Source organism: Bos mutus, chromosome 1, assembly GCF_027580195.1.
Source record: "Bos mutus isolate GX-2022 chromosome 1, NWIPB_WYAK_1.1, whole genome shotgun sequence".
Classification (NCBI taxonomy): Eukaryota; Metazoa; Chordata; class Mammalia; order Artiodactyla; family Bovidae; genus Bos; species Bos mutus.
Genome location: NC_091617.1, coordinates 88582950 through 88655038, shown reverse-complemented (window position 1 = coordinate 88655038; position 72089 = coordinate 88582950). Strand labels below are relative to the sequence as shown.

Sequence of the window (72089 nt, the reverse complement as noted above, 5' to 3'; positions counted from 1 at the left end):
TTCAGTGTGTCACAATATTGCTTCTGTTTTGTGTTTTGGTTTCCTGGCCAAGAGGCATGTAGGATCTTAGCTCCCGGACTGGGGATCAAACTCGCACCCCCAGCACTGGAAGGTGAAGTCCTAAGCACTGGGCTGCCATGGAAGTCCTGACTCAGTTTCTTAAATGCAAACCGTTGTATGTCTGGGGTTCAAACCATGTCTCTAGAGGAGAAATGACACATGGGCAGAAAGCTTTGAAGCCAGCGTGCTGGAGTTATCTCCTTTATATGCTGGGGTCTTATTGCGCAGATTGTTAAAGAGGAATAAGTAGACTAATTTTGTAATGTTTCATGCATCTCTTAAAAGCAGCATGTTTATCTTTTACTATAAAGAGGGGGATGCAGGAACTTCTGTTATTAATGCCTTTTGTCCTATTGCCATGCTGGCCACCAACAACCACCTCCCTTGCCCCTTCCTGCCACTACATTTACTGAGAGTTAAAAATGCCCATTTCCTAAAAATCATGGCAAGGAAGAAGCCTTGTCCCTGCCTTATTCACACGTGGGTAGGTAGACAGGACTTGCTTGCCAAGTCCAAATCTTTGTGTGGGGTAAATTACTCCTTACGCTGATCATAAAATAAGCATCTGACATTTCCTGCAAATGCTCTATTTCTTCATACAGAATTAACCTGCCAAAAACATTGTGTTTACAATCTAAATATTTGGATCATAAGCCAAAAGGCTGGGGGAGTCTGTCTTCCTCCATATTTTTGCACAGTAATGTGTCCAATAAATGTTAATTACAATAATAATAAATAATCGAAAAAGAACATGTTGAGGGGGAAAGTGTGAGGAGTCAGGAATGGTAAATTGCATTAGTTATGAGAATTATTTAAAGGAAAAAATGAAAAAATGCCTCCTGACTGCCCGTCCCACCGCAGACATTTTCCTAGTTTTAGAGCCCAGAGAACAAGAGAGGTGGGGATTGAAAAGACAACCAGAGGGCTTAGGCAGGCACTATTACAGTCAAGGGGTGTGCAGCCTCCTAAAGGTCTAATGGGTGTTACATTTGGTCCAGAGACAGATCCCAGAGCACTGTCTCTGGAATTGGGAAGGCTTGGGTTCTGATCCCAGGTTCTAATAAATCTAAGTGCCCTCTCTCCAAACCTACTTCCTTATCTATAAAACAGGGTTGAATGGCTTCTGTCAGGGCTTTTATGAGTGTTCACTGAGGTTGTGCACAGAAAGTACTTGGCATGATCCCTGATCATAGTGAGCACTCAAGGAATGTAGCTGTGATGGTGATGGTCATTGGAATTCCCCCTCCTTTAACTGACAGCTACGCTGGGCCTGCTCTGCTGCCCTAGGCAAGCCTTCTGTCACGCCTTCGCCCCTGCGGAGGGATGCCTGCTTCATTTCTGGACCATACGTCTCCTTTTCTGAGACAGTCTCAGTTTCAAATACTCTGACCCATCAACTCCACAAATCAATAAAAATAACTGAGAAATCCTAGTATTTGATAAATAGTAACTGAATGACTCAGGGCAAGTAATATAATAACAATATATGTGTCACAAAAATTGAGTCATAGTCTGAAGGAACTCAGGAACTAATGAGGATACATGTGCATGCTAGCCCACATCTCATACAGTTATGTGTATACATGTGCTGGTATTTTCAAGTTGGGGAATACTGTACTTATAAAATCCTGCTGACCTGGGGGCCATGGAAGGGTGAAGGGAGGGCAGTGGGGGTGGGCGACAGTGCCTCTTCCCAGATGCTATTAAATGTGGTTAGGAAACTTAAGTCAGTTCAAAATGGTTTCAGAGGGCTAGAACTATTTTCTTTTAAATTTACATTTTATTTTAACATCAAAACAAATGTGTAGTAAACCAACAAGGATTCACTTACTGTATAATGCAGTGAACTCTGTTCAACCTTATGTGGCAGCTGGATGGGAGGGGAGTTTAGGAGAGACTGGGTACATATATATGTTTGGCCAAGTTCCTTCACTGTTTACCTGAGACTATAACAACATTATTAATCAGCTATATTCCAATATAAAATGAAAAGTCAAAACAAATGTGAAGTGATGGCCACAACTTGATTGGATAAGACATTTTATAAGAAATTATAAAATCAGAATTTTATAAAAAATTTCATCTCAGGAACTATGTCTAGAGTTTTGATTTGAAAATTATGGTTCACATATTGATAATCACATATTGATAATTCACCTGGCTCAGACGGTAAAGCATCTGCTTACACTGTGGGAGACCCGGGTTTGATCCCTGGGTGGGGAAGATCCTCTGGAGAAGGAAATGGCAACCCACTCCAGTACTCTTGCCTGGAAAATCCCATGGACTGAGGAGCCTGGTAGGCTACAGTCCATGGGGTCGCAAAGAGTCGGACATGACTGAGTGTTCACTTCACTTCATTGATAATCAAAATTCCTGAAACAGAGGAGTCTGTCAATACCAAAGACATATAAAGGAAGATGCAACGTGTTTATTTCTGCACTGATGGCCACAAAGTATGGGTGACTCATGTTCAACAGAATGATAATGGAGTTGCCTTCTTAAGCCAGTGACTAATTGCAACAAGCCTTAGAAAGCCACTTAAAAAGCTGTGCTTTGTTTATAGTGTTTATTTCTTTGATTTAAAAATGGTTCTAATTGCAAAACTCTCCCAGGGCACATGTTCAAATTGTTAATACATCATGTATATGGAAAGTAAGCTAGGATAGCAACTAAATAATATTAAGAGCAAATAATTACCTTAGTACCAACCCACTGTGCCAGACCAACTAGAATAAAAAGATGTTGAACGTGAGGACTTCCTTCTTGGCTTTGTGTTTACACATGGTGATAAGGGTAAGGGACCCACAGAACTTTGTGCTATGGCACCTTTCTGGGGGTTGAGGTAGAAATTTCACTAATAATGAATGAGACTAACCATCTTTAGTAGTTGTTATTGTTGTTCATTTGCTAAGTTGCGTCTGACTTTTTGCAACTCCATGGAGTGTAGCATGCCAGGCTTCTCCATCTTCCACTATTTCCTGGAGTTTTCTCAAATTCATGTCCATTGAGTTGGTGATACTATATTACCATCTTGTCCTCGGTCGCCCCCTTCTCCTCCTGCCCTCAATCTTTCCCAGCATCAAGGTCTTTTCAAATGAGTCAACTCTTCACATCACGTGGCCAAAGTATTGGAGCTTCAGCTTCAGCATCAGTCCTTCCAATGGGTATTCAGGGTTGATTTCCTTTAGGATTGACTAGTTTGATCTCCTTGCTGTCCAAGGGACTCTCAAGAGTCTTCTCCAACACCACAATTTGAAATCATCAATTCTTTGGCACTCATCCTTCTTTATGGTCCAACTCTCACATTTGTACATGACTACTAGAAAAACCATGGCTTTGACTATATGCTATCTAGCTTTTTCGTAGCTTTCCTTCCAAGGAGCTAGTGTTTCTTAATTTCATGGCTGCAATTACCCTCCACAGTGATTTGAGAATCCAAAAAGTACAGTCTATCTTATTGGAAAATAAGTAGACTAACCCAATAAAACCAAGGCCTCCAAACTATTGCTGTTTTATTTTTTAAATTTATTTTTATAAAAGACTTCAAAGAGAGGCTCTAATAAAAAATATTTAGAGACTATATCTTTTCCAATAGTTTTAGAATCACTAGCTAAGAACATTTTTCTGTGCTTACTTTACCTATTTACTAAAGTAAATAGATTTCTATCGCTTAATCGAAACTAAAAACTACTGGCATTTTAAGTCCCAGTTCTACAGGTTTTGGAGATTTATTGAACTATAAGCTTTCTAGTTAAAAGGGACCTTAAACATCTTCTCTTTCAAATGAGAACAAAAAGAAGTATATTTTATACTGTAACCCAGTTCACACACATGTATATACAAACACAGACATGCACTCATACACATAACTGAAATAAAGCTGAACAAAATAATATTTTACTTTCTGCATGATGTATGTGCTGATATTTCCTATTCTATTTTATGAAAAATATTACTGGTCACTAACACACTAAATTGATTTTCTAGTTGATAATGGAGGGGTGTATGTGCCACGCGCTGAGTTCAGCCCTTATCCTCTGCTTGACGCATCTCCAATCCCTTGCTTCCCCCAATTGTAGGAGCAGTGATCCAATGGGATGTATCCAATTATCTGTCACTGAAGCTGGGGTGTTATGACGATTCAAGCAGGAGGGCACAAAGTAAGTTAGGAAGGCTGGTATGGAACCAGAAGTGGAGTGAGTGCCTGAGGGCAGAAGGAAGCCTGGTAGACAGTGATGGAGCCTCAGGCTGGGTTGGGAAGAATGTTCTGAGCATCCTTAGAGGTCTTCAGTGCTGGCAGTTTTCTGGGTGTCTTTGAGCTCCAATTCCCTCACCCTGAGCAAGACTCTCCAAGGGAAACCAATGCTGCTGCCTAAATGTCACGGCTGAAACCATGGTGTTCCCTCACCCCCAGGATCATATTCTTCCTGATGTAGTAATTAATAGCAGGGATAATAGTAGCAATGATGATAAAAGCAGCAACAATAATAAAAACAACAATAACCTCCATGATTTCTTGGTTGATTTTGTTGTACAGTATGTTATATATATTATCTAACTTAATTTTTGCACAAATTCTTTGAATTAGGTCAGGGGTCCCTGACCCCCTGTTAGGAACCTGACTTCACAACAGGAGGTGACCAGCGGGCAGAAACCAAAACCTTCCCCACTCCCCTGGTCTGTGGACAAATTGCCTTTCATGGAAACAGATCCCTGGTGCCAGAAAAGTTGGGGACCACTGAATTAGGCGGTACTTCCTCCATTTTACAAATGAAGACATGGAGGTGGGTAAAGATGAAACCAGCAAGGGGCAGAACAAGGATGTGAGCTTCAGTTTGTGTGATCCGAGGTATCTATTCCACCTCAGCACATTTGTCTTAAGGAACTGGCCGGGTGACCTTTTGATCTGAGGGAGTGTGTTCCCGAGGAAGCGTGTCTCCTTCTCATTTCAGAATTTCCTGTGTTTTCTGGAGCACTGCATCTAAAACCAATTTATATATCCTGTTTTTCCAGAGACATGTAGAGAAAGCAGACTAAAGATAGTAACCCTTCTTTCAAAGAATGTTTTTTGAATAGAGAAAGTATAGCATTTTCTAAATTGAAAGCACCCGTCTATTTGCATATCACCAGCAAAGATACAAGCTAATGTTTATGGGGGTCAAAAAATCCATGCATTGTGTTTGCATGTCTATTTTCACAAGATATGATTTAAGAAAAATCTTCAGTAAATCAGAGTGTGAACAGAACAGAGCTTTTATTTTGAAAATGAAAAATGGGAAATTAAACATAAATTATGAAAGGCAGACATACTTTTATTTACTTAGTGCAGTATTATAATCACTGTGATTTAGGTCATAGGCTTTACTTAAATGAAAAACCTTGGGAATATAAGTGTAAGTTCAACTCTTTAATTTGCTAATTATACTTTCCCTTGATAGAATGAGGCTTATCATTTGTGTGGGTGGTGTTTTAATATGCTACTTTATTAATATGAGAAGAAGAGGCTATAAAATGGTGCAGTATTCCTGCTTCATATACAGATATTTTAAGCCTGAAGTTAGTAATTATGAATAAAATTAAAACCCATTGCAGATTAGTTATAGAAAATAATATATAGACTTAATTATATCTTCCAGGTAGCAGTTGTTTATTCTGTTCCATACTATTCATCATTAGAAAATGAAATACTTGACAAAGCAGTAAATTTGAAAAAGAAAGATAGTAGTAGAATTACAGGCCTTTAGAGCTGGGACAGGGTATCTTAAAGGTAACCTACTTTTTGTTGTTGTTGTTTTATAAACTGGGAAACAGAGGCTGAGAGAACTCAGGTAATTCACACAGCTCACACAGCAGGGAAGTGGAAAGTCCCTGCTCGGAGGGCCAGCATGTCCTTATGTCCAGGCCTCAGGCAGTTGTTATTCAGCCAATTAGCTTGGGCAGACTCTGGATCATAAAGCAAAAAAGGGCTTTGATAATAGCAACCAAGAGACAAAAAAGCAAAATCACATGTCCTTCCTGATGGAATCACACAAAGGTGTTTTCTCCAGTGTTTCAGTTTACATATATCCTCTGGCACTATGTAAATCCAATATATTTCCTATGCCACTTGTTTCCTATGCCACACATCACAAGAAATCTGCTTTCCCATGAATTAATCGTGAAAGGACTACTGACCTCAGGGGTGGCTTGACAAAAGAACCATTAAGCACCCCAACTCTTCGTAGTTATGCATATGAGCCTGGAGTTAAAATAAGGACCTTTTCTCTCTAAGCTGATGACCTGCTTGTGAATAAACAGAATCTCTAACAGTGAGCTTCAACACATGGTTTTCTAGACATGTGAGCCACTTGTTTTTGAAATAGAGTGACATACTGAAAGCCTCAGGGGAAAATAGCACTTAAAACATAAGAACACAGCAATTCCTGTTGAGCAATCCATTCCTATCCGTGAAGCAGAGCCGGAACCATATGTGTTAATGGCCTACGTCGTGCACACGGGGCTATGATGGATGAGATACTGAATGCAAGTGCCGCTGAAAGAAATTACAGATGAAAACACCAAGCCAACCCTATCCTCCTGAGAAACTCAGACCTTAAATGCCCACTGACTTTTTTCTCTTTCATAAATGCCCAGAATAATAGCTACCTTTTTTGAACAGTCTTCACTGTGTACCAGCTACCTTTAGCTTGTTAAGTGAGCCTCTGAGAGAGTCTTTATTACCCCAATTTTACAGGTGAGACTTGAATAATTTGCTACAATGCTATAGAGCTGACTTAAACCCAGGTGTATTGAGAAACAGAATTATCCATTTGAAACAAATGAAAAGTAGCATTTTCACTATTATTATTATTACCTTTTAGATATAGTTAACTTTATGACCGTAGTTAGTCTTTCCCCTGACATTAGCTTACCAGCCTAGTCAGCAGCAGAGGAATTGATGGGATCTGGAAATGTGGCATTAATTCTAGACCTCTTTCTGAGTTGAAAAATGTTGAAGCTCAGGCAGCAACCTCTATTTAGCCATTTGGATGAATGTACTGTTATTTTATAATAAAATGTTTATGTGCTTTTTTATGTCAGAAATGTGCTTAGTTATTTGGTGGCTTTCTGACTAGTGGATGACATAGTAGCTCTTCAGCTGGTTAAGGCTGATTATCTCCAGTTTATAGCTCTAGAGCCTAATTAATTTGCACATTCCATACAGAATTTGGAGGAGAAAATTCTTAAAAGTTAATGGGCTGGTTTTATATTTAGTCAATATATCTTTAGTACAATGCTGGTCAACAATGTTTCATGTTACATAGCTTAGTGCAATAATAATAGTAAAAGAGAAGTTGTTGATGGCTATAACTAAGGTTTACATTCTAGCTCAAAGCTTTTTCTGTTTCTTTATAATGAGCTTGATCTTCCTGAATAGAGGTGGGGGTGGCGGGTAAATAAGCTAGAAAAGTAGGTGATTAGAGTCTGATTGAGAAATTTGGTGTTGGAGTTAGTTCTGTGTTCAAATTCTTACATCGCCACTTTTTAGAGTTATTTAACCCTGAAGTTTGAACTGTCTGTGCCCAGGTTTACACATCTCTAAAATGGGGATGACAATGACTATCAGGGTTTTGCAAAGCCTGAATGTGCTCGGTTTGGCCTAAACCAATGTCTCAGGAGCTTATATAAAAAAATTGGAAACTGCTTCTTAAAAGGGAGGTTCTGCCTTTGCCTGCTCCAGCATCTGAAAGCAAACAGCTTGGCCAAGAGTCCATGGTTGTTCTTAGGCTGTTTCCCTGGCCCCCTGGTCATAGAGCTCATTGTTTGGGCTGTACTTATCAGGGATACAAGGAAATATGATGTAGATTTTAAATTCTGTGATTTGGGCACAGATTTTTTCATTTTCATATCAGCTTGTGTTATATTGCACACACCATGGTTGCATGGTAAATATGTATTGATTTTATTTAGCTATGGTACAAGGCAGAGTTTTTGTTTCCTGGCTATGTGTTAGGGATGGTAATAGGTAGGTGAGTCTGCATGGTGGAGAACATGGGGCATATGGGAAGGGAAAAAGAAATGAATATTCCCAAGAACATGCTTGTGAAATAAGATTTCCCTATAAACCTAATGCTGTTATAAAAAGTAAACCTAATAAACATTAATTCAACTAATATAAATTTGAAGCTTGTGGAAATTTGATGTAAGTTGAACTATATTGTACTTTGGTAACTTTTAGCTTGTCCAACAGAACGAAGCATTTTTGAAGCAATTATTTTCATATTAAAGCTGGGCTAATTGCACATCACTTTTATTCATTTCTCTCTACTTGGCAACACTCAAACTAAGCTAATTTGAGTTAGTGGATGCAGGATATTAAAAACTTCTAAAGCTAAGTTTCTTTAAAATCCTAAAAATTATAGAGACACATAACTTACAGTTTTTCTGTCAAAAATGAAGAGAGCCTAAAATCTTTTTTTAAAAACACGCTGATGGTTCAAGACAAAGCTATGAACACCTTTAGGGAAAAGCCAACTGATTGGGTGGAAGCCAGTGGATTTTACAAGTTTTTGTAAAGATTTCTTCAGGTGACACTTTATTGGAAATGTGTTTTTTTCTTTTTTCTAACAGCAGTGATAATTTTGTAGATAAACTGTAGCTCAGATGCTTATTCATACTTTAAACAACTTCTTGAGATACTATGATTGCCTTGAGAATAGATTTCTCCACTATGACATACTGAACACTTTCTGTTTTAGATTATAATTACCTTGAAGTGATCTATTAGAAAAATTTGGATTCTTCTAGTGCCAGAGGAAAGGATGAATAAATTAAACATATACACAAATGTGGAAAGAAATAGGGAGAAAAAGGAAATAAGAGTAGACAAAGAAGAACCTGACAACCCCATTTTGAAATATAAGAAAATGACGTTTTAGATTTGAGTGTGGTTTTGACTGAGCTCAAAGAGTTCTCTTATTCTTCTTAACAAGTAATCACTAGTTTTGGTTCTGCTGATGTTACTGGCACACGCATGGGTAAGAGTTTGCAGAAAGAAATCATAGGGATTTCCAGGAAAGGTGACCTCACCACAGAAGCCAAGAGGCTGAGAAAGACTTCAGGGCTGGGCGGCTAAGTTCACTGTATGAATTCTTGTGGATATCCTTAATACTTTGTAAACAAAGCCAGACTTGCAACAGAACGGAAGCAATGAACAAAGGCAAGTAGGAGACTGTGGTTGAGTCCTGTTAATTGTAACTTTGGATGCATCATTTTACTTCTCAAGGCCTCAATTCCTTTTGACACAATGTGGCAATTGGACTTAACAGATGTCTAAGTGCCACGCACCTCCCACCTGCTGTGCTCTGGGGTGGCTAGGCCCCTAGTAACCCCATCACCATTATGCAAGATCAAAGCTTAGAGTCTTGCACCACCACTTGCTGGGGCAGCCCCTTTGTTAACCCTGAAAAAAGAGAATATGGAGGGAGAATTGCATAGCAATAGAGAAAATTTCGAATTAGACCTCACCCCTCTTCAATAAATTAGAGGATTTTTCTTTTATCTCCTTGTATACTTGCATCAGCTAAAAAAATAAAGTTCTTTATTATTAATAATAAAAGCAGTCAACATCTCTTGTGTGGTTACTGTGAGCTAGGAGAGATGCTATGGAATTTATGTCCTCGGTCTCATTTGTTTCTCTCAATAATCTTTTAAAGGAGACGCTAGCTTGTCCCCATTTTTATAGACAGATAAATTGGGAACTTAGAGACAGCATGGTCAACCCAAATTCCCTTGACCATTAATGGCAGATCTCATGTTCAAACTCAGTTTATTTGCAGAGCCTGTGCTAGTAACCACTTGTTTACCCTGCCTTTTAAAGTCTCCTGGTCCGTTTTATTTACATTTCTATTATATTCATTTTGATGTTGTGATACTACTAATTCTTAATAAGCCTACCGCTTTCAAGTCAGCTTTCTTTTTCTTGAATTTAAAAGTAGGACATATGTTTATTGAAGAAGATGTGGACATTATGGGCACATTAAAAGAAATAAAGATTGCTTGTAATCCAAAAGCAAAAATAGTCTTGTGGTCCGACCAAATGCAAGTTACATAAATGGAGGTATGAATCACCTGACGCAGTTCCATAGCTTCCCACAAATGGGAAGATCATGTGTCCTATAAAGAAAATGCCTTTGTTAAGTGGAAAAAAACAAAAAAAGAAAGGCGATGAGAAATTGTATCTCAGCCCCAACAGGTCCTATGGAAAAATAATGCATGGGCACAAGCAAATGGAAATTCTTTAATTCGTTAGATGGCAGGATTATGGTCAATGACCCTTTTCTCTTCCACTGGGTATCCCATTAATGTTGTTTATGTACTGAGAAAAAAATAGATAATAATTAAAAAAAAAAAACAAAGAAATGGAGTTCTTCATTACTGTATTCCTTGTAAGAACTGGGTTTCCTCCTGCTGAGGAAGAGCAGAGAAGTTGGAGTTACCTGTAACACGCAAGACGGTGCTCATGTCAGAGAGGAGCTAATTCGTGTTTCTCAAAGATCCCCGTGCGCCACGCTTTGTATGAATAAGAAAAGGAAGTGCAGTATTTGGATTACGTTGCCTCGATTACTCCTTGTGTAAGCAGTATGGATATTTCTGACTGTCCTTTTGATTCTAGTTGAAGCTGCTTGCCACAGGCATCTCTTAGGAGATTGCTTTGTGATTTATGCAGGTCTAAAGGAGACCAAGGATCATTTATCTTCAAACCAGGAAAGAGATGAAAGCAGCTCGGTAGTAAAATTTCCTGTGGAGTTAGATGAGAGCATCAAAGGGAAAAATGTCATTGTTTCATGAAAAACTAGGAAACGTGAGTCAGTTTTTAATGTCACAGATATTTTCCCGTGAAGAGTTCACATTTTAAAAAATTCTCCACTGAAGGATAGAAACAACTGAAGCAGTGAATTAGCATGATTCAAAAGCTGCACAACAAAACATGGCCCTTTTCAGAAAGTTAAAATGAAAATAGAGGATAAAGTGGTGAAAGCCATAAGCTGCCTTAACTCATTTATAATTATTTTTCCCATAGTTAAATCTATTTTCTGCCTTTGCTTAAATATTTGAGTAATGTTCTTACTTTAAAAGGAAGAAAATATTCCTCAAAAATGGATGCTTCCTGTAGCTTGCACATTCTTTGTTCCTTCACATTCCTCTTCATGGCGTTGTGCTCATTGACAGCCTCTTTAAAAATGGTGCTTCTCCGACTGGTCCATGCTGTCTGCTAATTTGTACCATGGTCTCTGTGTTTGGTATGTTGAGGCCTAGGCTCTTTAAATGCATTCCGCAGATTCAGAGATATTTAAAACACTATGATGTCTGGAGAAAAAAAAAATGTTGTGATCAGGCCGTTTGTCACCGTGCATAGGAATATTAGATTCCCACCAGACAGAAAAGATATTATGGGTTTTTCTCTGGCTACTGTACATGCCATAAGTAAAACAATGATGCATGAAGTTGAACAGACTGCCAAAAATAGATCAGGAGGAAAAATTTCTCCTATGACAATTGGCTGTGATCCTAGGGATTTTCCCTTTTACTCTGAAACCTTGCATAAGAATATTTCTTTTTCTCTCTCTCTCTTTTCTCTTTTCTCTTGATTCCTTTCTTCTTTTCTTATTTCCTCCCCTCCTCCCTTCTCTGCCTTCATTCTTTCATTTTTTCTTTCTTTCCTCCTCCTTCCCTCTCTGTCTCTTTATCTTTCCTTCCTTCTTTCTTTCCTTGAACACACTGTGACTTTTGCTTTGAAATCTTCAGCAAACTAATAGCAAAACTGGAGTGTGGGTTCATCCATTTAGAATAAAGAGTCACTGCATTGGCTTTCCAGGGAAACATGTTCTTCTCACTCCTAAATCTCAAATCTCCATTCCTGACTCAGAAGAGCCTGGCAGTCTTGGGGTGATGCCATTTCTAAAAGAAATAGAAATAATTGAGAAGAGAAAGGAGTTCTTCCAAATGTATATGCTCTGGCCAGAAACATCATTACTACACAGCTAGAGATTTACAGCTAAACTCAGACATCAAGAGCATCGAGAAAATACCACCACTACACCACTGTCATAACCAAAACCTCAAAACCAAAAACTCTGAAACTCCTCGGAGCATCAGTATAGGTCAGCTAGACAGTGCTGTCTACACAGTTATCATTCATAAACATGTGGAGTGTCTAGAAGTTGACGCCACCTGGAATCGTCCCAGCTGTAGTAGAAATGTAGGAATTTGGGTGCAGTACGATATGTGGGCTCTGGCAACCAAGAGAATTCTGACACAGCATGTTAACTTTTAAGCAAGTTACTTTTTTTTTTTTTTTTAAAGCCTCAAGCTCCTCATCTGTGAAGTTCTTCGCCCCTGCTCTGAAACCCTAGAGAAGTTGTGGTTTATACTATCCCACTGGCTCTCTTTTCCTGCTGGTTAGCTTTCTTTGCATTTATACCTTGTGTTTCAACTCATATTGTGGGAGCCTGTGTTTTTTGTACTCTTTAAAGGGCCTGGCATGGTCCTTTTTATTCAGAATGACAGTATCAGATGAGATCTAGGAGAGCATGGCTTTCAGTAATTTTAAATTGGGTTTGAAACTTCCAAACTGATGAAAAGGTGGGGATAGAATGTGAGCCAGTGTATTTGTGTTTCTCCCTAACAGTGGCAGCCCCGGGGGTGCCTGGAGTGGTAGAAATGATGGAAAGGAGGTCAGAGACCTCTATGAAGTGTAGACAGAGAACTGACAAGTTGCGTAAAGGGCATGAAGGAAGAAGTGGGGAAAGATGTGTGCTAGTTTAGATCTGGACAGGGAAGATGCTAGTACCTTGAGCAGAAATAAGAACGACAGGTGGACACACAGGTTCTAGATTTGCAGTTCTCAACGTAGGGGTCAGGGATATGTGTGCGTGTTGCTGGTTGACAGAGAGTTAAGAATGCAATTAGGAGCTAGGGAAGAGACCATGGTTAGAGAGACTTAGGACTGACATATATCAGGTGGGTGTTGAAGCTGTGGAATTAGATGAGATCACCTAGGGAGAGAGTAGGAAGAGAAGAGAGGTCAGAGAAAAGACTTTTGGGTGAGGCTTTTGTTTCACCAGCAGGAAGGAAAATAGAAGCCAGTAGAAGTGGTTTTGTAGAACAAAAATCTTGGAGAGATTTTTCTTTGTCTCTCTGGAGGGAAACTTAATAAATCCTTGGAGAAATGGTTTCTCTAAATTACTATATGTCTCACTTACATACATGCATGTATGCATTTGCCTAAAAGACTATTTTGCAGGATGCAAATGTCAAAAGTGGAAAGATTGGGAGAGGCCTTGTGGTTAACTTGTAGAAACAAAGATAGGGCTGAACAATTTTTCAAAAGGCAAGAAAAACCAAAGGCGGAGCAAATGACCATAGAGGCACAGACACTTCCTACAAGATCTGGGTGTCATTGGCAGGCAGAGTTAGCCATGGACCATCATCAGGCACTTAAGTTCAGTTGAAGGACACTTTTTTTTTTTTTTTTTTGCCATTCCAAAACTATTCCCCACTTTTTTAGGGAGGGGGTTTAACTTTGGAACATTCTCAATTGTTCAAATGTTCCTTTTTTGGGGTACTGGGTATTGGAATTTTTTTTTAACCTACACTATTCTCTTTACTTGGGTTTAATGTTACATCATCCATGTGAGAGGCGTGTCACCACTCCTTTAAACAGGTGAAGAAACTGAAGTCTGGACAGCTACCCAAAGTCTTATGGAGTTCACAGGTGGCTGGACTAGGATTATTCCTGATAACAAACTGTAGGTCCTTCTTTCCACCACACTTTACTGAGACTCATTAGTGATAGCCCTTGGACTTGAGCATCCATTCAGGGTATTGCTAAGGTACAGACTTTAGTGCAAGTGAGAGCTGGTTGGAAGCCCAACTTTCTCACTTATCAGCTGTGTGCATCACTTGACCTCTTCAGGTTTCATTTTTCCATGTGTGTAAAACAGAATGATATTTATTTTGTAAGGCTATTGAGAGAATTAGAGGTCATGTTTATGAAGCTCCGACAGTATAGCCCACCAGGCTCCTCTGTCCATGGGATTCTCCAGATAAGAATACTGGAGTGGATTGCCATTTCCTTTTCCAAGGGATCTTCTCGACCCAGGGATCAAACCCAAGTCTCCTGCATTGCAGGCAGATTCTTTACGCACTGAGCCACCAGGGAAGCCCATTAACAGGATAGGCACTTGTTTAAGGAAAAAGAACGAATTGGAAGGCACAGTGATGGTTTTCAGGGCAGGGAGCACTTCTCCCAATGTTTTACTCCCCCCGTGCTGTTTTCCCATTTTTCTCATGTGCCAACCATCCACACGCCACTGAGGGCATAGTAGATGCTCTGTAAATAATTAAATTCCATTAAGCTTCAATTCTATGCCATGGACGCAAGCAGGTTCTGCCAGCCATGGCCTTGAGTGTGGAAATTTCAGTGCGGCACAGGGTGGGACAAGGGGAGGGGGGAGGAGGAGCTGGCCGTGTTTACATTTGCAGCAGAGGCGACTGTGAAGAGGGAAGCACTTCTATTTCCCCTGTGAACTGGCCGTGCATTTTGCTGGAGCAGCTGCTAATGGAAAATAATAAAACCCATTTTCGTCAGGCAGTATCTGGAACACTTACAGGTCAATTCAATGCTCAAAACAGATTGTTACAGAGCACATTAGTTCATCATCAACATCCACTTTGGTCGAGGGATTTTTGCCATTGGAAATTGAATTTATAGGTCATGGTCTGTTATGATTCCTGAAAATCATTGAATCTTTGTAAGTTAGGGGAAGCATATAACCAATTATTATAAATGAGCACACACAATCTTTCCATTTGTTAAAGTCACAAAGGTAGCAAATTATGCTGTGGAAGAATTGAGAACTAGGGCAGCTGCAAAAATATGACTTCACTAATATTAAACCTATGTTCTTCCTATTAATTAAAAAATTTGGTCTCAGTTCCATAGTAAATCCCATCCCAGTCAGGAGGGAATGTCAGCCCTGTTTTTGTTTTTTTTTTAAACACTAAAGCCAGTGTATGAGATGAAATTCAAGGTGCGTTTATTTGCTGCTGCTCCCATACTTAAGTGCACTTGTATTGGGACAATTGTTTCCAACCAGAGTTAAATGAAGTCAGCTGGAATTTCTAAACACAATACCTATAATGTGGTTGCCTGGTCTGGTGGAAAGAACTCTGCCTGGTCATGAGGTGCTAACTTGTCTAACTGTTGGATTGTGGGCAAGTCGCTTAACTTCTCTGGACCTTAGTTCTCTCCCTTCAACGTAAGCATTTTGGACTGGATGTTCTCTAAGAACATTTTTCTGTCTATTTCAAACATTGTTCTTGTTTTCTTCTAATTACATGAAAACATATATGTATTCATGGTGAACCAAAATAAAGAACAAAAGAGAAAATCAAACATATAATGCTATAATGCAGAGATACATACAGTTAACATTTCAGTGTATATTCTTCCAGCCTTTCTATGTTCACACACATACATGTACATATAGTTGTGTACGTTTAAATATACACCAAAAATGAAATCATTCTCTGTACACACCATTTTGATACCTCCCCTTTTTCATTTAACAATGTGAACATCTTTGTGTCATGGTTTTTCAAAATGAAATTCCAGTGTCTGAATAGGCCATTAAGTTCTTTACCAATCCCCTATGAATAGATAGCTCAGTATTTTTCAATCCCTTGCAGTTTTGCACAGTGTTATGATGAAAATCTTCATGGCTAAATCTCTGTAAATACTTCTTGTCTTAGGATAAGTTGCCCCAAACAGAAGTGGTGGCTTGAGAGGGACATGTTTCTTAGGTGTTGAATACATTTCTGAACTCATGTCAAGTTTTAATTCTGTGGTGCGCTTTGTCTTTGGAGACAATGAATTCCAGCTAGACTCAGGCATCCTCTGAGCATAAACGCTCCCTTATGATTAGGCACGTCTGGGTGCACTCACACAGTTACATATTTACAGGTGGGCACTGTTGATATGCCATTTGGTGATTCCTGGGAAGAACTGCAGTGTACATTTATATGGCCATCTTTCTTGCTTTCTCCCTGGGGTTATTAAAGAAAAAAATGTCACTATACAGTTCTCAGTTTCCAGAGACTTTCCAATGGACTATCTAAGACCCTTAGCTCCAATAGTTTGAGAGTATTCAGTTTCTCTTAACACATTTACTGAGCACCTACTATGTGATTAGTGATGAAGTCTTTGACATTAAGAAGCACAGTGTTTGGGAAAAAGAACTGCATAACTGACCCAGCAGACCTACAGGGTCAGCGTGAGTGGTATGGCCTTAGCAGCAGCGCTGTAGGCATTGAGAAAAGTCTGGATATCCTGCAGAGAAGGGAGAAAGGGAAATGAATGAGGCCTCTGAAGATGCTGTCTTTGATAGCCCTTGACAGAGAAGAACCACCTCAAGTTAGCATAGCAAATAGGGTTATATTTACTGACTACTATTACCTGGAGAGGGCTTTCTTCTGCCTGTAATGCAGGAGATGGGGGTTTGATCACTGGGTCAGCAAGTTCCCTGGAGTTGGCACGACAACCCACACCAGAATTCTTGCCTGGAGAATCTCATGGACAGAGGAGCCTGGTAGGCTACAGTCCATGGTGTTTCCAAAGAGTTGGACATGACTGAGTGATTATCACTTTCACTTTTTACTGAATCAGCCCCTAGGAAGACCAGGGATTCTTTTGTTTTCTTCTCTCTGTGGGTTGGCTTTATTCTCAAAATTCTCTTAAGTTAGTGGCTGGAATTAGGGCTGCTAGATGCTTGTGCTTACATCTTTAAAGTCTTAAGTTCAGAGGGAAAAAAGGGCTCTTTCCCAGTTCTAGTTTGAAAAATCCTAAGCAGCACTCTTATTGGGGTGATGGGCCTGTGTGGGAAGAGGCATGGGGACAAGAGGAGAAATCATGATTGGCCAGCTTGTATCAGATGTCCATACCTGTGGTCAGGAGTTGTTGCTATCATCTTAAGTGAAGGACAAAGGTCATGTGGTGTAGAATCTAAAAAAGCTGAGTTCATAGAAGCAAAGTAGAATGGTGGGGCTGGAAGTTGGGGAGAGGGGATAAATGGTGTACAGACTTCCAGTTGTAAGAGGAATAAGTTCTAGGGATCTAACATATAGCATGGTGGCTATAGTTGACAATACTGTACTGTACGCTTGGGACTTCCCAGGTGGCGCTCGTGGTAAAGAACCTGCCCACTAATGCAGGAGATGTAAGAGACTTGTGGTCAATCCCTGAGTAGGGAAGGTCCCCTGGAGGAGGGCACGGCAATCCACTCCAGTATTCCTGCCTGGAGAATTCCATGAATAAAGGAGTCTGCAGGGCTATAGTCCATGGGGTTACAAATAGTTGAACATGACTGAAGCGACAGCATGCACGCACCATATATTTGAAAGTTACAAAGAATAGACTTTAGATGTTCTCACCTTAATAATAATCAAAATGGTAGTTAGGTGAAGGGTATGTTAACCTTATTGTGTAAACACTTTGCAATATATATCGATACATGTATCAAATCATATTGTAGACCTTCAGTTCAGTTCAGTCACTCAGTCGTGTCCAACTCTTTGCAACCCCATGGACTGCAGCACGTCAGGCTTCCCTGTCCATCGCCAACTCCCCAAGCCTGCTCAAACTTATGTCCATCGCATTGGTGATGCTATCCAACCATCTCATCCTCTGTTGTCCCCTTTGCCTCCCTCCTTCAATCCTTCCCAGCATCAGGGTCTTTTCCAGTGATTCAATTCTTTGAATCAGGTGGCCAAAGTATTGGAGTTTCAGCTTCAGCATCAGCCTTTCCAATGAATATTCAGGACTGATTTCCTTTAGGATTGACTGGTTTGATCTCCTTGCAGTTCAAGGGACTCTCAAGAATCTTCTTCAACACCACAGTTCAAAAGCATCAATTTTTTGGCACTCAGCTTTCTTTATAGTCCAACTCTCACATCCATACATGACTACTGGAAAAACCATAGCTTTGACTAAACAGACCTTTGTTGGCAAAAACATGTCTCTGATTTTTAGTATGCTGTCTAGGTTGGTCATAGCTTTTCTTCCAAGGAGCAAACATCTTTTAATTTCATGGCTGCAGTCACTATCTGCAGTGATTTTGGAGCCCCTCAAAATAAAGTCTGTCACTGTTTCCATTGTTTCCCCATCTATTTGCCATGAAGTGATAGGACCAGATGTCATGATCGTCATTTTTTGAATGTTTAGTTTCAAGCCAGCTTTTTCACTCTCCTCTTTTACTTTCATCAAGAGGCTCTTCAGTTCTTCACTTTCTGTCATAAGGGTGGTGTCATCTGCATATCTGAGGTTATTGATATTTCTCCTGGCAATCTTGATTCCAGCTTGTGTTTCATCCAGCCTGGCATTTATTTCACTTGATGTACTCTGCATAAAAGTTAAATAAGCAGGGTGATAATGTACAGCCTTGACGTACTCCTTTCCCAATTTGGAACCAGTCCGTTGTTCCACATCCAGTTTTAACTGTTGTTTCTTGAGCTGCATACAGATCTCTCAGGAGGCAGTTCAGGTGGTCTGGTATTCCCATCTCTTGAAGAACTTTCCACAGTTTGTTGTGATCTATACAGTCAAAGGCTTTGGCATGGTCAATAAAGCAGAAGTAGATGCTTTTCTGGAATTCTCCGCTTTTTCTGTGATCCAACAGATGTTGGCAATTTGATCTCTGGTTCCTTAAAGTTATACAATATTGTGTCAGTTATATCTCAGTAAAACTGAGAAGAAAAAGAGGGAAAACAGTGCTTCTGCTGCTGCTGCTAAGTCGCGTCAGTCGTGTCCAACTCTGTGCGACCCCATAGACGGCAGCCCACCAGGCTCCCCCGTCCCTGGGATTCTCCAGGCAAGAACACTGGAATGGGTTGCCATTTACTTCTCCAATGCAGGAAAGTGAAAAGTGAAAGTGAAATCGCTCAGTCGTGTCCTCAGCGACCCCAGGGACTGTAGTCTACCAAGCTCGTCCATCCATGGGATTTTCCAGGCAAGAGTACTGGAGCGGGGTGCCATTGCTGGGCAGGCTAAAACATGAATAGCATTTAAGATGGGAAGACTTTATATGGAAAAAAATTTTAATAGACCATGTCAGTAGGAGGTGATCAAAATATATGAATTGAATAAACAATTGAATGAAAGGACATGCAAAGAAGTAGAAGAGAAAGTTTCTTCTTTGATTGGCAGAATTTTACATTAGTTATTCATTTCATCTTCATGCAGTCTTTCAGAAGTATGTTCACATTTTGCAGATAAAGAGAGTGAAGAGGTTAAATCAAAGCACTTCATTAATATGTAACATGATTCTAACATAACTGATAAAATTCTTCTAAAGCCATGACGCATGGAGCTGTCTTAGGCAGAGTTAGGTTAAAAAATCAAAGGAAAACAAAACAAGCAAACAACAATAAGCTAATATATAAGCAAAAAAAGAAATAGTTTCACAATAACTGAATCTTGGATTTCTCGAATGCCAAAAAGATGAATCCCTGTGATGTTCTGTGACTTCACTGTGCACTTACTTGTTTTGACCCTTGTCTCTCTCAGTGCTCCTGACCTAGTTTATGGGCGCTAGTCCTTCTCTGCCCTGCCCCCATGCTGAGTCTGCATTCTAAAGCCCCAGATAACTAGTCTTGAAGAGTAAGACTTTCCCTGGACTTAGCTGGAAGACAAGCTAGAATCTGTTTTGATGGGTGAGCGGGGAAAGACTGTGAAAACTTTTGCATTTCTAATTTGGTCATAGTACACTTTTTAGTGCAACTGTGATTCTGACTCAGATCTCTTTCCAAGATTTGCGTGCGTGCGTGCGTGTGTGTGTGTGTGTGTGTGTGTGTGTGTGTTTTACTCCCCTCCTCCATTTTGTCTGGGGAGAGCAGTGGAATGACATGAGAAAAGGCTGATTAGCCCAGTCCAGCTTTCTTGATCTCTGCTGTACTAAAATACATAATCCCTGGCACTTCAGTTCAGTTCAGTTCAGTCGCTCAGTCGTGTCTGACTCTTTGCGACCCCATGAATTGCAGCACGCCAGGCCTCCCTGTCCATCACAAACTTCCGGAGTTCACCCAAACTCAAGTCCATCGAGTCAGTGATGTCATCCAGCCATCTTATCCTCTGGCGTCCCCTTCTCCTGCCCTCAATCCCTCCCAGCATCAGAGTCTTTTCCAGTGAGTCAGCTTTTCACATGAGGTGGCCACAGTACTGGAGTTTCAGCTTCAGCGTCATTCCCTCCAAAGAAATCCCAGGGCTGATCTCCTTTAGAATGGACTGGTTGGATCTCCTTGTAGTCCAAGGGACTCTCAAGAGTCTTCTCCAACACCACAGTTCAAAAGCATCAATTCTTCGGCACTCAGCCTTCTTCACAGTCCAACTCTCACATCCATACATGACTACTGGAAAAACTATAGCCTTGACTAGACGGACCTTTGTTGGCAAAGTAATGTCTCTGCTTTTGAATATGCTGTCTAGGTTGGTCATAACTTTTCTTCCAAGGAGTAAGAGTCTTTTAATTTCATGGCTGCAGTCACTATCTGCAGTGATTTTGGAGCCAAAAAAAATAAAGTCTGACACTGTTTCCACTGTTTCCCCATCTATTTCCCATGAAGTGATGGGACCAGATGCCATGATCTTAGTTTTCTGAATGTTGAGCTTTAAGCCAACTTTTTTACTCTCCACTTTCACTTTCATCAAGAGCACTTAATAGAATACAAATGATTTAGAGTAATCTGTACTTCTCATTGTTTCTGTTTTACTTAGGTTAGCTCAGCATATTCGGTTCCCTCAGCCTGGGTACCCTCTCCCTGCTTGTTGTCTGGTGGATCCTTACTCATCTCTGAAAGCCTGGCTGATGTGTTGTCTGCTCTGTGATGCCTTTTCTTAGGACTCACGGAATGCCACGCGTTTGTCTTTTTTAAACATAATTTAATTTATCTTTGGCAGTGCTGGGTCTTCTCTGCTGCATGGGCTACTCTCTAGTTGTGATGCTGGGGGCTTCTCCTTGTGGTGGCTTCTCTTGTGAAGCACAGGCTCTAGGCGCTTGGGCTCAGTAGTTGTAGCTCCTGGGCTCTAGACCACAGGCTCAATAGTTGTGGCACATGGGCCTAGATGCTCTGTGGCGTGTGCGACCTTCTCTGATCAGGGATCAAATCCGTGTCTCCTAAAGTTTTTTGTTTTTTTTTTAACTACTGAGCCACTGGGGAAGCCCCGTGCATGTGTCTTTACTGTTGACTTATCACGGTTTATTGTAATTATTGTTTACTCATTTGGCAACTCCAAGAAGGTGCTTCTCTAGGGTGGGGACTGCACCTTATTCATCTATGCATTCTCCAGTGTCCAGCATGGCTCCTGCCACTTAGTAGGTATGCAGACATTTTCTGAATCAGTAAAAATTTACTTGGTGGTTCCTATATGTAGTGGAGGGCTGTGGACCCAAAGGAATGTTCAGTAACATTAACTGATTTATCCTAGATCAGGAGAGACATGCTGTATGTCCCTGAGCAGGGGATGACATGATAAAATTCATGGTTCAGAAATGGACGTGGCAAGTGGCAAGTGAGATTTTCAGGCCTTGAGAGTAATTGCCAGTGGTTTTGATGTTCTTCTGTAGCTTTGGGGAAACAAATGGACCTGATGGGAAAGAAGCTTTTCTGGAACCTTCTCAGAGGTAGCTGGTACTGATTCAGCAAGAAAAGGCTTTGGAGAAGACCCTCACACGTTACCTCCCTTGGCCAGGTTGGGAGAATAAGAAGGAAGGAGCTCTTTTTTTCCTGAATGAAGTGCCAGGAACTCTGTACTGACCTATCCTCTCCTTTTGATTTCTTGTGCTGTGTCTCCCTTCTGCTTCAGGTGTGTACTGGCGTACACTCCATGACTGAAGGTACTATTGACAATGTCCGACTCTGCAACCCCATGGACTGTAGCCCACCAGGCTCCTCTGTGCATGGTATTTTCCCAGCAGGAATACTAGAGTGGGTTGCCATTTCCTTCTCCAGGAGGTCTTTCTGACTCAGGGACTGAACCCAGGTCTCCTGCATTATAGGCATATTCTTTACCATCTGAGCCACCAGGGAAGCCCACTGCTGACAGTAGGGTCTGATCTATCTTATATTTACAACTCCACAAATTTTTCTTAATATGAAACTAGTTCTTTTATAATTGGCTCCATTTGACACAATAATTTCCGCCATCCTGTGAGGACTCTTTAGAGTTTCTAGAGCTGGATTGCTGTCACCTGGACCATCACACATGAGTCTTGCCAGCCTGTCATGGCACATTCTAGAGTTCTGTCTTTTCAGGTGAAACCACCAAGGCAAAATTTATAGATGATGATCAGATAAAACTGAGATTCAGTGATGTTAAATGATTACTTAAGGTTGTACAGCTCTAGGAGAAACCCCAGATTTAAAAAACACATTTCAGGAGAAACTGGAAAAAGGGATACTGGTGAAAAAATGATGAGGTTAGAATTGTTTAGGGTTATTTAAAACTCAAGAAAGAGTCTGCATGTCTACTACTCTGTATGTGCTGAATGATGCCAACCACTGAAGTCACTCAAGAAAATTCTAGGACTTAAGAGTTTTTGTTTGACAGAATTAACTCTCTTGGCAGGAATTATAGTTTGTTCAGTATTAATGGCCTTAATTTACACAATTTGGGGTTGGTTTTTAGCTGGATATTGTTGTTTGCAAATGTGTAATTTCCTTCAGATTAAAACATTAACATGACATAATATGATCTTAAGTTCCAATTTGCACATCATTTATCTGAGCATTTATTTATAAAGATGAAAGATTCAGTCTGGGTAATCAAGCTTTTATGGGGTATCATTATGTGTTACATGTGTTCTAGGGGATAAAGATACATCAAAGATCTAGACCCTGTCCTCAAGGAGCTCATGGTTCAGAGGAGGGTCAGAAACTTCTCCTGTGGTTGTAGCAGTGACAGGGTTATGCACAGGGCGCTTAGAGAAGTGTGGAGGAGGTGGAAATAGCCCTACTGGGAAATCTGGGAGAAAACCGAGTTATGTTTTGAAGAATGTAAGAGAGTTATTTGGGTAAAGGAAGATGGAAAGAATGTCACATAGACAAGAACAAGGAGATAGATGTAAACAGATGCTATTTTAACATGAGTCATCAACCAAATTAACAGCAGAATGTTTTATCTATTTTGGAGAAGTTTTCATTTACTTCTAATCATATAGTTTATATGTTCAGGAAAACCTCTTTTCCCCTTATTTCTCTGATCTGGGTGCCTTTGCTCTTGCCCTTTCATTCTATTCATATTAGATGAACATCATCAATTCTCAATAGGGAAGATAATATTATAACCAGGAAAAAAATAAAGCCAACATTGATTAAAATTTCATGCTGAAAGGATTTGAGGCAGTTTGTTTCAGATTCATGTAAATTGAATGTATAGAAATGATGTACCACAATGTCCAATGTGAAAAGTCAACTGGAAAATGCTTAGGTTTAGGTTTTGCATCTGATATTAGGTTATTTCTGTTTTGTGGCTTACCCACTTCCCAAAGCTCATATTCCACAATAAGTTGACCATGACTATTTCAATACTAGCAGCTACAATTTTAGAGACACCCATAGAGTTTTGAATTCAGATAGATGTGACTTGTAATCGGTTTTACCTCACTTCTGTTTTAACTTTGAACTTATAGCTTCTCTGAACTTTAGTTTCCCTATTCACAGAATGGGAGAGACATACTTAAGTCTGTTTTGGGATTAAATGAAATCTTAGTAATGCTAAGTACAGTACCTGGAACATAATAGGTGGTGAATGAATTTATATTTGCTACCCTGATTCCCTCGAGTATCATATTGCTTAGGGAATAAATATATGACCTCCAGAGTGTCCAACTTCATAGTCAAAAGTACAAATTAGTCACCAGGGTGAAAAGCTCAATTGCTCTGTTGGTCAGTAAGAGCAGAAAGTTTAGAAGTCCAGTCTGCCCTCTCCAATGACTCAATTCTTTCTCAGTTATATATACAGATATTTTCTGGGTTTGTCAATTTCTCACAGGCCATCTGGTCCAGCTTTGTCCTGTTGTGATATGCTTGCCTGGTGGCTGTGGGTGTCGGCTAAAGCTAGCATGAATACGCTGAATGTGAAGTGGAGGAGGCCTGAGACGTTGTCAGCTGATCAAGTGGCAGTGGCAGCCTGGGAGGCATTACCCCTGCAATAACTGCAGTACTTCCGTGGGGGAGCGGTCGCTAACAATTCCTCAGTGTTCCTGGCACTTCTCTCACCAAAGCAGAGAGACCAACCAACCAACCAACCAGACTCAATTTTCCTCCTCACTAAATAAACAATACATTGTTAAAATATTTTGGTGGGCAAACAAGGTGCTGTAGGAGTTGCTTGGTCCCCCATAGCTCATGGCATTCCAGGGCAGCATAATTCTATTTAGCAGGGCTGAGAATCAGTCTCTCATCTCTCAGAGGGGAACCAAGTGCTAAGATGGCAGGGCTTTTCAGCTACATGAATAGGAATCACCAGCCCCTCCCTTAGCATGGTCAAGGGTTGGGATTCAATAGCAAAATTTCCTGGCAGGACCTTGACTTCATCTTTATCTTGCCAGCCCAGGGGTTATAATTGGAGAAGCACTAGTTCTTCCCTTGGCAGAACTGGGGCTGGGGTCCTATCCTGGGGGTGTTGGAGCTGGTATGATATGGTGAGCTTAAACTATAACTCACCAGAGTTCATGGTTGGGGAAGTTTTTGTCTCCCCTGGTGCAGTTGGTGAGGGTGGGGTCCATGCCTTGTGGGTGACTGAAATTGATTACTTTAAGTGCCCAGCAGTGACTGGTTACTGTGGCTATATGTGGGTGACTGATTCCTTTTTAAGAAGCCAGCTTGCAAGTAACCACGGATAAGGGAACCCCTACTACTTTCACATACATAAAATACTGACACATATATAAATACATGTACATAAAATATTGGTGTTACAGTTTTATATTAAAACTAGAATTGCTTGGTTCCATTTTGTTAGCCATTAAATATAAAATTTATTTTCCCCCCTTTAAGCAAAATATAACTGGGGAGTTTCCTTGGCATCCTGATTTTGATCCCTAGGCTTGTAGTAGGACCTTGGTAGCTGCAATGGTAATAGATCTGATAATAATTCATAGCATCTTTAATAAATATATAGAGGCAAGACCCTGTGGACTTTAAGGTAGTCCATCCATCCGCTCATTCATTCATAAAACCTATATTTACTCAAGATCTGCAGATTACTTGGAGCAGACTTATGGACAAATACTACTTGAGGAATTAATAGTCTGCTTGCAGAGAAAGGAAGTTGAGCCCACAACTGTAACCAACATAGTAATACATGCTGCAACAGAAACAACTGCGAAGTTCTCCTGGAGTATACAGGTGGGAGTAACTCATGTGGTCCTGAATAACTGGGGAACACTTCTCAGTAGATATGCTATTCAAGTTAGGCCTTGAAACGTGAATAAGAGTGAAGAATTCTCTGCAAAGGCAGCATAATTTGTGCAAAGGTCTGGAGGCTGGGAAATTGAGGATTTAGCTTTCCAGTCATTATAGTCAAGGAAGTCAAGTATGAAACTGGTTGAAAATGGGTGTTGGGTTAGCCAACCTGGAGGGCCTACCATGGTAGGCGTTGTTATTCCCATAGAGATGACATAAAGTTCAGGAGGCTAAGTTAACTTGCTTCTGGTCTCATAGCTGGTGTCACAGCTGGATTCCAAGCTCACTTAATCTAACTCAAAAATCTATATGGGTTCCACTACTCCACATAGTCCTCTTCTCAAAATTTTAGAGTTTAATTCAATTCAGTCTGTCTACTGGGTATGTACTAATGCTCAAAACACTATATTGGGATCACAGATGGACACATAGATAAACAAAATATTGTTCCTGCTTTCCAGGAATCAATCAGCTTGATGGAAAGAGATGTTCATATATCACCTATTCAGGGTAGATCTTGATGACTAATGTCACTGGGGCATATGCAATAAGTTGTGGGCTGGGGAGAGAGAAAGGAATTCTGCCTCCGTGATTCTGAGAAAGCTCCCTGGAGGAGGAGAGATTTTATTTGGGTCATCTGTTTGTAAATATTTATTTTATAAAAATTGTGGGTTTTGTTTTTTAAACCTTAGTTAACTTTAACATCATGTCTCAGCTCATTTCAGGTATAAATAGTAAGCAGCCATTCCCGTCTCCAGGGAATTTTCCTAACCCAGGGATTGAACCTGGATCTCCTGCATTTCAGGCAAATTCTTTACCGTCTGAGCCACCAGGGAAGCCCTTAACTTTAATGTCTTGTCTGAGGTTATTTCAGGTTTAGTTTGTGTCTGAAAACTAACGCAGAGACATAATCTTTGAAAATAAATCAACTGACAATGTTTTCTGTTTTTATTTTAATATCGCCAAAAAACTCCATGATCTTGTACTTTAAATCAAAACGATATCTAGTCTACCAGATTAAAATTCATGAAGTGAAACATTCTAAAACAGTAATGAACACAAGGCAATTTAATATGTGTAACCCATTATATATTTTCCTAAACAAGTTAGAGTGTCAGGTTGCATTCCATAAAGAAAAGTTTTTATATTTAATTACACAGGAATAAAATGACAGAGGAACCATTTTTTTTTTTTTACCCTGACACCTAAGATAATGTAATGTATTGTTCTTTCAGTGGGAGAAAAATTAGTTATAATGAACTTGTAATGGAAGTGAAGTGAGAATATTTTAATTAAAGAACTTAGCAAAAAAAAATCAAAAGATAGCAGAGCAAAGGACATGATCAGAATGTTCACAAAAGAGACAAAACAAATACATGTAAAAAAATTGAGCAATAGAGAAATGCATGGTAAAACAAGAAGCTGTTAGTTTCTTTTTGTCTGTTAAATTAGTAAAGAATTAAAAAGGAGAAATCCTCTGGCAAGAATTTGGTAAGACTGGGAGCTCATATGCTTGTTGTAGGACTGCAAAGTGTTTTTATCTTCCCAGGAGCAATCAGATAGTATATATCAAGAACTGAAAAGCACAATATTTAACCCAGTCATTCTGTATCTAGAAATAGAAATTCTCCTAAGGAAATAATTTGAAATGTGATGAAGATGAATGCACAAAGATATTTTATTACAGAATTAATTATAATAAAAATAAAAATGCAAATATCCGCTAATAGGGGAGTGGTTAAGTACATTACAATATTACATGATATAATGATCTAGCCATTATGAAAAACATTTTGAAAATTTCATGATGTAATGAAATATGGGAAAATTCTGATGTAATGTTATATGTATAAATAGTACCATTACAACTGTAAAAAAAAAATCCTGTCTGGAAGGAGACATCAAAATGTTATTAGTTCTTATTGAGTTGTGGCATTTGGCAAATTTTGTTTTATATATATTCTAAATTTTCTACATTGAGTACATGTGATATTTATGATAGAAAAGAAGAATGATAACAAGCCTGGGCTCTGAGTCTGTCAAATGAGACCAGTGTTCTTAAATTTCTCTGAGAAACCAGCTTTGCTGCCAAGCCTCATAGGCAGATGACAGTTGGGGCTTGAAGGTGTCTGTTCAGAACTTTCTGTTGGGGAGACAGTGGCTGCTACCATTCATCTTTAGACATCTGCCACCACAGGGTTCTTGAAGAAAACCTCCGAGGATCGCTTATTTGAAAGGCGAGGCAAGACAGTCTATGGCAGCCGCTACTGAGACCTCTCCTGTTTCTCCCTGCAGTTAGCATGGTGGCTCTCCTGGTCTGGTCCAGCAGTGGAGCAGAGTTGTGTGCAGTGAGCTCGGGACCCAAAAGCGCTGTGAGGTCTCTGTGCTCTTTTAGAAGACAGCTTTACAGAGTGTCAGCACCCACGGCTGGAGGAGGGCATTAGCATCTTGATGTGACTATTGCGTCCTGGAAGAGCCCTGCACCCCACCAGCAGGCGAACTCGGGGCTGACTCTGAGCAGACGATGCTACCAGGGAGGTCAGACAACCCAGGAGCTGTGACAGGGAAGCAGGCCTAGCATGGGCAGCCTTGACTTCCCGACATTACCCAGCCCTCCCAAGTCAGTCCCCAACAAGTGTCTTCCCATGTCCATCAGGCCAATAGAATGTGTCCAAGTTCAGTTCAGAAGCAAAACAAATCTTCTTTGATCAAATAATGGCCAAGTTGGGGCTGTCTTTCTAAAGCACGAGGTCTCCCTGCAGGCAGTAGCGGGGGGTGCATGTGCGCACGTGTGTGTGTGTGTGTGTGTGTGTGTGTGTGTGTGTGTGTGTGGTGGGGGGTGGGGTGAATTCTCTGGCTGTGCTGCTCACGTGCCAGATTGCAGTGCCCAGCACAGCATCTCTGCACACGGCCTGCCTCCAAGCTAGGTGTCGGGTGCAGCCTCTCTGCACACGGCCCCTGAGCTGGGGTGAACCAGGCACAGATGTTTCACATGAGGAACTGAAATCACTGGTGCTGAGGTGCCCTGTAAGCAAGTGAAACTAGACAAGGACCAAAGGAAAAGAGAAAAGGTTAGATAGAGTTCATTTTATTACCCAGGTTCCACTTTTATTTTCCGGGAATTCTTAGTGGGCTTGGCGGGTAACAGCAAGTCTCGTCTGTGACTCCTCTCCAAATGGCATCAGCCAAGTTTGCTTGATAGGACTGGTTTTGTTCAATCTGTTGAATCCATCCAGGCAGTTATAATAATAAGGATGGTCAGCACATATGCCGGGCCCTTTACCTATGGTATTTAATTTAACTGCATCTTTGCCACCATCCTATGGGGGCGATGTCATTATCCTCGTCTCACAGGTGAGGAAACGGGTCTAAGTCTCAGTTACAAGACAGCAGATCTAAGATTCAAGGTTGAGTCCTTGCAGTTCCAAAGCCTATCACGCTCATAACCAGTACACTCACGTCTCCCAAACTTAAGTCGTTTTAAATGTGTCACTATTTTTACCAAAGCCATGTATCATTAATTTTTCTTTAAGTCAATTTATTTTTGTTTTCCATTAAATTTAGCCTTATCCTAAGCAATAATGGGAATGGAATCATGAGTTTAATGTATTATGCGTGTGTGTTGTGTGTATGTTTCAAATGCTTAGACTTAAAAAAAAAAAAACAATTTCAACAGAGGTTTAATCCCTGAACCTTTTAAAATACTTGCAACAGCAGAAGATGTGTACCATTTGGGGAAAATACATTGAAGCTGCTTTCCTTAGACTGGACCAAAAATGCTAATAGGCTACTAACCAGTTGCTGTTCTTAGTAGTAGTTTTATCTTCCTGCCTTTGGTAGAATTGGCCCAGTGCTAATTGCTTCTCGATGTACTTATCCCAAGGCACATGGTTGCTCAAAGGAAGCTGCCATCTCCTCTGGTTTTCCTTTCAGAGCTAGGATGTCCAGCACACGCTGAACTCAGACACTCGCGGCCTTGCACGGGGGCCGTCCAGCCTATGAACCAAGCATGTCAGGCCTTAAGAGATGAGAATAGTGGGTCTGGCTCATTTGTAAGCAGCTCGATGACTTCCATTTAATACTAAAATTTGCAGTGTCATTTTGGGGAGGAGATGGGGAAGCCCCGAGGACCACTTTCTTTTACTTTATTGTGTGGGACCTGGCAAGATAGCTGAATCCCGTCAGACATGCGCTCAGCCATGAAACATTTACCTGTGAGAAGATCTCTCAGGGAAAAATGAGTATCACTTCACCTCTATGCTATACATGGATGACACTTTCACTATGGTAGTGCTCTATGCAGACAATCTGAGAAAAATCTGGAAGGCTGCTAACTTGCTGCGTGTACAGAGCCTTGAACCAGGAATTGGTAGGCCTTAGCTCTTGTACCAGCTCTTTTCATCTTCTCCAGGCTTCTGTTTCCTGCTCTGGAACAGTACCTCCCTCCCCAGGGTGCTGAAGTGTACCCTGAGGATGTGAAAGTGAACAGTCATCTGGAATCTCTCTGCTGAGGTCGTCACTATGACTCATCTATGTCTAAAATCAGGGGGTCAGAGCCATGGATTTCGTACTGTTTTCCAGTCTGTGCACATCGCCTGGGCTTGTTGGTTAGCTGAGTAAATAAGATTGATGGTGGCATCTTCTGTTTTTATTAAGCTTCAGAAACTTGTCCGTGAGATATGGCATTGGTCTCTGCACTGAGGCAGGATCAGGAGAGGAATGAAGGAACATGCAGGATAGGCCAGTCGTCTTCACCCTGAGGAAAATGGAAGGAAACCAGTGTGGCCAGGAAGGGAAACAGCACCAGGGATAACCACCAAATATTTTGGTCATTGGTCCAAAAAACCGGAAATGTGCTGAAAAAATAGGCGGTTAAATTCAGTTATTCCAAGACTCTGTATTCTGATGAGATGGCAGTAAGGAGTCATTTGACCTTTATTTGTGGTCATCCTGTCTGGAGAAATTTAACTTTGGCGGCATGTTAACCCTGAACAGCCTCCTGATCTAGGCAATGATTTTAATAACAGTTACTATGCTTCTTCTAGGAATAGTTTATGTGAAGCACTGTGACAGGAAAATTAGGTCTCTGAACTCCTCACTACTGTGCTTTCCGGTGGGCAGCATCACTACCATTTTATTGACAAGAAGTTTGGGCGGAAGGTTCAACCCCATTTCTGAGGCGGCTTAATCAGCAGCAGAGCCAGGATGCAAGAGTTTGGTCTGCCTCCCACACTTGTGCTTGTTGTAGGCTACTTTTCTCTACACTCAGTAATTCTTCTGGAGGTGTTAAGGTTTAACCTGGCTTTTGTTGACCTGAGTGCCAAGCCTTGACAGTCCATTAAGAGAACTAAGGAAAAACATGTCACTGAATAAGAAGTCTGAAGTTTATTACATTAGTTATCATACAAATAGATTTTGGAAATCACTTATCTAATTAACCATTATGATTATTAGTCAGTTGTTTCTATGGAGACAACTCTATCTTATTACTCAAAATAGACACTTGTTTATGCACGTATTTCTGTGCATTCTAGACATCAGCACGTGCAGTTCTGGCAACGGGAGGAAGGACTCCTATTCTTTGAGCGTGACGTCTGTAGGCTAACCTGAGTCCTATCTTGTTAATACTCCTAGTTGACCACCTCTGGCTCAGCCCTCCTCAGTGTCACAGCTGGAGAGCAGTGGCTCTCAAAAGTGGCTATACTTCGGAGTCATTGGGAAGTGATTGTCCATGCCCAGAACATCAGCATCCCGGCGGGTGAGAACCAGGGATCAGCACTCTTAAAATTCCCCAGGTGTCTCTAACGCTGAGTGCCAAGCGCTTTCAGTGTAATCGGTTGCAAGTATTTCTACACAAATACGCACGAAACTCTCTCTCTGCAGGCATGCCAGAACATGAAACAGTGATTCTCTAACCAGGTTGTACACTGGAATCACCTGTGGAGGAGGGGCTCAAAACCTACATGGTGGCTGGACCCCATTCTCACCAGATGTTTTAGTAAGTGGTCCCTGGAGGGGGCAGCTCAAACATCAGTATTTTTAAAAAAAAGCCCTCCACGTCATGCTAATAAGCAAACAGGTTTTGAAGCACTGACTCACACCTACTAATCTTGGGAGGAGGCCTCTGGCCCAAGTTTATTGTGTTTCCACTACATTAATTTATAGTAAGACCTGATGCTTTTCAATAGATATCTTCCAGGTTTAACATTAAGAGTTCAATAGGAAAAAATTAAATTTAAATAAAATTTTTCAGCTGCATAGGGGTGAACATCTTGCCAGCTTAGCTATTGAATACTGGTAGTGTCAATTATTAAGGAAGTCGTATTGGGTATCTGTGAGGGACAGGGAGGTCTAGTTTAGTTTTTCTATTTGGCCTGTTTCCTATAATTTGAAGCCCATTTCCCTCATAGAAATGAAGAGCTTAAAACAACAAAAGCAACAACAAATCAATGACCATAGCACATTATGTTAGAAAGTTAAAAATGCTCAAGCTGTTTAATAATGTAAAATAACCATGCTTATATTAACTGTTCAATAGTAAGCAGCTATCTGTCATTTGAATTTCTTCCCATTATTTCAGCCCAATGGTAATTCTTTCACTTTTAGTGTGTGTAGCTTGCCTGTTTATTCCCTTTCCCTCTTCAGATTATAATAGTTCTGAGTCCACAGTGGCTCCTTTATCATCGTGAGAGAGAAGTTTTCTAATGACTCAGATTTCTAAATTAAACCTAAAATGTTTACTGCAAAGATGCCAGGCACACATTATGCATCACTGTTGCTATACAATAATATAATTCAGATAGAAATTACTTTTGCAAACGGCAATCAATTTTTGCTACTACTTCTTGCTTTCTTGACAATCTGGTCAGTGGACTGTGGAAAGTGCTTTTACTTGATTACTTACGTTGTTGATAATCATTGTGGTTTTTGGCAGAGCTAAGGCATTATTTCACAGACCTGCATTGCAATGGGGAATGGGTGTAACTTTAAAACCCAGCCAGAGTTCCTGTGGCTTTAGCCAACACCAAGGAATGTACAAACTCAAGCACAATTCTTATGAGACTTCATTATTTTTTTATGGTGGTTTGCCATGGGCCAGTCCACACAAGGGGACAGGGTAAGCAAATATGGAACCATGGAGGTCTGGGGTTCCTCTACAGCTCAAAGAGTCTTATACTGTGGAGGCCTCTGTTCTATATGGAGACATAAAGAACACCCTGTGTGTCTCACCTAATGCCCAGGATACATATCCTTTCACTTGGAACTTTGGATTTGAAAGGAAGGAAGCATGTTTAAAAATGTGTGTGTGTGTGTGTGTGTGTGTGTGTGTGTGTGTATATGTATATATTCCAAAACCTATGATGCCACTTGGTTATCTTCCAAAGACAGAGAGAACCACTACTGCAGGCCGAAGGCTTTATTTGGATCTAAATGTTGAAAAAGGAATAAAAGAAACAGAGACCTGAAATGTGGCAGATACCTTTTTTGGAAGTGACTTTATGAGAATAAAGAATGATGGAAAGAAGCAGAGCTATATTGAATGATTGCTTTATCACATTTTGCCAACTCCTATCCTTGACTTTTCAACTTTTTAAACATTTCAAACAAATCAGCTATTCCGTGGTTGAATTCTCTGGGAAGAAATTGACTCTGATTAGTCCAAAACCACCTCAGCAGCCAACTGAAAGACTAGAACTAGTTTAATTTCTTAAAAAATCAACAAGGGTATAAAGTCAGTTATAAAGTGGAATATCTGTCTTGCTAGAACCTAAGCTAAGACCTCTAATTCCTTTTAGATAAGTCAGTGAACAGCTGTCAGATATGTGAACAGATTTTGGACACTTGAGAACTGTGACTTGGAACCAGTGGCCTGGAGGTCCTCTGTCCTTATCCACGCACCCCTGAGCCACCTGCTTTGGCACAATACACAGTCATTATACACATGGCATCACCCAGTTGTGAGAATCCACTGGTGTGTTTTTAGAATTTCCAGTATTTTTCTAGTTCAGGTGGCACTTACTTTGGACTGCTTTTGGTCTCGATGTCCCCATCCTATTTAGTGACACCACCATCCATCAAGTCACTAAAATCAGAAACTGTCATTATCTTTTAGTTGATAAGCCTTGTCTATCTACCTCTGTGCCTCATGAGTCCCTCGTCTTGTCTGTTACCATCACCTGACTTCAGGCTTCTTCTTGAATAGCCACATAGCTTTTTCACTCACCCCCGCAAGCATCCTTTCTTCACCTTGCTGCCAGATTTTCATCTTAAACCAGAGATCAAATGTTATTGCAGTGCTTAAGTTTTTCTTTGTCTCCTTGATTATGTTCTGATTCCTTCTGTTATTCCTCACCCTGGTCATCTAAGACTGCTCTGGTCGCCCTGCCTTCCGACTGATGTGCTTTCTGACTCACGTGCCTCCTGATTCACATGCCTCCTCTTCTCAGCTCTGGTTTTACTGGGTTGCCTTTTCTTCTAATGGCATATGTTTCCATACGTTTCTGTGTTTATAGCCAGTTGCTCCTGCTGTTTGTTCTGCCTACAATTCCCTTCCTCTTTTTCTTGAGAGATCATAGCTCACTCCTCTTGCAAAGCCCACATCAAATACCCCTGCTCAGAAGTCTATTCTGCCTCATGAGACATGGGATACTCCTTTTAACACTTAGGTGTATCTGTTGTCATACTCCTCCCCAGGCCTACTCATTCCATAAATATTTGTGTATTTATGTGATTTTAACATGAGTTCCCTAGAGACCAGACCTTTTTTTCACCCTTATCTTCCTAGTAATTGGCACTGCATCTGTCCACGGTAGAGGCTCCATCAATATTAGATTGAATTAGCATTATGAGGGCTCCCCTGCTAGCTCAGTTGGTAAAGAATCTGCCTGTAATGCAGGAGACCCAGGTTCGATTCCTGGGTTGGGAAGATACCCTGGAGGAGGAAATAGCAATCCACTCTATTTTTTTTTTTTCTTTTTCTTTTTTTGCAATCCACTCTAGTATCCTTGCCTGGAAGATCCCATGGACAGAGGAGCCTGGCGGGCTACAGTCCATGGGGTCAAAAGAGTTGGACATGACTTAGCGACTAAACCACCAGAATTATGAAGCACAGCCTTTCTACATGGTAGCTCCTGGAAGCACTGCAGATTGGGAGATGGAGATTCCAGCCCAATTCCCTATCAGACCTGCCATTGTATCTTACATGGGTTGATCTGTATGCCCCTTGAATTCTTTTTGAGCTTAAAAATTGAGAGTAAGTCTAAAAGTGGCCAGCTACTTCTTTCCTGTGCTGTTTGCTCCATCTGGCCTCTTCATGAACTCTCACGTCTTCTATTAATAATCATTTCTTCTTATTGCCTCACCTTTGCTCTTGTGTCGGTACTGCCATAGCCACTCCAAAGGCCAGCTTACCTTGCACTTCTACTTCCAGTCTTGCCTGAACCTTCCAGTCTAGATTTTCTTTTGTTGAACCTCTCTAGGACTTTAGAATCTCTTTCCTACTATTCATGATTTTATTACATATAGATTTATACTGTTTGATAGCTATTTGACTACGTAAGTTTTTTTTTCTGCTCAGTTCAACTGAGGACTACTATAGTGTATAGCATAGGGTTTTAAGACCCTGATGCTGGGAAAGACTGAAGGCGGAGGAGAAGGGGGCAACGGAGGATGAGATAGTTGGATGACATCATCGACACAATGGACATGAGTTTGACCAAACTCCAGGAGATAGTGAAGGACAGGAAGCCTGGCATACTGCAGTCCATCGGGTTGCAAAGAGTTGGACACGACCTAACTACAGAACGACAAGCTTGATGTTGTTGCCAACAGAGGCATTCCAGTGTCTTTCCTGGAGGCCTTGGATTTGCTGTACCAGATATGTACACATCTGCTTAAACTTCAGATATAAAATGGGAAACATAATAGCACCTATCATATAGAATACAGAAGAGAAAATATATCTGAAACACTTTTGTACCTGATGAATGTCTTGGTAAGTGATAGTTATTATTGTTAAGAACAGTTTTAATCAGAACCTGTTGAAACTGTTTTATCTTCTATCCAAAGCCTACATAAGTAATGACTGATCCTTTGAGGTCTTTATCATGTTGCCAGATAATTATGATGACTAGTTTGGCAAACAGTCAGGTCATGCTTGGTTCTCCATTGCTCCACACAGAGTGCAGAATGGCCAATGCAGGTACTGACATCGTGGTTTGTGCAGTGGTGTCTTGTGGCCCAAATGAACCACAAGAGCTTATGAATTGTCCTAAAACACACAAAATGTGATTCATTAGACATTAATAAACAGAGTATATTTTTGGTGCTATCATACCCAGACTATAAGGTAATTGAAATAAATCTGAGACATATCTCCTGAAAGAGGTCTACTCAATCTTCAGCCAAAGGAGGAAAAAAAACCTACAACCCTATCTCCACAACACAATGACATAGGAAGTATTTGTTTTTAAAACCATTTCATTGTGCTTTCTTAATTTCTCATATCTCATCTCAGAAACTCAGAATTAACATGGCAAAAGTCCATTGCTTTGAGTTTAGGAAAAAACAATATAATTTTTCTCTATCTTTCATAGACTTTGCTTGTTGGGCCAGAAGCCCGACTCAATTGGACACAGCTGCACTCTGAACTTACATCACTAGTTAACATTTCCACTTCGAAGCATTCATTTGGCTTATTTGTTCCAGAAGGTTTTCTGTTCCCTGAGTAAATGTTTCGCTATGCTGTACCCACAGATTCATAAACTAGTTCAGTGGCTGATTTTTTAAGACTGTGGTTTAAAGAGCCCATGACCTATTGAAAAAGCTGCATCTATTTTCACCATTGGATATGAGGCCTGCCCTATACCCTGTTTCAGTATAAGTTAGGTTTTGTCTTTGGCCCTGAATTTCCACCTGTGAGGCTATTTTCTACCCGGAGAGAGTTAAATCTGCAGAGTTCATCTGGTGTCTCGTTCTTAACTGTACCCTAGTCCTTCTTAAGGCATTAATAGTTCAGTGGTAACTCACTCCAGTATTATTGCCTGAAAAATCCCATGGATAGAGGAGCCTGGTTGGTTATAGTCCATGGGGTTGCAAAGAATTAGACATGACTTAGCAACGAAGCAAAAGTCATTATGATTGCTCATTCATACATGAAGCTTGTGAGACTGAAATTTGGAACTATTTTAAGATTTTTTATAGAAAAAGGATGACCTGGGTGAATCAGGTTTTATGATAGAAATGATTTTATCCATTATGGTATTTGAGGCAACAGGCTTTGATCCTTATTTCCCAAGTTGAATTTGTCTTTCTAAACTTACTATGGGCTTCCCTGGTGACTCAGACAGTAAAGAATCTGCCTGCGATGTAGGAGATCTGGGTTTGATCCCTCGGTTGGGAAGATCACCCAGAGAAGGAAATGGCAACCCACTCCACAATTCTTCCCTGGAGAATCCCATGGACAGAGAAGCCTGGCAGGCTACAGTCCATGGAGTTACAAAGAGTCGTACACGACTGAGCAACTAGCACTTTCACTTTCCACCATGCCTAGCTGGGAAACCTTAATTATGTTACTGAAGTCCTCTGGGATTCAATATTACCATCTAGAAAAATGAAGATAATAATAACACCTACCTGTTAGGTGGCTGTAACGCTGGTACCCAGTAAACACAAAAAATACTTACTATAGGCTTCTGTTGGTGTGTTTCTCATGAAGAAAGACCAAGATTCAAGTACTTGGTCCTTGATTTGGAGTTGTTCATTGACTAAAACCCGGGCAGTATAGAAGAAGTAAGCCTAGCAGTAGGAGAGCACCTAAATGCTGGAACTACTCACTGCAGGGTGGCAGGAGGAACTGGGGGTTGGGAAAGCTTGGGACAGTACAGGAGCACACTGCTGGTGACTATCATTCTGTTGGTGGGACTCGGCATCTCTGTGTGCAAACACCCTCTATTTCACAGATGAAGCAACTGAGACCTTGTCATATGTCTCACTTCTCTGCTTCAGTGAGATTCAGGGTATGGGGAAGATGATTTCCATGTTTCCCTCCTTTTCACTTTAATCCCTACTGAATATTGGGACAGATTTTATCCAGTACACCAGACGTGTATATTACCTACCAGACGTGCTTCAGAGGTGGCGAGAATTGTCCTCTAATGGACAAACAGGATGTGGTTGTGTGGGGCAGTGAGACTGGCTGGAGAACTCCCTAAGCTGCATGCCAAGTTGCTCTGCTGACACCTAGCTGAGGCCAGACAAGCCTGCCCAAGGCCAGGGCCCTGGCTAAGGAAGGGTGGGTCCTGGGAGCTTACTGCTATGACACATAGCATCCACATCACTGGTTCCTTGAGTCATGTTGCCACTTGTTCCTCCACTTCCAGTTCTCCTGTTCTCAGGCATGCCCAGCCAATGACTGGGTCAACAGTTGAGGTCTGTAAACCTTGCAGACCTTTCTCAGGGATTAAAGGGCTGCCCGTTCTGTGGCTACTGTGGTGCCTGGCGCATTCTCCAGGATGGCCGTGCATAGGAAATATACTTCTACAGTGGAGACTATCTAGTATTTTATGTTGACATTGGTGTGTGGTCCCTATGGAATATTGGTAAGATGAGGAAAATAGAGGGCATGACATTTTAATACATGTCAAGATGTCTTTAAGGGATGAGAAAAGCCTCTAATTAGCTAGCACCTATTTGGAATGATTCCATATGTTATGTGTTAAGACACTGTTGGAGAGCTTGGCCAGAGTTATACTCCTGCATTTTTAGAGTACTTGTAAAGAGGAGTGTTTTCTCCATGAGGATGTGAGTTACTTTGGGAGACTTGGTTATTTCTTCTTAAGAGTCTAATAGCATCGTTCAGTAGAACTTTTTGTGATAATAGTTACATTCTGTAATTAGCCGCTAGCCTCATATGGCTCTTGGGTGCCTTGAAATATGGCTAGTATGACTGCGAATGGGATTTTTAGTTTCTTTAATTTTAATTAAACAGCCAGTGTGAATATTACCTACCATACTGGACAGCACAGGAGTGCAATACTACTGCCTAATTTATGGGCAGCATACCCAATCATTATATGTTAAATTGAATTGAACTTACATTCTTTAGGGCACTTGCTAAAAGATACCTGTATAATATGGTTTTCAAATTTATAGCATAATTTATTTTCAGTAAGTCTAGATTTTCTATTCATATAACACTTTAACTAAAAACTTATTCTAATCCAAACCTAAACCGTCATTATTACTATTGCAGTGTTTTGAGACCCCTGGGCTTGGGGAAAGGAGAATCCCGACAGTGATGCATGACTGTTTTGCTATTTCCATAAATAATACTTTATAGATCCTCTCTGCCTTCCACAGGGCTTCCTAGATCATTTCCCAGTGAAACTGGGAAACTGGATATTTCTTATCTCCACTGTCTCTCGGCTGCGTGTGCGGGGGGAAGAGAGTGAGTAGCACTTGCCATTGAGAGATGTCTAGGTTTGAATCCCCATCTGCAACTTTGGAAAAATCATTTAAATCTTTATAACTTCAGTTTTTCTTATCAAATGAGAATGAACTGAATTCTTTCAGCCCTAGGTGTCTTTCAGAGCTGAAGCATAAGAATCTTTGATTTAAAATGTGTGTAAATCTTTCTGAGCTGTGAAACACTCTACAAATATTTATGGCCATGGCTATTGTTGTTTTTTATCTCAACTGAAACTGGAGCATTTATTTTGGCCTCCATGGCATATTTTTCCACTCCCAAAACTAACTATTCAGCCACTGCCTGTGATAGAGCCTTATCACTGAAAATATTCAGGATTTAATATACTATATTATATGCCTCATAATCATGAAGTAGCATCTGTTAAATGCCAGTCTGCATGGTATAGAGCTGATCTTTGTGTAGTAGATTGGTTAAATGAAGCCAACTTTTCTGTGGTAGGAGAAAATTTGAAGAGTTCCCACTCACATTCAATATTGGCTTGATGATATACTTGCTTCCTGAGATAAGGAGAAATCTTGGTTCTGGTCCTACCTACAAGGTAGATTTATTGCATGAACTGCAAATTTTGTTTAACCTACATATAGATTGTCTAGAGAGGAAACTAAGTCTGTGATAGCAATTTTTGATCTGTCAGGTGATTGTACCTGGATTTCTTAATCTGCCTTTAAACTTGAAGATAAGGGGCATACCTAGTTCTTCATTCTTTCTGAAAACCGTGCTCCTGGAATCAATTGTTTAGAAGTATAGTACATATATAGTGAGTTGCTATTACAACTCATGCTACATGAAGATATGGACTTCCTCAGTGGCTGGCTCAGTGGTAGAGAATCCACCTGCCTTGCAGGAGATGCATTCCTGGGTCAGGAAGATTTCCTGGAGGAGGGCATGGCAACCCACTCCAGTATTCCTGCCTGGAGAATCCCATGAACAGAGCAGACTGGCGGGCTCTATCCATAGTGTCGCAAAGAGCTGGACATGACTGAAGTGACTGAGCATGCATGCTCATGCAGATACACAAGGAAAAATGTAACTTCTGTATTTTTCTGTAGCTTATCTGAGCTTTCTCTTGAATTTTTAATCTGTTGGGCAATAAAGAATGTATCATTATCATTTGCTGTATAAAAAATTACCCTCAAGGGCTGCAGTTTAAAACAATAAATATTTATTATCTCATGACTTCTAGGTCATTAATCTGGGTGTGACTTTGCTTGGTCATCTGGTTCAGGGTCTTTTAGAAGGCTGCATTCAAGGTGTCATCTAGGGCTAGATCTAGGATGACCAACTGTATGGGGTTGCTCAAGACTGAGTGGTTTCCTGGGATGTGGGACTTCATTGCTCATACTGGGAAAGTCTTGGGAAAACTGAGATGAATTGGTTACTTTCCTTGAGTTTCATCTGACATCTAGACTGAGGGATAATCTTTCAAGCTCATCCATGTCAGGTGGCAGGATTTAGTTCCTTATGAGTTGTAGGACAGAGGTCCTCAGCTTTTTCTTAGCTATTGTTCAGAAGCTTCCCTTAGATCCTCATCACATGGACCTCTCCATTGTGCAGCTTACAGCATGGTAGCTTGTTTCGTTAGAACAAGCAAAGGTGAGAAGAAAAGCGAGCAAACTGGAAACCAGAGTCTCTTTTAAATCAGATCTTTGAAGTTCCAACCCAACATTTCTGCTGTATTGCATGTGAGAAGAAAGTCATTAGGTCCAAAGAATACGCAAGCACAGTGAATTATTCAAGGCAGGAAATAGGGAGACATCTTAAGGAGCTGCCACTACAAGGGAAAAATAGTAAAATGTAGTCCATTTGGCAAATATGGGTAACAGTAATTTTGCAGTAATCATTCAGAATTTAAACTTTTCTTCTCTTCCTTTTCTGAGATGGCTTCTCAGTATATAGCAAGAAGAAGATCTACTGACCTCATGGCCATGGGAAAGAGGGACCTCAGACCATCTGTGCTGCCCTGGCTCCTCTGTTCTCTGCAGCAAGGTCCTTTTTATGCCTGGTGACTGCTGTTCAACAGCTGAAGTTGGCAGCTGGTGGACACATGCTCTGTAATCTCATGATTCAGTAGGGGCTTGACTGTCCTCTCTGCTGATTTGGTGTCCTGTCCATTCTTGTCTCTCCCACCTGACCCTCTAGCCTAGCAGCTCCCCTGAGGCCCTTACAGTAACCCTCTGGTAAATTCTCCACCCAGTATCATCAGATGTAGCCTGTTTCCTTTCTCAGGGCATGTGGAAACTTCTAGATGGTCTTGAGGTCATATGAGGGCTGAGGGCGACTCCAAGGGGCTAAACTGAGCTTTCCTTCCGGCGCCCCACCTCCGCCTTCCCCACATACTCACACCATTCAAACAGTGTTCCCCGGATGCAGCTATTCTGTGACAACTTGCTCTGAGTCCCAAATGAGAAAGGATGCAAAAGCACCTCCTATTTGCATACACCTCATTCTAGGCTCCCACCCCCATTTTGGGGGAGGGGCGGGCGTGGGGTGCGGAGGAGGCTGTGATGTTCAGTCCCATGTGCAGGCTCCTATACCCCAGGCACATGTTAGACCTGCCACTCATGGGCCAGGTCTGGCTCTTGCTGTGTTAAATGAGGTCAGGACAACTTGGAGTGGTTTTCTTTCCTTTCTTTTTTCCCTCTCTTCCCAAAGGTTGGCTTTCATGACTGTTGTCTTGAAGTGGATTTGTAAACGTCAGATTTATGACCCAAAGATGATCAATGGCCTCTTATTCCTTGCAGCAGTAAGCCTTTGGCTTGGCTGGTATGTCAGAGCTGCAGAGGAACATAATTTAAGGGGGAAAGTGTATTCAAAATGCCAAAAATACTATCCCCATTATATGCTTTGGGTTTTATAGCTGCAGGTGACTTCTTGGAGTGACTGACAGCCCTGGGTTGAGGTTCAAGGGCCTACTCATTCTAAAAATGGAGGAATTATTTTAAAAAAATGCTTTTCTAGTGGTAGTGCTATGAATCCAATATTTTAGTGCCCCAAACAGAGGTTTTCTGTGGGGTTAACCCCACAGATTGAAAGAACTGAAAAAAAGTGTATGTTTGTGTGTGGAGATGAGGGGAGGGGTGCTTAAAAAGGGAACAAGGACCGAAAGTGAAATGTAGGCTGCAGGGAAAATAGAAAGCATAAAATGTACATAGTGGGAACAAAATGGTTAATAGTTCTTCTCTTCCTAACCCTCCCAAGCAGCTGCATCCAGGGAGGGAAGTTTGCCATGGAAACACAGGAAGTATCAGTGATCTGGGCAACAAGGGAAGCTTTTCTTGTTCTATCCAAACTGGAAGTAGCTCCCTTCCCACCAAAATGCCTGGGGCTATACAACACTTCTCTTTGCGGTGGCACAGGATGTAGAGACTGAGTGCTATTTATGGCAGCAGGCAGCCAGAGATGGCAGTTTGTAGAATACACTTAGAGGAAGAACATACTCTGAAAAATAGAGTTGATGATGAATTTGAATTAAAGGTGAGCTTTGAGTAATTACAGATAGAGAGATAGCATTAAATAATTGACTTTATTTAACACAGGAGAGTGTCTTGACACAGGAGAGTGGCCGTTTTAACCCAGAGGGAGAGACACAGACACATACAGAGAGGGGTTCAGCGTCAAGCAGTGTAAGAGTTGGATCCGAAAGAGGAAGGACTTGTAAATAGGACCACAGCAGAGATACTTCCCTCAGCCACACCTGGACATGGATTATGAAAAATTTCTTAGTGATGAGGGATTGTAAATTAACATCAGCCCTACACTGAATTAAATATACATTAAACTGCACATAACATTCAGTTTAAGGTATTTGAATATGAATTGTTTATAGTTTTTTTTCCACTATGGGATTTGAGTGATTCTCAATGCATTCCTTTTTATTTAATTTTTAAATGAAATCTGCAGTTAAAGACCCCTCCTGATAATGTTACGTCTGTTGCTTCACTGGGAGTGTCTAAATAATAAATTTGGGTACACAGTGTGACCCAACCAGGCTAACAGCTCCCCTTACAGAATGCAGCTAACTGAAGCTCACCCCCACTCTGATATACCATGATTTACAAATGCAAAGGACAAAGGGAAAAAGGCACAAGATGAGAGAGGCTGACTGAGATACAAGATCAAAGGAGGAAGTGCAGAAGAGAGTGAGCAGGTAAAGGGTAGCATGACTATTGAGGGTCGAGAGAATCTGTAAAGCTGTGGATGGATCTGGGAGGAAGGGCCTTGCATAAGTTAGATGTGCTTTTGCTTTTGGCTGAAGAATGAGGAAGGGATGTTTGAGGGATGAGGAATGGTTATGGTAGTGGGCTGAAAGGGCATTGATTCTGTCCTGGCTTCAAAGACAGTTGGTACAAGTTCTTGGGAGAAAATACTAGCAAAAGCAGAAGAAACTGTTTTTCTCTGTGACCCAAGTGAAATGGTGGAGTGGGCATTCCTTCCAGTAATAGACTTGAATAGTGTTCCTCCCGGCCATCTTGGGCTTCCCTGATAGCTCAGGTGGTAAAGAATCCGCCTGCAATGCAGGAGACCCCAGTTCGATTCCTGGGTTGGGAAGACCTGCTGGAGAAGGGATAGGCTACCCACTCCAGTATTCCTGGGCTTCCCTTGTGGCTCAGCTGGTAAAGAATCTACCTGGGTTCGACTCCTGGGTTGGGAAGATCCCTTGGAGAAGGGAAAGGCTACCCACTCCGGTATTCTGTCCTGGAGAATTCCATGGGCTGTATAGTCCATGGGGTTGCAAAGAGCTGGATACGACTGACTTGCACTTTCAGGCATCTTGAAGAATTGCTGCTGCTGTCTCATTAGAAGGCAGCCTTCTCCTGAGGGAGCACCTGTAACTGAAGTAGTGATGAGGCATTGCCCTTGGGCGACTTCTTGAGGCCATCTGCCAAAGTGGGGATGGAGGGCAGCTCTGGATCAGAAGAGGAAGCTGAGGGGGTCATCCATGGTGAGGCACTTGTAAGAGTTCACGTGGCACCACCTGAAAACACGTAGTTATAATTAGACCAAAGTTCCTGGGATGCTGTGTAAAAACGTAGAGTCATATATCAATGGTATACTTTTGTACAGCATTTCTATTAATATACCCCTTCTGTACCAGGCTTCCCAGCTGGTGCAGTGGTAAAGAATCTACCTGCCAATGCTGCTGCTGCTGCTAAGTCGCTTCAGTCGTGTCCGACTCTGTGCGACCCCATAGACAGCAGCCCACCAGGCTCCTCCATCCATGGGATTTTCCAGACAAGAGTACTGGAGTGGGGTGCCATTGCCTCAATCCCTGGATTGGGAAGATCCCCTGGAGGAGGAAACAGCAATCCACTTCAGTATTCTTGCCTGGGAAATCCTATGGATGGAGGAGCCTGGGAGGCTACGGTTCCTGGTGTCACAAAGAGTCAGACACGACTGAGTGACTGAGCACATAGCACACTGCGTTCTAGAAGCATGCTATTGTCTCCATTTCAATAATTAAGAAACTGAGGCTTAGCAGTTAAATAATGTGCTTACTGTATTAAAATGAAAAGTTTTAAAGCCAGGATTTAAATCACTATTTATCTGCCTACAAAACTTATTTATGTTGCCCACTATGCTCAATGAGCCCTTCGGTGCTTCTCTGCCAGGCCAGTATAATCCCAGAAGCAGTTGAAGTAAGAACTTTAAAAGGGCAGGTCATGTGCCAGATCTCACACACTTGGGAGATAATGGCCAAATCAGCTGGAAATGTCAACAGAATCCTGAGGACAGTGGCTCTAGGTACAGATCACATAGTCTCTGGTTAATGGGAGGAGGAATTTTTTGGCTAAGCAAAACCTGAATATGGGTAAGTTTGCTCATGGTTGTATGATCAAGTGTTTGGGCACTACATGTGTTAAGGGTGGGTATTGATTGGTTCACCAGTGGTGGTTATCTTGGCCAAGTTGCTTAACTTGCCTAAAATCCATTTTCCGTCTATAAGATGAAGAATATGAAAGCATGTGTTTTCTAGGATTATTGTGAGAATTCACCACAAATACATACTGTGGCAGATTATATTTTCCAAAGATGACCACACCAGTATACATACCCCAATCCCACACGTGTTTCTTAAATGTGACTGACATTCTCCCACTAAAAGTTGAGGTCTATATTCACTGTTTGACTCTGGGCCGACCTGAGTTCTCTGGTCAATGGATATGGCAGGAGTGATGCTATGTGACTTCCAAGGCTTGGTCATAAAAATGATTCAGTGTCCACCTGTTCCCTTTCTTAGGCTATTTGCCTTTAGAACACAGCTATCGTGCTGTAAGGAAGCACAGACCAACTCACATGCAGAGGTCAACATGGAGAGCAAACACGGCCCCCTGTAGACAGTCATCACCAAACACCAGACATCAGTGAAGGAGCTTTCTGACCATTCAGGTTCCTAGCCTTTGAATCTTCCGTCGGCAGCTCCAGAGAGCAGAGCCCAGCTGCTCCTACTGTGTCCCATCCAAATTCCTGACCCGCAGTATCAGTGAGCATGACTCATTACTGTTCTGTGCCACTAAATTTGGGGGTAATTTGTTATGCATCCATAGTAACTGGAACAGACTATGATACCATGTAAATCATACAAAAGAAAAATAAGATAGCTAGGGAATTTAAGTACCCCATTTCCTATTCATTAAGTTAATATGCATTTGCTAGAGCAAGTGTACTCAATCAAGAGTCATTCTGGAATCTAACAACTTCGTCACCAAATTGTCAGGGATATACAACGAAAACAGAGAAAGAGACACAGTGATACTTTTTATCTACAGATTAAACATGGTCTCTGGGCCCTTTTAACTTTTTGACAGAGAAAACAAACTTCTGTTTGCTGATCTCTAACAAATATTTTAGCTGAGTGCTCACAGATTTACTTTTAACTAAAGCTCTGTTCAGGAATGAGGAAATTCTAATAAGTAGCTCAGGGGTGGCTAACCTTAGCTCCTGTAGTAATAATAAAACTTTATATTTACTTGGGGTTTTTACATCCTTAATCTCAAGTGGGATTTTTTAATTCCTTTGTACAGATTTAGCATAGAGGCATATAGTAGCCATAGAATATAATGTGTGTGTGTTTGCTTCTCCTTGCAGCTGTTGGGGTATGTGAGTGTGTGCATACCAAAGAGAAATATTTGCAACTGAGGATGAAACAAAGAAACTAGTGACCACTTTTGGCACCTATGTACTTGTATTAAGAAATACAGCTCTGGGATAGAACCCTGAGAGGATTTGTAAATTGGCACTTGCCCAGTTGCTATGTGGTTACAAGGCAACCATCTCACTCTTGGAGAAATAAATACCATGGAAGCATTGGGCAGGCAAAGAAAGACATTATATAGTTGCTTAAAGATTCTGAAGGTCCAAGGTTTTACTTTAATTGCAAGCTGACAGGCTAGCCTGCAATAGTTTCAAGGATGCAGTAGAGTTGAGACTGAGTCAGAGGCAAAGGACGAATGTTACTCACTCACAGCAATAGCAGGAGCTGGAGAATCAGCATTTTACACCAGTTCCTAGGTTGTAGTTCTCATGGGATGTCTTGAAGAGCGCAGACAATACCTGTAAACACAGTGAGTTTGTTATAGGAAAAGAACAGGGTTTGTTAGGGAACTTGCATCTGGTGTAATATGCAGTCAACATGCTTGATCTTTGCTTCAGGGAGAGGCATTTTCTTTATTATAAACTGGACAGTAAGCATGCCTGCCCTTTGCTTCATGGGGAAACACTATCTCTATCTTTCAAGGCTATAAGTAAACCTGATCTTTGCTCTTGAGGAAGATATATCCATATTTTAAGGCTGTTTGCTATATGAGTATGCTTGAAAAAATATTTCAAAATAAAGGGAAGTCAATATCTGTGCAAACGAGAAGTGCAGAAATATTGAGATTCAAGGAAAATTGTCTCCCAGTAGTAATTCCCAGTCAACAAAGATCTAAAGAAATTGCAGCACAACTTATGCTTTGTTCAGTGATCAAAGGTCAATTACATCTATATGCATTAGAGAAAGTATAGATATTAATGTGTGCACTGTAATTTGGATTTGCATATTTTTTTCCGTCTGGACTGTCCTTCAGGGTGGTCCCCATCACTGAGACAGCAGACAGCCTTAAAAACATTGTTTCCTTTGAGTTCAAGTTTATCTTTTCCTGTTGGTTTGGGGATTAGGTGACTGTTGAGACTCTGAACGTCATAATTCACAATGACACTGTGAAGTGAGTAGAGTAAGAGGAAATTACTCCATGGCTGGTATGAGGAAAGAGAACACGAGAGTGACAGACTGGGGGTGGCAAGTGCAGAAAGGTAGTAACAAAAGCTGCTTCTGAGACTTGCCTAAAAGAGTAAAGGAGGCTTATCGGGGCTCAGCTGCTTTGGGTTAAAGAGGATGTTAATCGCTCACTACTTTCAAATATATTTTCAGCCATTTTACTGCTCTGCTAATTGGCTGCATCCTTGTGGAAAAAAAACTAGACAAACAGCTTATTGGCCCAGGCAGGTGCCAAGAAAGATTGTTTTGTTTTGTTTTGTTTTGCCTGAGCTCTTGCTGGAAAAAAAAATGTCCTTGACAAATTAACATCCAAATTATACCATATTTGTGGACTAAAAATCATGCTACTAAGAAATGTCATATGCATTCATCTCTGGCTAGTGAATTACCAGGGACATCGGGAGAAGCAAATACAAAGCCACTCTGAATGACTGCTTTCACAGCCCAGGTTGCAAAGGAATCCAAAGATTTGGACTCAAGATGAGCTCACAATAGAAAATTATAAGGTAAGAATCCATCATAGGCAGTAACTTAAGATAGAGACAATAAAACAATTTTGTTTCAAATAATTAGATAAAAAGAGATAAAAGCTATGAGAAAAGAATAAGATAAAATGAAAAATATATAAGAAAACTTGGAAAAAAACAAAAAAATCAACAACCAAATAAATAGTTGAATTCTGCTGCTGGCCAGGATGGGATTACCTGTTTCTTTCTTAGTGGTAACAGTTGACACTCTGGACAAAGCATGACAAACAAGCACCTGAGAACCCTGGAAATTTAGCAGAAGCAGACAGATTGGGGAAAGGAGTCAAAGTTTGAAGGAGTGACCTATACAGAAGTAAATTTGTGATTTTTTTCCTCTCAAGTTCTCCATCTTGCATTGAGATCTCCAATTGCAGAACTCTAGCTACTTTTTTTTTTTTAAATTTTAAGCTTTTTATTTTATATTGGAGTATAGCTGATTATACTTTACAGGAGACTCAGTGTTAAAGAATCCATCTGTAATGCAGGAGACTTGGGTTTGATCTGTGGGTTGGGAAGATCCCCTGCAGAAGGGAGTGCCACTCCACTCTAGTATTCTTGCCTGGAGACTTCCATGGACAGAGGAGCCTGGTAGGTTATGCTCCATGGGATCACAGAGTTGTACACAACTAACACATTCACATAGGTGATTAACAATGTTGTAATAGTTTCGAGTGAACAGCAAAAGGGATAGCCATACATATGCATGTATCCATTCTCCACCTGCTCCCCTCCTATTTGGGCTGCTATATAACACTTAACAAGTTCCATGTTAAACACTAAGATGAGATCTTTCTGGCCAGTTCTGAAAAAGGGATACCAGAGAGGATGTGGAGAATGTCAGAGGAGAGAGTGGAAGAAAGGGACCCCTAATTATGTCTTTGAACCAGAACTAATTCCAGGCTCATGCTGGACTTGGGCAAGCATGGGCCGGGTACCTAAAGCAGTATGGCGGCAGCTTTGAAACCTGAACTCGTAGCGGAGCCACTGCCCAGGGAGAGTGAGACAGACTTGTGTTCTAGACCTAACCGAGTTGATTGTCTGTAAAACAAACAAATTCTCCAAGACTTTAGCAGGACCTAATGTTTTACAACAAAACTCATAACGTCCAACATAAAGTTAAAAATTACCCTAATGCCAAAAACAAAAAAGACCCCAGGAAAATGTGACCAATTTTTAAGGGAAAAAGACAATAAACACAAAATTCCAAGATGACCCAGAGTTTAGAGAGCAAAGACTCTTAACTCAGCTATTACTATGCTTCATATCAAGATATAAGCACTCAATGAATGGAAAGATAGAAGTTTTATGCTGAGAAATAAGAAACTATAAAATAGAACCATGTAGAAATATTAGAACTGAAGTACAATATCAGAAATTAGAAAAGAATCCATGGATTATCTCAGCAGCAGAATGCAGATGACCAGTCAGTGAACTTAAAAGGTAGATCAATAGTAATTGTTCAATCTTAGTTGTTGTCATTGTTTGGGTACTGAGTTGTGTTCAACTCTTTTGTGACCCCATGGACTGTTTCTCACCAGATTCCTCTGTCCATGGGATTTCCTGGAGTGGGTTGTCATTTCCTTTTCCAGGTTATCTTTCTGATTCAAAAATAGAACCCATGTCTCCTGCTTGGCAGGTGAATTCTTTGCTGCTGAGCCAACAGGGAAACCCTTCCAATCTTAACAACACAGCAAACAAACAAACAAACACATATTAAAACAAAAAAAAAGAAAAGAAAAATAACCTAAAAATGAACAGAGGCATAGGGACTTTGGAGACAATAGTAATATGTCTAACATTTTCATCATTTGAGTTCCAGAAGGAAAGGAAAGAGATTGGTACAGAAAAAAAAAATATTGAAGAAATAATTACTGAAATCATCCCAAATTTGAGATACAGAAATTTACAGATTTAAGAAGTTCAGCAAAACCCAAACAGGATACACACAAAGAAAAATGAGCCCAGATATATCATAATCAAATTGCTGCAAACCCAAAATAGGAAAAAATAAATCTTGAAATAATACATTCTGTGCAAAGAGACAACAATTTGAATAGCCAAAGATTTCTCTTAGGTCATGAAGGTCAGAAAACTGTGGAACTATATATTTAAAGTGCTAAAAAAAAAAAAAAGAATACTGCCAATCCAGAGTTCTGTGTTCAGTAAAAATATGTCAAGAAGGAAGAAACTCTTAGAAAAGAAGGAAACTATTAGAAAACTAAGAGTTTATTACCAGCAAATCTGGTCTAAAAGAAACACTAAAGGAAGTTAATTAGGCTGAGGGGAAATGATACTGCAGGGAAACTTAGAACTTGAGGAATGAAAGAACAATAAAAATAGCGAATATCTGGGGAAATTTAAGGCTGTCCTCAAGTTCTTCAAATTACAACAGTTGAGAGCAAAAATTATAACTGTGGTGGAATTATCAATGTATATAGATATAAAGCATATGACAGCTATAACATAAAAGGAAGAAAGCAAACAGATCTATATGGTTGTACCATATTTTACTTGAAGCGCTAAAATATTAAATCAAAATAGACTAAAAATTAGATATGCTCTTTTGTTTGTATGGCAGCCATGAAAAATTATGCAGTTTATGCAATTATAGTCCAGGCATCAATGCAAGTTTAAATAGAATACCAAAAAACATTAAAAAATAACCAAATAAGCTTCATACGATTGTAAAATAGTTATTGACCTAGTAACTCAGTACATGGCTTAATCATCTGGCTGACAACTGAAAAAAAAATATAATAAATTGAAAGCTAAATATAAGAAAATTGTCAGAAACACAGCAAAAAGAGATAAAGCAATCAATTTTGTTGACAAGGTGAGGCAAATGTCTTTTGAAAGGTTTAAAAGAGTATCTAAAGTGAATTAACTGAGTAATATAATCATTCATCAGTGTTTTCAGTTTCATAAGCGTTAGTTCACTGCTTATATTTTTAAAAAGTTTATAAAATATTTGTTAATGCCTTGAGTTTGGACCCTCTGCATGGGATGGGATTTTTGTTTTTATGCATTTTTATATTTCTATGCACTAAAAGGTGATAACGTAGTACTGTATAGAAATATACAACAAACTGTGGGAAATTCTTAAAGAGATGGGAATACCAAACCACCTTACCTGCCTCCTGAGAAACCTGTATGCAGGTCAAGAAAGCAGCAGTTAGAACAGGACATCAAACAACGGACTGGTTCCAAATTTGGATAGGAGTACATCAAGGCTGCTTGTCATCTGTACTGTCACCTGCTTATTTAACTTACATGCAGAGTACATCATGCGAGATGCCAGGCTAGATGAAACACAAGCTGAAATCAAGATTGCTGGGAGAAATATCAATAACCTCAGATATGCAGATGACGCCACTCATGGCAGAAAGCAAAGAAGAACTAAAGAGCTTCTTGATGACAGTGAAAGAGGAGAGTGAAAAAACTGGCTTAAAACTCAACATTAAAAAAAACCAAGACCATGGCATCCGGTTCCGTCACTTCCTGGCAAATAGATGGGGAAACAATGGAAACAGTGACAGAATTTATTTTCTTGGGCTTCAAAATCACTGCAGATGGTGACTGCAGCCACAAAATTAAAAGATGCTTGCTCCTTGGAAAAAAAACTATGACAAATCTAGACAGTGTATTAAAAAGCAGAGACACCCACAAAGGTCTGTCTAGTCAAAGCTATGGTTTTTCCAGTAGTCATGGTTATGGGTGTGAGAACTGAACCATAAAGAAAGCTGAGCACCGAAGAATTGATGCTTTAGAACTGTGGAGTTGGAGAAGACTCTTGAGAGTCCTTTGGACTGCACAGAGATCAAACCAGTCAATCCTAAAGGAAATGAATCTGAATATTCATTGGAAGGACTGATGCTGAAGCTCCAGTACCTTGGTCACGTGATGTGAAGAGCTGACTCATTGGAAAAGTTCTTGGTGCTGGGAAAGACTGAAGGCAAAAGGAGAAGAAGATGGCAGAGGATGAGATGGTTGGATGGCATCATCAACTCCATGGATATGAATTTGAGTGAGCTCTGGGAGTTGGTGATGAACAGGTAAGCCTGACATGCTGCAGTCCACAGGGTTGCAAAGAGTCAGACATGACTGAGTAACTGAACTGAACTGAACTGAGAAAGTGATAAAATGATACTGTTGTTTTGGGATCTGCTTTGAAGTATGAAGAAAACTTGGCTATGCTGTTTTCCAAGTTGTCCTCATTCTTGTGGGCATAAATATCTGTTGTTACTAATTTGAGGAAAGTGATTCTATAATTTCTGCATCTACCTAATATGAATTGCAAAATTCCTTGGCAATACTTTAAATTCATTCAGCAACTCAAAAGGACATGAGTCACCAGGCTGAATGTGGAGACCAGCCAAGTCTTGGTGGGATCATAACAATGTGCTCACCTCTTGCTTTGAGGGAGCTGCCTGCTGGGAAGAGCAGAGGAGCCCCTGGGTGAAACAGCTCTCTGTGCATCTGGGGAGGGAGGCTGTGCTTAAAATGCACTGGAAACAGAATTTGGCAGTGATGGGATACTTGTAAGTTTTAGAGAGTAAGAATTAAGGTTGCCCAATGTTAGCAGGTTACATGGTAGTCAAACAGGAACAAGGTCAGTTTTCATTCCAACCCAAAAGACAGGCTATGCCAAAGAATATTCAAACTACCATACAGTTGTGCTCATCTCACATGCTAGCAAGATTATGCTCAAAATCCTTCAAGCTAGGCTTTAGTGGTACATGAACAGAGACCATCCAGATGTACAAACTGGGTTTAGAAAAGGCAGAGGAGCCAGAGATCAAATTGCAGCATTTACTGGATCATAGAGAAAGCAAGAGAATTCCAGAAAAATATCTACTTTGGCTTTATTGACTATGCTAAAGCCTTTGACTATGTGGATCATAACAAACTGTGGAAAATTCTTAAAGAGATGGGAGTACCAGACCACCTTACCTGCCTCCTCAGAAACCTGTATGCGAGTTAAGCAGCATCAGTTAGAGCCAGCCATGGAACAACAGACTTACTCAAACTTGGGAAAGGAGTGTGTCATTGTCATCCTGCTTATTTAACATACATGCAGAGTACATCATGCGAAATGCTGGGCTGGATGAATCACAAACTGGAATCAAGATTGCTGGGAGAAATATCAGCAACCTCAGATATGCAGATAACACCACCCTTATGGCAGAAAGTGAAGAAGAACTAAAGAGCCTCTTGATGAAAGTGAAAGAGGAAAGTGAAAAAGTTGGCTTAAAACTCAACATTCAGAAAACTAAGATCATGGCATCCGGTCCCATCACTTCATGGCAAATAGATGGGGAAACAGTGGAAACAGTGGTTGACTTTATTTTTTTGGTCTCCAAAATCACTGCAGATGGTGACTGTAGCCATGAAATTAAAAGATGCTTGCTCCTTGGAAGAAAAGCTATGACCAACCTAGACAGAATATTAAAAAGCAGAGACATTACTTTGCCAACAAGGGTCTGTCTAGTCAAAGCTATTGCTTTTCCAGTAGTCATGTATGGATGTGTGAGTTGGACTATAAAGAAAGCTGAGCAATGAAGAATTGATGCTTTTGAACTGTGATATTGGAGAAGACTCTTGGTCCCTTGGACTGCAAGGGGGTCCAACCAGTCCATCCTAAAGGAAATCAGTCCTGGGTGTTCATTGGAAGGAATGATGTTGAAGCTGAAACTCCAATACTTTGGCCACCTGATGCGAAGAACTGACTCATTTGAAAATACCCTGATACTGGGAAAGATTAAAGGCGGGAGGAGAAGGGGACAACAGAGGATGAGATGGTTGGATGGCATCACCGACTCAATGGAGATGAATTTGAGTAAACTCCAGGAGTTGGTGATAGACAGGGAGGCCTGGTGTGCTGTGGTTCATGGGGTCACGAAGAGTTGGACTCGACTGAGTGACTGAACTGAACTGAACTGATGCTGGAAAAGATTGTAGACAAAAGTAGAAGGGGGTGACAGAGGATGAGATGGTTAGATAACATCACTGACTCAATGAAAATGAATTTGAGCAAACTCTGGGAGATGGTGGAGGACAGAGGAGCCTGGCATGCTTCATTCCATGGGGTCACAAAGAGTCGGACATGACTTAGCAACTGAACAGCAACAATAGCAAACAGGAGCAAATGCTGTAATAAGAAATAGAACAAATTTGTTATTTATCTAACCAACCACTGTTCTTCTCTTTAATCCTCTCAGCAACCCTGAATGGCAAACAATATCGTAAACACCTTAGTGATGAGGAAACTGAGGTTCAGGGAAAGATGAAGCCAAGATTCTGTGACAGATGTGTCTGGCTCCAAAGCCTTTCTGTTACAACCTATGTAATTCTTGGCATTATTGATGTCAGTGGACATCTAAATAGGTAACACTTGTTTTCTGTTCAGGTGTTTGTAATATACAGGTGTGTGTGTGCGCTCAGTCACTTCAGTTGTGTCCAGCTCTTTGTGACTCTATGGATTGTAGCCCACCAGGCTCCTCTGCCCATGGGGTTCTCCAGGCAAGCATACTGGAGTGGGTTGCCATGCTCTCCTCCAGGGGATCTTCCCCACCCAGGGATTGAACCAGCATCTCCTGTGGCTCCTGTATTGCAGGCAAATTCTTTACCACTGTGCCACTGGGGAAGCCCATATACATATAAACCTACCTATAGGAATTTTTGAATTATATCTGTAATGAAAAATGTTTGTATTTAAATGAGACATAGTTCAGTGTGCAGTGCCGCTATTGTCCACGTCATAGATTCACTTTGATGGAGCATCTTCTTAAGACCCTCTTACCTAGTGAAGGGGTCTGCGTCTAGCTTTAGGGAACAGGGTTGGATTATATTCATTACCCTGTGTGGCAGGCTTTGTGTGGAAGTCTATTGTTAGCCTATCCATCACAGTTCATTTTATGTGTGTGCACACACACATACATCCTATCACTGTCTCAGATTCTGTGAAGTTAAATAAGTCAGTAGATAGCGGAGGTTAGTTATCTGTTTACTCTAGAGCTCTAGTAAGGAAGTGCCAATAGGTGATCATAAACCTAAGCCCTCCAGAGAACACCAGGCCTTGGTAAGCTGAGCAGCTGGTGGATCCATCCTGTGTTTGTGCATAAGGCAGGGAGATGTCTAAAAGGTGTGTTTCAGGAGATTCTAAAAAGCCATTATAGTGGCCTCTTTATAGTACAACACATACCATTGGACTAATATTTACCTAATGAGCCCTATGTATTAGGTAACTCACTGGGCTCTAGGACAGAGAAGACTGGCATGCTGCAGTCCACGGAGTCACAAAGAGTTGGACATGACCGAGCGACTGAACGACAACTGTGTACAACAGAGATGAAGAAGTCAGAGTCTATGACTTCTCAGCTCTCCCTATCCAGTGACAAAGAAGGACCAGAAAGAAAATAACCATCAGGGTTGTAGGCTGCGCAAGGACCCAGGTCAGCACATACCTAGTGCTGTGAGGTGAGGTGAGAGGGGAAAGCCATGGAAAACTGCAGGAAGATATTAAAGTTGGATGTTATGGTTCAGTTAGAATTCACCAGGGTTATGAGAACACAGGGCATTACAGGCAGAGGGAAGTGTCGGGGCAGAGCAGTGGAGTGAACTCTGCTCCTGGCCAGTGAGGAGTGCGTGGCTTGAGCTTCAGAGAGTTTGGAGAGGATGGGATAGAAATGTGGAAGCGGAGGCCAGAAAGGGTCAGAGGCCACATCACAAGGAATATAGCTTTATCTTGTTGGCTGCAGTTAGGGTGATGATAAAATTGATGGTTTAAACTGGGATGATTTTGAGAGTAAAGAGGAGATGCTAAAAATCTTTGGAATTTAAAATTTTGAATATTCATTTATCATAAACATGATTCTATTAAGTTTTTTGAAGAGAAAATCCCTTATTAAAATATGAAAAACATTTGTTTTTGAAAAACAAAAAATATGAAAAAAATCTTGTATATTAAAGTAAAAATTAAAAATTGCTTTATGTGAACAATAAAAATAATATAAGAAAAAGCAAAAATTATTCTTACTATAGCCACATATTTTAATCTGCCTGTTTATAACTACCTTGAATACCATGCCATTAGTATTTTTCTGAGGTTATATTTTTCCATATAATCTTATTTTTAATGTTTTAATAAAACAGCAGTGTTTAAAGCTCCTTTTTATGGTATGTAGATTACAATGTTTGATAACTCCAATGAACACTTCTCTTTTTTTAATTGAGAAAATACTTTTCCTGCAGGCACTGAGAAATGTTCAAAACAAATTATGCTAAATGGAGGATATTCTCAATTCAATTTTTTTCATATTAAAATGTGTAAACATCTCTGGCTGTTTTCTTCTTTTCAGTGTATCTTTCTTCAGCAAATTTTTTATGAGATAAAATTCATCAAACAAGTTGTTTCTGTTTATGATGTTTTTGAATTTTTGCCAAATATAAATGTTGCAAATTATCAGCTTTCTGAAATTTCATTATGTTTCAGAACAGAATAAAATTTATTCAATGAAAAATAGTAGCTTACCAAATGACACTCCCTACAAGAAATATATTTTAAAGGACAATTATAGAATTTCAAAACAAACCTACATACCTTTAAGCCCTTGTCATTTAAGTAATTCAGTTTTTGCTTTGCTTTTGGAGGGGACGTTTCAATGACTTCCTTGTAAGCTTTGTCTTTAGAAATCAAAATTCACTAAAAACTTCAAAAACTGATTTTTTTTTTTTTTTACATTTTCAGTACTTTATTTTCAACTAGTTTTGATTAAAATGCAAACAAAAATTAGACTGCTTGTTTACAATAAAGTTCAATTCCATTTTAGGACACTTAGGTTAACATAAAGAAAAAAGACTATTCAAAGGCTCAAACATTTTTAATATCCAATTGAATGCAGGCAGCAAGGCAAAAAAGTATGTATTGTCATGTGAAATAATGTTTTTGTTTTCATACCTGTCATTACAAATTTTTATGCAGTTAAATCATTTAAACAATGTTTATAAGGGTACAGTTCAGTTCAGTTCAGTCGCTCAGTCGTGTCTGACTCTTTGCAACCTCATGGACTGCAGCACGCCAGGCCTCCCTGTCCATCACCAAATCCCGGAATTTACCCAGACTCATGTCCATCAAGTCGGTGATGCCATCCAGCCATCTCCTCCTCTGTCATCCCCTTTTCCTCATGCCTTCGTTCTTTTAATTTTGCAGCTGCAGTCACCGTCTGCAGTGATTTTGGAGCCCAAGAAAATAAAATCTGTCACTTTTCCCCCTATCTATTGGCTATAAAGTGATGGTACCAGTTGCCAAAATCTTCGTTTTTTGAATGTTGAGTTTTAAGCCAACTTTTTCACTCTTCTCTTTCACCCTCATCAAGAAGTTGTTTAGTTCCTCTTTGCTTTCTGCTATTAGAATGATATCACCTGCATATTTGAAGTTGCTGTTATTTCTCTCAGCAGTTTTGATTCCAGCTTGTGATTCATCCAGCCTGGCGTTTCATTAACAAACAATAAAATATACATTATAACAAATAATAAAATACATTATACAATAAATGGCAAACTTTTGCAATAAGAATATTCAGACTGTTCTTTACATGCTTTTTGTCAGAGTTGCTCAGTTTCTTTTTCCTGCACGTATTTTCATTTATATTTATTTATTTTCATGTTTCCCACTTGACTATACATGTGTTAGTCTGTGACATCTTATACCTTGAATGCAGTGTCTCTGAGCTGAAAGGAGTTAACTAACTTCCAAATATGTCAAAGAGCAGTTCGATTTATGAATGAATTATGAATCCTGTCTGCTGGCCTTGGAAGGGAGATATTTTTTAAGTTGGGTTTTGAAGGGATTGGGAATGGAAAGTTGGTTTATCACTGGTTATTGCTCAGATTTAACCAAATGTCGAGGTAAATCTTCTCATTGCATGTGATTCTCACATAGAACCAGAAGAGTCTCTGGGTTTATAAAGTTCAATTTAACCACTCAGTCGTGTCCAACTCTTTATGACCCCATGGACTCCAGTATGCCAGGCTTCCCTGTCTGTCTATCACCAACTCCTGGAGCTTACTCAAACTTATGTCCATTGAGTCGGTGATGCCATCCAACCATCTCATCCTCTGTCGTCCCCTTTTCTTCCTGCCTTCAATCTTTCCCAGCATCAGTCTTTTCAAATGAGTCAGTTCTTCGCATCAGGTGGCCAAAGTATTGGAGTTTCAGCATCAACATCAGTCCTTCCAGTGAATATTCAGGATTGATTTCCTTTAGGATGGACTGGTTGGATCTCCTTGCAGTCCAAGGGACGCTCAAGTGTCTTCTCCAACACCACAGTTCAAAAGCATCAATTCTTTAGCACTCAGCTTTCCTTATAGTCCAACTCTCACATACATACATGACTACTGGAAAAACCATAGCTTTGACTAGATGGACCTTTGTTGGCAAAATAATGTCTCTGCTTTTTAATATGCTGTCTAGGTTGATCATAACTTTTCTTCCAAGGAGCAAGCATCTTTTAATTTCATGGCTACAGTCACCATCTGCAGTGATTTTGAAGCCCCCCAAATAATAATAAATTATAAAGTAGAGGTCCATTAAACATGCTATGACTTATTTTAATACAATTATTAATATCAATTTGGCAAAAAGTTCAAATCTAAGACTAGTGCTTAACTTGATGGGACACTCAGAGACAGAAACCAAGACTGTCTTCAGTAAATGGAAGCGTATTTTCTCTGTCTGGAAAGTACTGCTACAAGTTTTAAGCAAGGAAATCCCATCATAAGATTTGTGCTTTATAGGATAGATTCGGAATTCAGGCAGTGAGCAGTAAAGTTATGGTAGAAAGAATTTATAAAATGCAAGTTCAAAGATTTTGGGCAATAGTAAGCAATTGTATGCTTTTAATAACTTTACTGTAGTTAATTTGGGGCTTCCCTGGTGGCTCAGATGGTAAAGAATCTCCCTGCATTCAGGAGATCTGGGTTCGATGCCTGGGTTGGGAAGATCCCTTGGAGAAGTGACTGGCTACCTACTCCAGTATTCCTGCCTGGAGAATTCCATGGACAGAGGAGCCTTGTGGCTACAGTCCATGGGGTCGCAAAGAGTTAGACATGACTGAGTTACTAACACTTTCACTTTCATAGTTAGTTTAGTGTGTGGTTAGTGTTACCTGGAAACTGGAGAATAGGATTGAGTAGAAATGTAACTTAGACAGGAACATTTTAACAGAGACTCAAGGTGAGGTGGCACTAGAGTACATAGCAGTCTTAACAGGAGTCAGAAATAAAAGGTGTCTGTCAGAGATGATTGCCTTTTGATCCCCAGTAACCATCTTCCTCTTTCTGTAATAGAATTCCTGGTTTTCAGCTGCACACATGTTATCTCAACCTCTTTTGAAAGGGGGTAGTGCAATATAACTAGCTTTTGGCTAATACATGCCACCAGGAATTCAGTACAGTTCCTGGAAGCATTTTGAAAGGGAGAGTAAATCCCCCATCCATCCTCTTCCTCACTGTCTGGGATGCAGAAATGATTGCAGAGCTCAAGCAGCCAACCTGGGTCATTAGTCCAGGAAGCTGCATGCTAAGAATGGAGGAGCATCAAGAGAAAAACATCAGAAGAAAGAAAGTTTGAGTCCTTGTGTTCTGTGACCCTGGACATCTTCCTCCCAAATTTGTTTCACATGAAAAAGAAATGAAATTCTGACTGTGTCATAGATAGTGTTTAAGCCATTATCATTTGGGTTGTCCTTTATATCTGCTGCAGATGGTGATTGCAGCCATGAAATTAAAAGACGCTTACTCCTTGGAAGGAAAGTTATGACCAACCCAGATAGCATATTCAAAAGCAGAGACATTACTTTGACAACAAAGGTCCGTCTAGTCAAGGCTATGGTTTTTCCTGTGGTCATGTATGGATGTGAGAGTTGGACTGTGAAGAAGGCTGAGCGCTGAAGAATTGATGCTTTTGAACTGTGGTGTTGGAGAAGACTCTTGCAAGTCCCTTGGACTGCAAAGAGATCCAACCAGTCCATTCTGAAGGAAATCAGCCCTGGGATTTCTTTGGAAGGAATGATGCTGAAGCTGAAACTCCAGTACTTTGGCCACCTCATGCGAAGAGTTGACTCATTGGAAAAGACTCTGATGCTGGGAGGGATTGGGGGCAGGAGGAGAAGGGGACGACAGAGGATGAGATGGCTGGATGGTATCACTGACTTGATGGACGTGAGTCTGAGTGAACTCCGGGAGATGGTGATGGACAGGGAGGCCTGGCGTGCTGCGATTCGTGGGGTCGTGAAGAGTCGGACACGACTGAGCGACTGAACTGAACTGAACTTACATCTGCTGAACTTAATTCTAACTGGCATGAGTTATAATTATTAATTATAACATAATAAAATATTCACTTAAGAAAAGCTTTATATAACTTTATATTTGACCTTTATAAAACTTTTAGACAGGTAGAACGGATGAACTTCCTTTTAGAGAACAAACTGAGGTTCATATGTGATAATTTGCTTAGGGTCACATAGCTAGATAGGAATAGATCTAATATGTAATTTGAGGCCACTCACTTCAGATTCAGTTACCTTGTTAAATGTGGAGTTGGCACAGCACTGATAATGAAGAGAGGAGCTTTGTAAGGGGAAGAGGGAAATCATGAAATGTGAATTTTATTCAGGACTAGTATAAAAAATATGCAAAATATCAGATATATAAAAGTTAAAGGGTATATGCAAAGTGGTATAGTTCACTTAATGCCTTATGTGCTTAATAAATAATGAATAAAAATGTCTTTGTTGGTATTTTCATGACTTATATCAACACTTTAAGATTCTGAGACAGAGCTTCATGGCACGTTAATGTAGGCAAGTGGGTATTTTGTAATTTAAAATTCTTGAGGGTGATGAACTTCATGCAGCTTGGAGTTTTGTTTTTAGGCAATATTCCATTAATATGTACCTATTAGAGTAGCAGTCACATTAATTTTTTACCTTGAGAGATTAAAAATGAGCAAGGGAATATGAGTCATCTTTCTGTACTAGCATCAAACCTCAGCTGTGCTAAAATATGTTAATCTAATGGTAGGTTGGGGATCTAAAAATCTAATACATTATTGGTTGGAAGAAATTCTAGTTATCTCTTTTATAGGCTCCAGTAACCTGAAAATATATTCTGGTTTATATTTACATATCATTTTTTTAAACCAATTTGATTCAATTATGAAGCTAATTCTCTACAGCATGAAGGCAATTATTTTCATTGCCAGTAAAATTTATTTAGAAGAATTAGTAAGTTCAAACTGAAAGGTTTGTTTAGAGGCAAAGTTCTCATCAAGTCTAAGATAATTACATGTTTTTAATGTTCTGTAAGCCAAAGGGTGGAAGGGGACAAGAAGAGATCTTTTGTTAGTCTTCTCAGTATTTTATGGGACATTCCAGGGGTTTGTTTAAGGTCCCCTCAACGTGCAGTTTCAAAATGTGATAACTATGTAACACTCAATAATAAGTGGCCTGGAAAATACTCACTTTACTTGACTAATCCGTCTAGAGACGCTTGGGATGACAGGTCATGAATTGATCTTCTGGGATTATGTCAGTGTTTAACCATGCCAACGGATCATGTAAACCCACTGAGAATCGAAGAGAAGGAAAAATATAAAAATTTCTAATGTTGCAAAATAACTATTGTTATATTATCAATTTTATTTGTTTATTTTTTTTTATATTATCAATTTTAAAATTATTTTTAATATATGTATTTACTATGTTAATCACTATATCTTATGACAAAATTTTTGACATGTTGGAAAGAATATTTAAGTGGGATGTACCATTATTTCTCTTTAGAAATATATCCTGATGAATATGTCCCCTGTGCTTTTTAAAACCATCACATGTCCATGCTACAAGATAGTTTTGAAAGAGTTAAAAGCTCCCCAGAGAAGTCCAGAGGCTACAGTTAATTATTAGCAAGTTCTCTTCTTATTAGATGCTTTTTTAAGATTAAGAAAAATCACTGCTCCTATTTTCCTGTGTTCAAAAGTCATATAAAGGCTCAATGCCTCAGAATGCTGATGGTCGCCTATGGGGAAATACATTGCCAGGACTTGCAACTTTATCATGTATTTTTTATGTATGCTTAAAGGTTACATTGTGAGCTTAAACGTCTGTTAGTATTCGCAACACAGGGGACAGCTAAATCACCAATATTACCTAATTCTAAGTTTTCCTTCTGTTATAAACAACTCTGAGAACATAATGTTTCAGTGCTATTAGCCACAGAAGTTGCTCCTGGCCCTTTGCTGACATTTTCCAATGATAGCGATAGTGACAACAATCGGAAATAGGTTATTTTTAAATTTTAGAGCAAAATATTGAAATGATCCTAAGAGACTAAAACTTATATGTGAGGTGGTTCAGGGAAGCTAATTCCCAGAGGGGTAAAACCCTGAACTTGTAATAGAACTATGGAATTGGTCACTTTCTAGCTAAAGCTGTTGGACCCAGTCTGCAGCATTACTGGAAATGTCACAGACATTCAAGATTTATTTGTGTTCTATGGAAAGCCTCAAGTCTTTGAGCATCTGTGGAGCACCTGCTTCTCTTAGAGCAGAGGACGTGCAGACACAGGACTGGGATGATGCTCTCTGGCACTCAGTGAGGGCCTTCTGGCAACGTGTCTGGTGCCCAGAATGTGGCTGAAGTACATTTACCTTTGGTCCTGATGAAGCCATGGGTGCGCTGGTGGCATGCTCAGGGACAGTCTCAGTGCTTATTTGAAATAAGGCAATGGCATCTGGGAGCATCTGGAGGATGGTCCTTTGAAAGAGTGCTGGCTTACTTAGGAGGAAAGAAAGTCCCAGTTGCAGTGTTTCTGTCTGTGAAGTTGAGGGGAAGCAGCACTTTCAGTTCTCTGCCTTTTCTTCTCATATGACCTGATACACACGCTCAGTCGCTTCAGTTGTGTCGGACTCTGTGCAACGCTATGAACTTCAGCCTGCCAGGCTCCTCTGTCCATAGGATTCTTCAGGCAGGGATAGTGGAGTGGGTGGCTGTGCCCTCCTCCAGGGGATCTTTCTGATGCAGCCATCAAACTCATGTCTGTTACTTCTACCTGCATTGGCAGGTGGGTTCTTTACCACTGGCACCATCTGGGAAGCCCTCTGATACACACACATTGCTGGTGGATTCCCTACTGTCTGAGCCACCAGGGAAGCCCACACATATTTACTCAAATACAAAACAAGCATAAAGAGTTCTAACGGGGAACTTTTTCGCCTGTCTTCTTTACTGTCTCCCCTAACAGAAAGTAGACAGCTAGATAAATAATTGTAGGCTCTTGGAGATTCACAGTGATTGCAGTAGTGTGCTGTGGTCCTAACGAGGCAGAGGTGAGAGGGACAGGGAATCAGGCGATGATGCAGGAATTGCTATGAGGTCTTCTCTAGATAGTTCCAGAGAGATGAGGTCAGCTGGGAGGTGGATCATCTCCACTGAGCCTTGTGAATTGGAGTTGGGGTTTCTCTGATGGTTCTTTCAGCCTCTCAAGTGGTTGAGGGTTGTGATTTATGTTGTGTGATGCTTGGAAAATCTCTAGTCATCACAAAAAACAGTACTTTTTCTCCTTTGTTTTCATGAAGTGGTCATCTTAAACATGCTGATAAAGATATTTCAGCAAGGCCTGAAGCCAGATGGGCATGTTCTGCCTGGGAGCCATTACCTGACTCAGGCTGTAAGCTTCTCATGGATTCATCTCTGTTCAGCTTTCTTAACACTCATCTGGTCCTGTGGGGTTAGTTATGTCTGCCTCTGTGTTCTTGAAGCACTTGCCACATTGAACACTAACTTTGTTTTTTATCTTTCTCCTATTGGATTGTGAGCTGCTTAAGATCAGAGACTTTTGTTTTATTTATATTTATATAAATTATAAACATATTTAGTGCCTAGCAGTGCTTACGCATAGTTGATATAAATAAGTGAATGTTCCAGAGTAACCTTTTGATATAGTTTGTAATTTTACTTATAAAGCAAAGGGCTTACCATAGAAATTTTGGAAAATGTAGATAATGAGAATAAAATAAAATAATATTATACTATTACTCAGAGTGAGCATTGCAAACATTGATACATATCCTGCCAAGCTTTATTCTAGGTTTGTGACTGTAAATTTAAAAATAAAAGAAAAAGAAAAAAATGGCATTATATAACACACTGTCTTACAAGCTGCTTAAAGTACCATTATATCGTGAATATTTTTCCATATCACATATTCCTCTCTTAGTGCTCTTCTACTATAGGGTTCTACTCAAGAGTTCTTGACTTCCTTTTTATGAATGTAGGATAACTTACATGACCATTCTTCTATTTTTGGAAATTTGTGTGAGTTCCAATATTTCTCATGGACAAAGATTACCACAGTGAGCACCTGTGTGCATCCCTAGTAACTTAGGATAAATTCCTGGTAGTGCAACTGCAGACAGAAATACCCAAATTGCAGATAAATACCCCGTGGTGTGTCGCTGGATCGTATGATAGTTCCATTGCTAATTTTTTGAGGAGCCTCCATACCGTTTCCTATAATAGCTGCATTCCTGTTAACATTCACATCAACAGTGCACAAACATTCTTGCAAATGCTTCTCATTTCTTATCTTTTCCGTAGTGGCTGTTCCAACACTACATGTGTGAGTTGCTATCCCTTTGTGTTTTTTCGTTTCCATTTCTGATGGTTAATAATATTGAGCATCTTTTGCTCCACCTGTTTGGCATCTGTATGTCTTCTTTCGGATAAAGTGCATTCAGATCTTTTGCCCATTTTTAAATTGGATTGTTTTTTAACTATTGAGCTTTATGAGTTTTTTAATATATTTTAGATTCTAGCCCCTTATCAATATATGATCTGCAAATATTTTATCCCATTCAGTAGGTTACCTTTTCAGTTTGTTGATTGTTTCCTTTGCTGTGCTGAAGCTTTTTATTTTGACATAGTCCTACTTATTTAATTTTTTGCTTTTGCTTTTGGTGTCGCTTAAAACAAACAAACAAACAAACAAACAAACAAAAACACTGCCAAGTCTGACATCAAGGAGTTTACTATTTATTTTCTTCTAGGAGATTTATGATGTTAGGTCTTATATTCAAGTCATTTATTCATTTTCAGTTATTTTTGAGTATAATGAAATGTGTACGATAGTGGTTGAATTTCATTCTTTTACATGTGATTGTTCAGTTTTCCCAGTAACATTTATTGAAGACATTGTCTTTACCCCAGAGTATGTTCTTGCTTTCTTTGTTGTTTTTATGCCAGTACCAAAATGTTTTATAATAGTACCGTACTGTAGCTTTGTAATGTAATTTGAAATCAGGGAGCATAATGTCTCCAGATATTTTCTTCTTAAGACTGCTTTAGCTATCTGGGATTTTTTTATGACCCCATACAAATTTTAGAATTGTTATATTCCTTTGAAAAATGCCATTGGAATTTTGAAAAGGGTCAAATTGAATCTGTAGATTGCTTTAGGAAGTATGGAGCACTTTAACAATATTGATTCTTTCAATCTATGAGGACAGAATATGTTTCCATTTATTTACATCTTCTTCAATTTCTTTCATTAATGTCTTAAAGTTTTCAGTATATAGATCTTTCACGTCATTGGTTAGATTTATTCATAGATGCAACTAGGAATTCTTTTTATTCTTTTATTCTTTTTGATGCAACTCTACATGGGGTTGTTTTATTTCTGATAGTTATTAATTTATAGAAATACAATGGATTTTTGTGTATTGATTTGTATATTGCAATTTTACTGAATTTATTCCAACAGTTTTTTGATGGCGTCTTTAGGGTTTTCTGTATATAATATATCATCTGTGAATAGTGATAGTTTTACTACTTCCTTTGCAATTTGGATGCTATTTCATTCCTTCCTTACTCCCTCTCTTCCTCCCTCCCTCTCCTTCCCTACCTAGGACTTGTAATACTATGTTGAATGGAAGTCACAGGATGGGCATCCTTGTCTTGTTCCTGATCTTAGAGGAAAGGTTTTGACTTTTCACTGCTGAGTATGATGTTAGCATTAGGTTTGTCATATGTGGCCTTCATTATGTTGAAATACATTCATTCTATCCCCCTTTGTTGAGAATTTTTATCATAAATGGATGATGAAGTTTGTCATATGCTTTTTATGCATCTGTTGAGATGATCACAAGATTTTTATTCTACATTCTGTCAGTGTGTGGTATATCATGTTGATATACCTGTGGGTGTTGAACCATCCTTGGATCCCTGGAATAAGTCACACTATCATGAAGTATGATCCTTTTAATTAACCATTGAATTTAGTTTGCTAACATTGTGTCAAGGGTTTTTGCATCTTTGTTCAACAGGGATTGTTGTTGTTTAGTTGCTCAGTCATGTCTGACTCTTTGAAACTCCATGGACGGTAGCCCGTCAGGCTTCTCTGTCCATGGAATTCTCCAGGCAAGAATACTGGAGTGGATTTCTTTCTCCAGGGGATCTTCCCAACTCAGGGATAGAACCCAGGTCTCCTGCATTGGCAGGAGGATTCTTTACCACTGAGCCCTGGGAAGCCCATTCAACAGGGATATTGACCTGTAATTTTCTTTTCTTTGATATCCTTGTCTGGTTCTGTTATCAGGATAATGCTAGGGAGTATATATATTTTAAAAATATTTGGTTACATTAAATTTATAACTTACATTCTTACCAGTAGCGTATTTACTGATCATTTTAACTGAAACTCTTACCAGTAGCATATTTACTGGTAAGAATGTAAGTCATTATAAATTTAATGTAACCAAATATTTTTAAAATATATATACTCCCCAGCATTATCCTGATAACAGAACCAGACAAGGATGTCAAATACTAGGTGTTGTTATATAATATATACATGTAAAAGTGGAGTCACTCAGTCGTGTCTGACTCTTTGCGACCCCATGGACTGTAGCCTACCAGGCTCCTCTGTCCATGGGATTTTCCAGGCAATAGTGCAGGAGTGGATTGCCATTTCCTTCTCCAGGGTATCTTCCCGACCCAGGGATCGAATCCGGGTCTCCTGTATTGTAGACAGACGCTTTACCATCTGAGCCACCAGGGAAGTCATGTAAAAATTTGTCAATTTAAAAGTCGAAAAACCACGTAGAATTAAGATGACAAAATGTTGTATCACTGAAATTATCCACAAAGACTTAGCATTGCTGGAACCTGGGAGTATATCTGGGGGCACCAGGCATCAGCTTAAAATCTGTTGATGGTATAGCTACTGGCAACAAGGAAGAAGGATTTTCCAGTTAAGGGCTGGTGTAGCAGGGTCAGAGAAGTTTAGGAGGAGAAGACAGGGAACATCTCTGGGAAGTCTAGGACCTAAATGGGCCAGATGGTGACCATGGTGGTGACCATCTCTGAGCCTAAGGAAGAGATACTGAGTCAGTTCAGGGAACAATTTGGGCAGGAGTGAGGAACCAAAGAAAAGACATGTTATGCCAAATATTGAGAAATCAGGATCAAGACTGGAAATGTATGAAAGGAATAAATCTGGAAGATAAGGCTTTAGAAGCCTACACTTGAGCTGAAAGTAGAAGTTGGATCAGGGCTTCTGAGCAGGTGGAATGTTGATCTTGTTCTGAAGACAAAGGAGAGATGACCTTTTCATCAGATCAGTCAAGGCTGGCTTAGAGTTTTGGCTTTGCCACCCACTCTGTGACTTTGAACATGGCATAGAGGCTTGAGTCTCAAGTTTCTCTCTGTTTAAAAAAAGGATGACTTAACAGTTCAGTTAAAATGATCTCTAAGATTTCTTCCAGCCCAGAAACCCTCTGCCTCTATTTCAAATGAAAACATTGTGGGGAGGTGGGGGAGGTATTGGGGTGGTGAGGATGTTGTGCAGCCATGGATTTAGCTTATATTTAGATTTATGCTTTGGAGTTATTACTTCTGACAACAAATCATCACCCAGAAGTCCACTAATACATTGAAACGACTGCTCTGTTTTGAAATTCTAAACTGTGATGCTGCTCAGTTTACTTGAATGAACAGCGGTGATATAATCAGCTGCAAATATTTCTTTTCTACGCAAGACATCTGTCATGTTCGACTCCTAACAGTGATCCGTATACGCGGAAAGTTGTGCCGTCAAGCATTTTCATTTCTCTGTAGTCCTTGTCACTAATGAGAACTTTGAGTTGAAAGGGACTGGAAAGCTAAGGAAAGTGTGGGACCAAAACCCCAGCAAATGTAAAGCGACAACTGCTTAATTTCAAGCGACACTTTTCCATGTTTGGATTTTCCGGCACTATGAGTGGAGATGTTTGCCACTGGAAAGTCAAAATGCCTGCAAAAAGAAATGCCCAGTTTTCAAATATCTGGTCTGTACCATTTATTTTTAATACTAAATGTGACACAGTGTAATGTCCTATCGATTAAATTAAACTGCATGGGTGAGGGAGATAGAATTTCAATCGAATTCTTAGATGAAAAATGAGCTGCTTGTCGCAGAGTTTTCCTGGCAATCGTCTAACATCCTGATAGATATTGGCTGGCTCCACTTAAACAGCTGGAACCTTGCAGCCATCAAGCTATGTCTATATGAGGGGCAACCCCCACACATACACAGGGGAAAAAATCTTGGGCCTTTAAAGAAGAGGGAAAGGATTTCTTGGCTAGTGGGGGCTTTAATAATTTTTTTTTCTGCATGTGATGGACATCTTTTGACAATTTTGCATGCTTTTTTGGTGAAGTCATTATGATGTGCTGCACAGCTGCAACGTATGTTTAGAAGATGCATTTTACACTCAGTTCTTCTACCACCAACAGCCTAGGAAACAAGGAAGCCTATTCATCTTGCTATCTGCTGTTTAAATAATGTTACTGTGTTTGGGGCTGCTTGTGTGCTAAGTTGTCTCAGTTGTATCTGGCTCTTTGTGCACCTAGGACTGTAGCCCACCAGGCTCCTCTGTCCATGGGATTCTCCAGGCAAGAATACTGGAGTGAGTTGCCAGGCCCTCCTTCAGGGTATCTTCCTGACCCAGGGATCAAATATGCGTCTCTTATGTCTCCTGAATTGGCAGGCAGGTTCTTTACCACTAGTGCACCTGGGAAGCTGGTGTCATCCAAATATGATGCTGTAGGAAGGTGTTAACAAAATGTAATATCCTAAGAAGACATTTCTGGTGGGATAACAGCAGTTCAAAGGGGAACGATACTTGTGTTAGTGTCATTTATTTTGTTCCTTGTCCCCACGAAGTGGGATAAGAATAATGTTTTGCACAGATCTAGATTTCTGCACAAGGAGGATGGGGTAGGGTGAGAACCTCCTCAGTGACTCTTAGCTCAGAAATTCTTCCTTTGTGGAAACTTAGGACAAAATGAATAAACTTCTTCTGGAATGTGATGATACCTGGGAGACAGAGACATAGTGTGAGGTCATTTGGGGCCCAACAGCTATGCTCAATTGAATTAGAATTATAACCAGTGAGGTCATTGATTTTGGACCAATGCTGCTAGGGTGTGGTTCCCTAGAGAGTACCGAAGGCCTACTACCCATCTTTTGGGATATGGTCAAAGATGAAATACAGCCTGGAGAAATCAGACCAAGAGCATCATGGGAAGGGAGCACAGCCTGCAAAGCCAAGTGACAGTGTGTATCTCTGGAAGCAGAGCCCAGCACTGAGGTATGCATGCATGACGTGCTGGAGACAGAGGAGGCATGAATTTCCCTAGGAGGACAGCAAGGAGGGCCTTGTCAGCTCTGTAAAGCAGTGCATGAAGTGCAAAAGCAAAGAGACAAAGATAGATTGAATATGCAAAAATACAACCAGTAATAGCAGTAGCAGTGATAGGAACAACTAGAGCAGTCAGCTCTGTGCATTGGCAACTGAGCTTAAATAAATTCAGGAGTAAACTATGATAAACTTGGACTCCAAAGGAAAGATGCAAAGAGAAACACAGAATAGATTATGATATAGTTATATAGAGAATACCGGGCAGTCATTTAAAAGAAGATATAGTTGATAAACAAAATGAAAAGACAATCTGTGGACTGGGAGAAAATATTTGGAAATGATGTGACCAACATAGGCTTAATTTCTAAAATATAAAAACAGTGCATACAACACAATATAAAGAAAAACCCAAGCAAAAAATGGGCAGAACACATAAACAGATGTTTCTCCAAAGGTATACAGATGGCCAACAGACACATGAAAAGATGCTAAACATCACTAATTATTAGAGAAATGCAAATCAAAACTGCAATGAGGTATTGCCTCATACCAGTAAGAAGGCCATCATCAAAAAGTCTATAAATAATCAGTGCTGGAGAGGGTGTGGAAGAAAAAGGAACCCTCTGATATTGTTGATGGGAATGTAAATTATTGCAGCTACTATGGAAAACAGTATGGAGGTTCCTCAAAAAATTAAAAATAGCACTACCATATGATCGAGCAATCCCATTCCTGGGAATGAATCCAGAAAATGCTAATTTGAGAAGATGCATGCACCCCCAATGTTCATTGCAGCACTATTTACAATAGCCAAGACATGGAAGCAACCTAAATGCCCGTTAACAGGTGAACAGGTAAAGAAGATGTGGTATATATCTACAATGAAATATTGCTTAGACATAAAAAAAGAATGAAATAATACCATTTGTAGCAACATGATAGTCTTAGAGACTATCATACTAGGTGAAGGAAGTCAGATAGAGAAAGACAAATACATGATATCACTTATATATTGTTGTTCAGTCGCTTAATTGTGTCTGACTCTGCGACCCCATGCACTGCAGCACGCCAGGCTTCCCTGTCCTTCACTATCTCTCGGAGTTTGCTCAGACTTGTGTCCATTGAGTTGGTGATGCCATCCAACCATCTCGTCTTCTGTTGTCCCCTTTTCCTGCTGCCCTCAGTCTTATCCAGCATTAGGGTCCTTTCTAATAAGTCAGCTCTTCATATCAGGTGGCCAAAGTATTGGAGCTTTGGCTTCAGCATCAATCCTTCCAATGAATATTCAGGGTTGATTTCCTTTAGGATTGACTGGTTTGAGCTCCTTGCTCTCCTCTCAAGAGTCTTCTCCAACACCAGACTTCAAAGGCATCATTCTTAGGAGCTCAGCCTTCTTTATGGTCTAACTCTCACAGCCATACATGACTACTGGAAAAACCACAGCTTTGACGAACCTTTGTTGGCAAAATAATGTCTCTGCTTTTTAATATGCTGTCTAGGTTGGTCATAGCTTTTCTTCCAAGGAGCAAGTGTCTTTTAATTTCATGGCTGTAGTCACCATCTGCAGTGATTTTGGAGCCCAAGAAAATAAATCACTTATATGTGGGATCTTAAAAAATGATACAAATGAACTCATTTACAAAACAGAAGCAGACTCACAGACACAGAATACAAATTTATGGTTACCAAAAAGGAATTGTGGTGCTGGAGAAGACTCTTGAGAGTCCCTTGGACTTCAAGGAGATCAAATCAGTCAGTCCTAAAGGAAATCAGCCCTGAATATTCATTGAAAGGATGATGCTGAAGCTGAAGCTCCAATACTTTGACCACCTGATGTGAAGAGCCGACTCATTGGAAAAGACCCTGATGCTGGGAAAGATTGAGGGCCGGAGGAGAAGGGGGCGACAGAGGATGAGATGGTTGGATGGCATCACTGACTCAATGGACATAAGTTTGAGCAAGCTCCAGGAGATGGTGAAGAACAGGGAAGCCTGACATGCTGCTGTTCATGGGATTGCAGAGTCGGACACAACTGAACGACTGAACAACAACAAACAACAACAGCAACAAAGGGCAAAGTGGGAGCGGGAGGGATAAATTAGAAACCTGGGATTAGCAGATATACACTACTATATGTAACATAGACAAACAATGAGGACCTGCAGGAAACTGTATCCAATATCTTGTAATAACCTATAATAGAAAATAATCTGATCAATAATTTATATAGATATATATGTAATTTGTATATGTATAACTGAATCACTTTGCTGTATACCTGAAATTAACAAAAATTGTAAATCAACTATTATTTCAATTAAAAAATCAAGATAACAGCAAAAAAATTGTTTGTTTTCATATAAATGTCAGACATATTTCAGTTGAAAACATGTTACAGATGGTATACTATGATCAATTTGTAAAAATCTGTATATATAAGTTTGTGTAAATGTGTTGTATGAATACATGTGTGATTATGCATCTATGCACATCATGTTTTTCTATGTGTATATATTT

At 40.2% G+C, this 72089-nt stretch overlaps 1 long non-coding RNA gene and 1 other non-coding gene across 3 annotated transcripts; one reads left to right on the top strand and one right to left on the bottom strand.

The window, feature by feature from the left end:
- Nucleotides 1-34413: 34413 nt before the first annotated feature.
- TRNAY-GUA (transfer RNA tyrosine (anticodon GUA)) lies at nt 34414-34486 on the top strand. Its single transcript has one exon. It is a non-coding gene; the product is annotated as a tRNA-Tyr (tRNA).
- A 5775-nt stretch (nt 34487-40261) lies between these two features.
- Nucleotides 40262-51236, bottom strand: LOC138989895 (uncharacterized). Of its 2 annotated transcripts, none has more exons than XR_011466059.1 (3): nt 50964-51236; nt 46509-46600; nt 40262-44024 (listed from the first exon to the last, which is right to left on the bottom strand). It is a non-coding gene; the product is annotated as an uncharacterized lncRNA (long non-coding RNA). The 2 variants fall into 2 exon arrangements; XR_011466069.1 differs by having other exon boundaries at nt 46513-46600.
- Between the last annotated feature and the right edge of the window lie 20853 nt (nt 51237-72089).